This window comes from Anomaloglossus baeobatrachus, chromosome 5, assembly GCF_048569485.1.
Source record: "Anomaloglossus baeobatrachus isolate aAnoBae1 chromosome 5, aAnoBae1.hap1, whole genome shotgun sequence".
NCBI lineage: Eukaryota > Metazoa > Chordata > Amphibia > Anura > Aromobatidae > Anomaloglossus > Anomaloglossus baeobatrachus.
This window is the reverse complement of record NC_134357.1, coordinates 547010075-547082163: the sequence shown is the minus strand read 5'-3', so window position 1 is coordinate 547082163 and position 72089 is coordinate 547010075. Positions and strand designations below refer to the sequence as shown.

At 41.9% G+C, this 72089-nt stretch overlaps 1 pseudogene; it reads left to right on the top strand.

Moving 5' to 3' along the window:
- The first annotated feature begins 29003 nt into the window (after positions 1-29003).
- On the top strand, positions 29004-68839 carry LOC142312231 (uncharacterized; annotated as a pseudogene).
- The last annotated feature ends 3250 nt before the right edge of the window (positions 68840-72089 follow it).

Here is a 72089-nt window from a genome sequence, read left to right as displayed (position 1 = left end):
TCTTCCCCCCCCCTCACAGTCAGAGCATCGCACCCTCTCTTCCCCCCCCCTCACAGTCAGAGCATCGCACCCTCTCTTCCCCCCCCCACAGTCAGAGCATCGCACCCTCTCTTCCCCCCCCCTCACAGTCAGAGCATCGCACCCTCTCTTCCCCCCCCCTCACAGTCAGAGCATCGCACCCCTCTCTTCCCCCCCCCCTCACAGTCAGAGCATCGCACCCTCTCTTCCCCCCCCCTCACAGTCAGAGCATCGCACCCTCTCTTCCCCCCCCCTCACAGTCAGAGCATCGCACCCTCTCTTCCCCCCCCCTCACGGTCAGAGCATCGCACCCTCTCTTCTCCCCCCTCCCCCCGGTCAGAGCATCGCACCCTCTCTTCCCCCCCTCCCCCCCGGTCAGAGGCATCACACCCTCTCAACCCCCACCCCCCGGTCAGAGCATCGCACCCTCTCTTCCTCTGCATCGCACCCTCTCTTCTCTGCATCGCACCCTCTCTTCCTCTGCATCGCACCCCCCACAGATAGAGCATTACACCTACTGCTGCACACTATTGCACCCAGAGACGGTGACCTACAATCCCTTTTTATTTCCCCCTGAAGCTCATACATGATAATCTCCATCAGATATTACTGACCTCCTGTTATATCACACACCTCGGGGTAGAAAAAACAGCAGCAACAGGGAAGATGGGAAACATCCTGCTGCTTGTACGGCAACTGTGCACTGACTAGTGCCGGGAACTACAGGCTCCTCCCACACAAGAGGCCGGTCACATGGGCGTGACGTCACCAGAGGTCCTTCTGTCCACTGGGATCTAGCCTCTACCATATATCTAGTGTGCGGCTCTGCAGGAGGAGGTATGTGGAGATTCCCCATTACTGGGGCAGGCGGCATTAACCCCTTCAGCTCTGAGACTTTCTTGGTGTTTTTCTCTTACTGATTTCTATGAATCGTGAGGTCTTTGTTCCTTTTCCTCTGCCCTCAGTCCTCGGCCCCTTTCTGCCCTCAGTCCTCGGCCCCTTTCTGCCCTCAGTCCTCGGCCCCTTTCCTGCCCTCAGTCCTCGGCCCCTTTCTGCCCTCAGTCCTCGGCCCCTTTCTGCCCTCAGTCCTCGGCCCCTTTCTGCCCTCAGTCCTCGGCCCCTTTCCTGCCCTCAGTCCTCGGCCCCTTTCTGCCCTCAGTCCTCGGCCCCTTTCTGCCCTCAGTCCTCGGCCCCTTTCTGCCCTCAGTCCTCGGCCCCTTTCCTGCCCTCAGTCCTCGGCCCCTTTCTGCCCTCAGTCCTCGGCCCCTTTCCTGCCCTCAGTCCTTGGCCCCTTTCCTGCCCTCAGTCCTTGGCCCCTTTCCTGCCCTCAGTCCTTGGCCCCTTTCCTGCCCTCAGTCCTTGGCCCCTTTCCTGCCCTCAGTCCTTGGCCCCTTTCCTGCCCTCAGTCCTTGGCCCCTTTCTGCCCTCAGTCCTCGGCCCCTTTCTGCCCTCAGTCCTCGGCCCCTTTCCTGCCCTCAGTCCTCGGCCCCTTTCTGCCCTCAGTCCTCGGCCCCTTTCTGCCCTCAGTCCTCGGCCCCTTTCTGCCCTCAGTCCTCGGCCCCTTTCTGCCCTCAGTCCTCGGCCCCTTTCTGCCCTCAGTCCTCGGCCCCTTTCTGCCCTCATTCCTCGGCCCCTTTCTGCCCTCATTCCTCGGCCCCTTTCTGCCCTCATTCCTCGGCCCCTTTCTGCCCTCAGTCCTCGGCCCCTTTCTGCCCTCAGTCCTCGGCCCCTTTCTGCCCTCAGTCCTCGGCCCCTTTCCTGCCCTCAGTCCTCGGCCCCTTTCCTGCCCTCAGTCCTCGGCCCCTTTCTGCCCTCAGTCCTCGGCCCCTTTCTGCCCTCAGTCCTCGGCCCCTTTCCACCCTCGGTCCTCGGCCCCTTTCCACCCTCGGTCCTCGGCCCTTTTCCTGCCCTCGGTCCTCGGCCCTTTTCCTGCCCTCGGTCCTCGGCCCCTTTTCTGCCCTCGGTCCTCGGCCCCTTTTCTGCCCTCGGTCCTCGGCCCCTTTTCTGCCCTCGGTCCTCTGCACTTTTCCTGCCCTCGGTCCTCGGCCCCTTTCCTGCCCTCGGTCCTCGGCCCCTTTCCTGCCCTCGGTCCTCGGCCCCTTTCCTGCCCTCGGTCCTCGGCCCCTTTCCTGCCCTCGGTCCTCGGCCCTTTTCCTGCCCTTGGCCCAAAAGGATGTCTGAAAACCCCCACAAACATTAAAACATAGAAAAATAAAACAAGACATTTACCCTCCTTCATCAGTTTATTCAAATCAAATTTCCCAGCTAGTTCAACATAGTCCAGTGCGAATCCAATGAATAAAGTCTATAGAACATCGTGCTGACACTTCCATAGGCTTTGCTTACAGGGAATTCCAGGTCTTGCTGTGCTGCGTGAGACCCGGCTATCTGCTGAGCAATGACATCAGTAATGTTAGAGATGCTCAGGGCTGCCGCTTCAGGTCATCCTGAGTTACGTTTTGCGTGACCCAGCGTTTGAGTAATGATATCATTGACTTTACCGCTCATCAGAGTCGCCTAGTCAAGCGCAGCACAGCGTGACCTGGAGACCCTGAACAGCGGTAACATTACCGATGTCACTGCTTATCAGAGGTGCAGGGTCTCACACAGCACAGTGTAGCATCCAGGGGGCAGGGGGTCCAGGTCCGGTCTTGTACCTGTTTTCACTAGTCACCGGACCGGTGCGGAGGTCGGGGATGTCGATTTAGCCTGCCCGGTTTTGTGCCCCGAGGTGTCCACAATAAATGGGGGATGATGAGGTGGAGGTTAGGAATGTCGTGACGCCACCTGTGGTATGCGGCCAAAGATTAGCTCCCACTGCTGTCGCTGTTCTCTGTGGGGGAAGGTAATAGCAGCAGAGACAGTGTCACTCCCCACAGGTGAAGCGGGTCCCAGGTAGGATGATGAGGGGATTAGTGGTATTGATGGCGGTGGCCGTTGGCGTCGAGGCGCGGGGCACCAGTAATAAGAGTCTGAGTCGGCTGCTGCGGTTCCAGGTGTCTTTACTCACAGTTCTTTAAGTAGCCCAGTTGCTGTGATGGGCTCCGTCGACCTCGGATAAGTTGGAAGAAGTCACCGGTGTTTGGAAAATGTTCTTTGTAAGAGTTGCCCTTCCAGTAGTGAGAAACCTGGGCTGAGCGTTCTGTTTCAAGCTTAGGCCACTAGAATAAAAAAAATGAAGAGAAGATGGTGTCATGTCCCAGAACTGAAGTTCCGGGTACACTGACTGGTGATTGTGTGAAGTTGCTCCTACTTCTACCCCAAGTGGAACCCGCCCCCCAGGTGGTTGTCCTAGTGACCGGGAAATTCCCAGGCTTCGTGATGGCCAACCCACTGCCTACCCTAGCACAGCTCCCCAGTGAGAAGGCTCATAAGCTGTAAAGGTAAAGTGTGAATATGGAACACCGGTGATTAACTCCCTCCTTACCCGAGGTGAATACCGCACCTAAATTAAGGTGCAATACTCTGTGGCGACTGGAGCCGCAGGGGCGCCACACAGCGTGACCCAGAAGTGCCTGTAAGCAAAGTCTATAGAATGTCAGAATGATGCTAGACTTTGTTTGTCTGAATCCCTCTACTACGTCTGACTAGCTGGGATTATTATTTTTACTTTTGAATAAAGTGTCTTGTTTCATTTCTCTATGTATGTTTGTGGGTTTTTTTTTTCAGATATCCTTGTTTGGACTGTGACTGATTCTGTGGACTACAGTGGTACCACATTTTTTTCATATTTTTTTTAAATAATATGGTAAATGTGGGAAAGTTTCCGGGAGTGTTAACATTTTTTTTCTTGTGTGTCCATCTTTTTTTGGGGGGATTACAAAGTTAGTGTAACATTGGCGGCCTTGCACTGCTTTTTCTCTCCCTAGCAGAGATGCCGACTCACCGCTGCGGCCTGCACCCCCTGCCTTGCTTCCCCATGGTCCTCCATGTGTGAGCATGGCTCTGAAAGGGCAGGCATGTCATTTCCTGGAAGTGCCTCTCAGCCTATCGCTGAGAGGCACTAGCTACTTAAAGGGAAGGAGTCGCGGTTTTTATTTTTGTATTAATAATAGTGATTATGAAATCAAGTATGTTTAATACAAAATTAAACTCACTGTTTAGTTACTTTTTATTTAATTCTAGTTTTACTGAAGCACTGGGGCTGCCATCATGGACGCGCCCCCGGGGCTGTCCAGATCGCAGCAGAGGGAGGAGATCTGTTCCATCTTTGTGCAGCTAACAGCATATGTTGTATGCTGCACTTTCCCCCTGTCACCCATTTTGCCTGTGTGAGTATCGGTGCCCCTCCCCCGCCAATACCATCTCCAATAGCGCCCCCCCCCACTCTCCCCTCCCTGCACCGCCACTACCCTCCAACCCCCGCCCTCCTTGCCGCAGCCACCCTCATGGTGGGTGCTCGGTTACACACACAGTATATACACACAGTATATAGTGTATACACACACTGGTTCCGCTGCCTTCATGCTGCTCGGTCACATACACAGTGTATATACACACACAGTACACACAGTATATAGTATATACACACACTGGCTCCGCCTCCCTCATGCTGCTCAGTCACACACACAGTATGTATACACACAGTACACACGGTATATAGTATATATACACACACTGGTTCTGCCGCCCTCATGCAGCTCGGTCACACACACCATATATACACACAATACAAGGTATATAGTATACACACACACTGGCTCCGTCCCCCCATGCTGGGTGCTCGGTCACACACACAGTACATACACACTTGACACACACACAGACACACTGTGTGCATGTGTGTGGCAGAGCATTTCAGGCGTGCATGTGGCTGAGGATTGTGTGTGTGCATGTGTGTAGCACAGGATTGCATGCATGTGGCAGAGCATTGTGTGTGTGCGTGTGGCAGAGCATTGCTGGTGTATATGTGGCAGAGCATAGCGGGTGTGTGTGTGTGGCAGAGCATTGTGGGCGTGCATACGTGTGGCAGAGCATTGCGTGTGGGCGTGCGTGCATGCAGAGCATTGCGTGCATACATACAGAGCATTGCGTGCATGCATGCGGAGCATTGTAGGCGTGCATGCATGCAGAACAATACGTGTGGGCGTGTGTGCATGCAGAACATTGCATGCGGTACTGCATGCATGCAGAATATTGCTGCCGGGCATCTGTGCGTTCGTGTGGCAGAGCATTGCAGGCGGGCGTGTGACGGAGCATTGCGGGTATGCGTGTAGCAGAGTATTGTGTGCATGCGTGGAGCAGAGTATTGCGGGCGTGCATGTGGCAGAGCATTGTGTGCATGTATGTAGCAGAGCATTACGGGCATGCATGTGGCAGAGCATTCTGTGGATGTATGTGGCAGAGCATTGCGTCTGGGCGTGGGTCATGCAGAGCATTGTGGGCATGCGTGTGGCAGAGCATTGTGTGTGTGCGTGCGTGCAGAAGAGCATTACGGGCGTGCATGTGGCAGAGCATTGTGTGTGTGCAGGCGTGTGGCAGAGCATTGTGTGTGTGCGTGTGGCAGAGCATTGCGGGCATATATGTGACAGAGCATTGCGGGTGTACATGTGGCAGAGCATTGTGTGTGTGCATGCGTGTGGCAGAGCACTGCGGGCGTGCATGTGGCAAAGCATAGCGGGCATGCATGTGGCAGAGCACTGCGGGCGTGCTTGTGGTAGAATATTGCGGGTAGGCGTGCATGCGGCAGAGCATTGTTGGACTGGGACGTGCAGAGCGCCATGTGGGGAATACTATGCAGCTGTCCTTGGTGACACTTTAGACATTTGTGGTCACCAACAAAATGGCTCCGCACTGTGATCCTAAACTTCATCTTCCCCTATCCTTTTGGAAACACCCAGATTGGGAGGGGGAGCAGTGACATCACACAGAACAGATTCTGCCCACTTTTACTGCAGTTGTAATGTGAGCTAGTTCTACAGTAGTTCTGCAGTAGGATTTCAGCAGCTGCTCCCCCTAGTGTTTAAGAGTAGAAAATATCAAACTTTTTCATTTTTTTAGTTTGCTCAATTAAAAACAAATAATAATATTTAAACAAAACATTAAAACATTAATACTTTACATTTTTTCAGGTATTGAAATTTATTTTTTTTTGGACGACACCTTCCCTTTAAGGCACAGACAACTGTTCTACTCAGCTAGGATTTACTGTGGTCTCCATGAGAGACCAATTGGCAGGTTCCTCTAGCAAAGGATAATCTCCACGAAGAAAAAACAAATCAAATTCTGAATTTCAGCATGACACATCCTTCGTTCATCTGACATCATCTGTCTTGAGACCATCACATATGTTAGTCAACTAATTCCCCCTGAAATGAGAGGTTTCAGCTCCCATGTGTATGGGAGCTTTACAAGGTAGCGTAAACAAAATGTTGTGAAATAATAAAAATACCATCGCTGCTTGGGTGTCCTGCCAGTCTCTGTATTTCCTGGCCTGTCCCATAGAACTTCTGATTCCTACAGCCATTCAGTTGCTGGAGCAGTGGCCAAGCTAGCCAGTGATTGGGAGCATGGAGGAGATGTCTTAGTCAGTAATTTAACTTATGTTCCAGTCTGTATGAGACACGAGAGAATAAATCATCTACACCTACACCAGGGGTCTCAACTTGGCTGGGTATATGGGCTGCAAATAGAAAAAAAGTTAATTTGGGGGTCGCATTCTTTGCAAGGCCAAGTGACATTTTTAGTGGTACCATTATTTTTTTATATTCACCTGTGGATCACTGTTTTTGAACATTTTTCTCTTACTTATTATAGCAAGCATGCACTTTTTGTTCATATAAATATAAAATATATATATATATATATATATATATATATATATATATATATATATATACATATATATATTAAAAAAAGCATTTTTAATGGTAAAATAAATAAATCCTACTTTATTTTTTTATCCCCTTCTTGCAAATAATAAAGTCTTATAATTAGTACCATATAGTAATTATGGCCAACATCTTGTAGTAATGTTCCCATCCTGGTCCTCATCTTTTAGTAATATCCCCCATCCTGTTCCATTTCTTGTAGAAATGTGTCTCATTTTGGTCTAATTCTGTAGAAATGTGTCCATCCTTGTCCTCTTGTAGTAATGTGCCCCATCATTGTCCCCATCGTGTAGCAATATTTCCATCCTGTTCGCTATTCTGTAGTAATGTGTCCCATCCTTGTCCCCATCCTGTAGTAATGTGCTCATCCTTATCCCCATCCTCTAGCAATGTGCCTATATTTGCCTCAACCTGCAGTAATGTGCTCATCCTTGTCCCCATCCTGTAGTAATGTGCTCATTCCTGTCCCCATCCTGTAGTAATGTGGTCATCATTGTCCCCATCCTGTAGTAATGTGCCCATCATTGTGCCCCATCCTGTAGTAATGTGCCAATCCTTGCCCCATCCTGTAGTAATATGCCTATCCTTGCCCCATCCTGTAGTAATGTGCCCATCCTTGTCCCCATCATGTAGTAATGTGCCCATCATTGTCCTCTTTTAGTAATGTGCCCGTGCTGGTGTTCTTCTTGTAGTGATGTTCCCTTTCCTGGTCCTCTTGTAGCAATGCCCCATCCTTTAGAAGTGTCACCTACTGTGCCATCGTTCACACATATACACACACAGACACACAAAAAAAACCCAAACAATTTTTCTCACCTGTCCTGTGTTCCACAGTGTCTTCTTTCCTGCTTCTTGCTGCCCGCAGCCCTCTTGATGATTACGGCCGGTGCAGGGGGGCAATCGCATTCAGCGCTTTATTTCAGATGACTGATTTGTAGGCACTGCATAGAGACAAGTTAATGCACAACCACCTGATATACTTCATGCCACTACTGAATACAGATTAGAACAACTCAGAACTAGTCTCCCCAATCAGGAAACACACCAGTGGTTCATGTTAAAAATTTTAAATTTTATTACATTCAATTTAAAAACATTAAAAAACAGAGTTATCCTGCAAGGAACCGATTTATACTCAGATGTCACAGTTATTAATTAGCCTGGAAGCTAAATTACCAAAAGTAACCTATCCTACTATAGCTATTTTGGACAAAAATACTTGGACAGGTGCTGCTGGTAAATACCTATACAGACACCATATAAACCAATGCTAATTGTGCCATAATGATGTTATTTGTTGCTAATAACTGGTTATAAAACATGCTATACAATATTCAGCACCAAGGTAACAATAAACAGTGAAATACCTGAAAGTACAATACTGATCCAGGGTCTGAGTGAACGGTCCCTCCACCCCAACGCCGTTTCGCCCTAGCTTCTTTCGGGGGCGTGTCTAAATGGGGGAAAGGCTGTCTTTATATAGTCACGTTGGAACAGGATGAATAGATACACCTGTTCATTTCTATTGCTCATTGCAAGGGGTAGCTCTTGGCTGCAGGAACGAGTCATCAATCCCTCCTACAGGAACTTACCAAGCCGCGCGTGTGGAACGCAAGCTTGAACCGCAAGCTGCGTCCCCATGTACGCGCGACCGGAAGTTCGGAGGTCCGTGACTCGCGCATGCGCACAACCGCTTACAAGGAACATAGATGAAATTATACCTTCATACCGAAGTTCGCCTATTACTGCAAGCTTATGCATCGATTTTTTTCAACGAAATTATATCATATAGGATCCTGATACATATTTTAATCACAGCAGGAATCCCATTCAAAAATAGAAATCGCTGACAAACATTAATTATTTAAGAAAAACAGATATATACAATATTAAAAAATACCCTAAGAACTCAGTTGTGCTACATTACATGTATAGTGAATTTCCAAATATTTATGTCACCAAATAAATACATCTATGTAAGTGTGCAATAAATACATCCTAAATAATTATATTACATTATAAATACCCTATTATAAATATACTCCCATGTACATGTATATATATTCTGAAACCAGTGTAAACAGCATATTATAAAATATAAAAGTATAAAAATATATTATATATAGAAAAAAATATTATATATATAAAAATAAATTTTTTAATATTAGATTTATTAATATAAAGTGACTAGAAATCTACTCCTATAACTATCAATATAAATAAAATTCATTAAACACCAAATGATTGATATGAATCCATATCAATACACCTATCTATAATCACAAGTATAGTAAACCCAGATATACCTGTGATCGTGCTATCCCCTTAAACCTACCGTTATAAACACATACATGTACATGAAAATACAAATCCATTCACTATAAATAATAATTCAGTCTATTTTTCTTCAATGTCCAGAAGCGGAGCCATGCTGATAAATCTTGCATTCCTCTTGATCTACCCCACAAAAGTTGTATCCAACGTGAACGACTAAAGAATAAAATAAAATCAATTAAAATCGACATAAAAATACATGTTTCAAGACAGACAACCCACCCATAAAAGAGACCTTAAACATTGATACCATGAGCCAGAAATGCCTACAAAAAAGAACCAAAACCCAAATTTTCATTTAGACCTTGAGGCGAGAGGGTGCCTAATCTAAATATCCACCGGCTCTCTGTTTGTGCTAAAATTGTAGCTAAATCTCCTCCCCTTGGCCTAAAGACACCTGATCAATGCCCTTAAAAGTGATTTCATTAGATTTACATGCATGGTAAACTTTAAAATGCCTAGCCAGTGTTTTTAATAATGAAATGTCCTCAACTTCTTTGGCACTCTCAATATCCCGGATGTGCTCACGCACTCGTACTTTCTGTTCGCGTGTGGTTAATCCTATATATACTTTATTGCAAGTACATTGGGCATGATAAATCACGCCCTTAGACGTGCAATTAAGTAATTTCCGGATCTCAAAATTCCTTGATCCATCATGGTTACCGAAGGTCTTGGCTTTTTTCATGTTCCTGCAGGCTTTACACATGCCACATGGAAAAAAGCCCTGAATTGAATTAATGGTGCGATTTTTATTAAGAGATGGAGGCTCATAGTGGCTCCTAACCAAGAAATCACGTAAGTTTCTGGATCTTCGCGCAACCATAATAGGGCGAGGCGGCAAAACTTTCTTTAATATCGGATCCATCATAAGAACATTCCAATGTTTATATAAAATGGATTTTACTTCACCCCATTGCGAATTGAAGGTCGTAATAAACCTGATCTGATTATCCCCTTTTGAAGCTGTCTTCGCACCAAACAATAAATCATTCCTATTTGTTTTTGCCGCCTTGTAAAAACTTTCTTTAATATTACAACGGCTGTAGCCTCTTTCCTCAAACCTCTCAGCCAAATCTCTAGACTGATTGACAAAAGATCTTTCTTCAGAGCAAATTCTCCTAGCTCTCAAGAACTGCCCGACTGGTATACCTCTTATAGTGGATGCTGGGTGAGACGAAGACGCATGGAGAAAGGTATTTGTGGATGTGGGTTTACGATACATATTGGTTATTATTTCTCCTTCATTGGAAACATTAATCATAATATGTAAAAATTCCAAACTACGACCATATTTGTATGTAAGTTTAATATTCAGGACGTTTTGATTAAGCTTCCTGATGAATGCATTTAGATGATCCACTGATCTCTCCCATATAAACCATACATCATCTATAAACCTCATCCATTCCTTAACCTGCCTAATCTCTGGTATTGTCTCGTTCATAAAAAGGTCTCGCTCCCAGGCACCCAAAAATAAATGGGGCACATGATGCCCCCATCGCAGTTCCTTGAGCTTGTAGAAAGTATCTGCCCTTAAAGAGAAACGCGTTATGTGTCAATACAAATTCCAGTAAACTGAGGAGTAGTTTGATCAGGGATTTGTCCAGAGTGCTCATATTCAAAAATAAAGCTGTAGCTCTTAGACCATCTTCGTGTCTGATTGATGTATAAAGGGACTCCACATCCGCTGTAACCATAACCATGTCCTCACCTAGGCTGACCTGGTTTAGTCTCTGTAAAGCGGATGTGGTGTCCCTCAAATAAGATGGCAAAGAGGACACTAGGGGCTTCAAATAAAAATCTATCATGGCTCCCACTTGTTCACAAAGACCCCCATTACCCGATATAATCGGGCGACCTGGTGGGTCCTGAGGGTCCCTGTGGATTTTTGGGATAAGATAAAATGTAGGAGTGCGTGGATGTAAGTTTATAATAAAATCCAAACACTTCTTTGGAATGATGCCTTGCTCAAAGGCCCCTTCCAAAATTCTTATCAAATCCTCTTTAAACGATGGAATAGGGTTCGTCCATAATTTCTTATAACATGTTGAGTCATTGAGGAGTTTGAATGCCTGTCTCTCATACATTTCGGAAGGCCATACTACTAAATTACCTCCTTTGTCCGCTGGTTTAAACAGGAACGTATCAATAGATTGAAGTTTTTCAAGAACTTTACGTTCCTGCTAATTTAGATTAGATCTCCCTTTAGTATGGCTACGCAATAATTCCAGATCTTTCGTCACTAGTTTGGTAAATATGTCCACTGTGGGACACAAACTAAATGATGGAAAGGTCTTGGATTTATAAAACAAATGTATGGGAAACTTACTTGCTTCTTGCACCGCATTCTCCTCAGACAACTCCTCCAAAATCTCTAAAGCCCTCTGTTCCTCTTTCGTTTGAAAAATATCATGGCAATCACTCTTATGATGAAAACGTTTGAGAATCATCTTCCTTGCAAAAAGATGTGTATCTTTCACCGACGTGAATACATCTGCATAATGAGATGGGGAGAAAGTGAGTCCCTTCTCTAACACTCTCAATTCAATATCCGTAAAATGATACCCAGACAAATTTATCACCTTATATTGATCTGTTCTTTTTTGATTCCGATTTTTGGAAAAAATCTCAGGGAATTTTTTATCCTTATTTTGTGTTCTTGTTCTACGAGAGATTTCTCCATTCTCCTCCATATCACTGGATGATGCATATTGGTCCGATTGGGAGGTATAACCTCTACCGGTTGGACTTTCCGGAATGTCTGATACAATATTTTTCTTTGTTTTATTTCTTTGTTGCCATTTAAAGATTTTACCTGCCTCATAGTCTCCCACATCTCTATGGATTTTCTTTGCTTTGCTCATGCTAATATCATTTTCCCAATTATCTAGGTCTTTATCATTGTCTTCCATAAGCTTTTCAAATTTCTTTGGATCAAAGTCCTTTTTAATTGATTCCAATAACCTATCAATCTCCTGATCTATTTTTGTAAGAGCTAATGAATTATTTTCAATAATAATTTCAATAAATGCAAGTGAACATACACTGGCGGCTTTACTCCATTTCTCATTTAACCCCTCGTTATCAAGGTCAAATGAAGGGAAAAGGTGGACCCGGAGCCCTCTTGGTACAATATTCTGTTTATGATAATTTTCAAGGGACATTCGGTTCCACCACAATCTCGTCTTTTTATGCAAGGCATTTCTATATAAACGTATTAACTCATTCTTATCTGTAGAGGTCTCAGACGAAACACCAGGATTACTCTGTTTGAATAAATCAACAGCCTTATCATGCCAAGACTTTTCTTTAGCCTTGAAATCCATTTTGGTGGAAAGCACTGTTAAAAAAACAGCAAAAATCAAGTTAATCCACAACCACCTGATATACTTCATGCCACTACTGAATACAGATTAGAACAACTCAGAACTAGTCTCCCCAATCAGGAAACACACCAGTGGTTCATGTTAAAAATTTTAAATTTTATTACATTCAATTTAAAAACATTAAAAAACAGAGATATCCTGCAAGGAACCGATTTATACTCAGATGTCACAGTTATTAATTAGCCTGGAAGCTAAATTACCAAAAGTAACCTATCCTACTATAGCTATTTTGGACAAAAATACTTGGACAGGTGCTGCTGGTAAATACCTATACAGACACCATATAAACCAATGCTAATTGTGCCATAATGATGTTATTTGTTGCTAATAACTGGTTATAAAACATGCTATACAATATTCAGCACCAAGGTAACAATAAACAGTGAAATACCTGAAAGTACAATACTGATCCAGGGTCTGAGTGAACGGTCCCTCCACCCCAACGCCGTTTCGCCCTAGCTTCTTCCGGGGGCGTGTCTAAATGGGGGAAAGGCTGTCTTTATATAGTCACGTTGGAACAGGATGAATAGATACACCTGTTCATTTCTATTGCTCATTGCAAGGGGTAGGTCTTGGCTGCAGGAACGAGTCATCAGTCCCTCCTACAGGAACTTACCAAGCCGCGCGTGTGGAACGCAAGCTTGAACCGCAAGCTGCGTCCCCATGTACGCGCGACCGGAAGTTCGGAGGTCCGTGACTCGCGCATGCGCACAACCGCTTACAAGGAACATAGATGAAATTATACCTTCATACCGAAGTTCGCCTATTACTGCAAGCTTATGCATCGATTTTTTCAACGAAATTATATCATATAGGATCCTGATACATATTTTAATCACAGCAGGAATCCCATTCAAAAATAGAAATCGCTGACAAACATTAATTATTTAAGAAAAACAGATATATACAATATTAAAAAATACCCTAAGAACTCAGTTGTGCTACATTACATGTATAGTGAATTTCCAAATATTTATGTCACCAAATAAATACATCTATGTAAGTGTGCAATAAATACATCCTAAATAATTATATTACATTATAAATACCCTATTATAAATATACTCCCATGTACATGTATATATATTCTGAAACCAGTGTAAACAGCATATTATAAAATATAAAAGTATAAAAATATATTATATATAGAAAAAAATATTATATATAGAAAATTAATTTTTTTAATATTAGATTTATTAATATAAAGTGACTAGAAATCTACTCCTATAACTATCAATATAAATAAAATTCATTAACCCCATTACGACCGCGTTACGTTTTAAAACGGCACTAAAAAAGGGTACTTATTCCTTTCTGCCGTTTTAAAACGGCGGTCGGAAAAAAGGGTCTAGCGCCCCCCAGAGTCAGAAAATTTCCGGGGTCTCAGCTGCCGGGGGTAGCTGAGACCCTGGAGATCATGATTCGGGCCGGTTTTTCCGGTCCCCGCTCACCTGATGACCGGTATACACCGTATACCGATCATCAAGTTATAGTAAATGACCGCGCCGGTAAAAAATCATTTATCTCCTATCTGGCATGATCAAACATGCCAGATGGGAGATAAATCTTTTTCCCGGTTCCCTCCGGTCCCCTCGGTATCCCCAAAGTGCCCCCCCCGACCCCCAACCCCCTCCCGAAAATCCAAGATGGCCGCGCGCATCGGAGAGCACAGCAGCGCGCCGGCCGCATTTACAGTGTTCCTATGGTTTCTGTCGTATGTGCCATAACACATACGACAGAAACCTGCTCCCTAGGCCCTGCCGGGTCCCCCCCTACCCCCCCACCCCCCCCCTGGTGTCCCCCGGTGTCATACATACCGGAGCGCTGATCCCCCGCGGCCCCCTCCTCATTCTCTGCAGACTCCGGTCACATGTGCCGAGCAGATGACAGCTTCCTGTGTTCAGGACGCTGGCTGCTGCTCAGCACTGTGCAGCTGTGACCCGGGGAGGGTGGGTGCAGATTCTTTGCACCCACTCTCCTCAAATAGAGGGTCTGCCCTCCTAGAAAATGGGGGATACGTTCCCTGAACGTGTCCCCCATATTCTAGAAGGTCCAGAGTCGACGTGGGACGTCCAAATGGATTATAGTGGATTTTTTTTTTCTTTTCAATAAATTGGTCAATCAGGGAATGTTTTGGGGAGTGTTTTTTCAAATAAATTTTTTTTTGTTGTCAATTTTTTTTCTTATTACTGTCAATTAGTTATGTCGGGTATCTGATAGACGCCGTGACATAACTAATTGCTGGGCTTGATGCCAGGTGACATTACACACCTGGTATCAACCCCATTCATTACCCCGTTAGCCAACGCACCAGGGCGCGGGATGAGCTGGGGCGAAGCGCCAGAATTGGCGCATCTAATGGATGCGCCACTTCTGGGGCGGCTGCGGCCTGCTATTTTTAGGCTGGGAAGAGTCCAATAACCATGGCTCTTCCCATCCTGAAAATACCAGACCCCAGCTGTCAGCTTCACCTTGGCTGGTGATCTAATTTGGGGGGACCCCACGTTTGTTTTTTTTTTTTAATTATTTATTTATAAATAATTAAAAAAAAAAAACAGCTTGGGGAGCCCTCCAAATTGATCACCAGACAAGATGAAGCTGTCAGCTGTGGTTTGCAGGCTACAGCTGTCTGCTTTACCCTAGCTGGCTATCAAAAATAGGGGGGACCCCACGTCATTTATTTTAATTTTTTTTTTTTTTTTTGGGCTAAATACAAGGCTAGGCATCCTTTAGTGTCACATGAAAGGCACTAAAGGGCGCCAGCTTAGAATATGCAGGGGGGTGGGATGTTATATATGTTTGACATCTATCCATTCATCCATTGTAGCATTTTACGCTGTGTGCCCACAATCAGGGTTTGCAACGTTTTGGGCGCAGAGTGTTTTCCCTGCGTCCATAACGCTGCGTTGTGCAGTAGAAGCACAGTGGCAGGATTTTTAGAAATCCCGTGCCCACTGTGTTTCTTTTCTCCGCAGCATAAACCGACCTGTGGCGCAGCTTCCCGAGCCTCAGCATGTCAATTTATGCTGCGGAGATGAGTGTTCTTTGCAGGTAGAATAGAACTAAAGTCCACAGCAGCCTGAACCCAAATCGTGGGCATGGGCAGCTGCGTTCTCCCGTGGACAACACTCACATTTCTGCAGGAGGCTGACACTGGGTACTAGACGCCGTGTCGCTGGATCATGGCCACATAGCCTAAAGGCTACTTTACACGCTGCGATATCGGTCCCGATATCGCTAGTGTGGGTACCCGCCCCCATCTGTTGTGCGACACGGGCAAATCGCTGCCCGTGCCGCACAACATCGCGCAGACGCATCACACATACTTACCTGCCCGGCGACGTCGCTGTGACCGGCGAACCGCCTCCTTTCTAAGGGGGCGGTCCGTGTGGCGTCACAGTGACGTCACTGAGCGGCCGCCCAATAGAAGCGGAGGGGCGGAGATGAGTGGCCGGAACATCCCGCCCACCTCCTTCCTTCCTCATAGCGGCCGGGAGGCAGGTAAGGAGAGGTTCCTCGTTCCTGCGGCGTCACACATAGCAATGTGTGCTGCCGCAGGAGCGACGAACTACATCGTTACTGCTGCAGTAACGATAATCGAGAATGGACCCCCATGTCACCGATGAGCGATTTTGCACGTTTTTGCAACGATGCAAAATCGCTCATCGGTGTCACACGCAGCAACATCGCTAATGCGGCCGGATGTGCGTCACAAATTCCATGACCCCAACGACTCCGCATTAGCGATGTCGCAGCGTGTAAAGCCCCCTTAACAGTGAGAAATTTGTTGCTACAGCAACATTTTTGTGAAGTACCTGTGGATTCAAAATGTTTACTATACTCCTGAATAAAATACTTGAGGGGTCCAGTTTCCAAAATGAGGTCACTTGTGGGGGGTTTCTGATGTATAGGTACCCAAGGGGCCCTGCTAATGTGACATGGTGCGCGCAATTTACTTCAACTTTTCCAAAATTCAAATGGTGCTCCTTCCATTCCAAGCCCTCCCATTTATCCAAACAAAGGTTTTTGGCCACATGTGGGGTATCCCTGCGCTCACAAGAAATTAGATAACAACCTGTGGGGTACACGTTTTGTTGTTGCCTCTTGAAAAAGTGAAAAATGTGTCGCTAAATCAACATTTTTGTGAAAAAAATGAAAATTTCAATATGGCAACCTAAGCTTATCAAATTCTGTGAAGTATTCGTGGATTCAAAATGCTCAATATACACCTAGATTAAAGCCTTGAGGGGTCTTATTTCCAGAATGGGGTCACTTGTGGGGGACCTCCACTGCTTAGGCACCTCAGGGGCTCTCCTAATGCAACATGGCGTCCGCTATTGATTCCAGCCAATTTTGCAGTCAAATTGCACTCCTTCTCTTCTGAGCCCTGTAGTGTGCCCAAACAGTTGATTTCCACCACATACAAGATATCAACAAACTCAGGAGAAATTGCGCAATAAATTTCATGGTGATTTTTTTCCTGTTACCCTTGTGAAAAAAAAAAGCTACCTGGTTGAAGTAACAATTTTGTGGTAAAATTTTATTTTTTTATTTTCATGGCTCAACGTTATAAACTTCTGTAAAGCACCTGGAGGTTCAGGGTACTCACCAAACATCAAGATAAATTCCTTGAGGGGCCTAGTTTCCAATATGGGGTCACTTGTGGTGTTTTTTTGCTGTTTACGTACCTTAGGGGTCCTCCAAATGCGACATGGTGCCCGCAATCTTTTTCAGCCAAATTTCCTTTCCAAAATTCAAATATTGCTCCTTCCGTTCCAAGCCCTCCCATTTCTCCAAACAAAGGTTTCAGACCACAAGTGAGGTATCACCGCGCTCATAAAAAAGTGGGTAACAAACATTTGGGTCAAATTTTTGGAATTACCTCTTGAAAAAGTGAAAAAATTGATGCTAAAGCAACATTTTTGAGAAAAAAATGAAAATTTTCAATGTGACAACGTAACGTTATCAAAATCTGTGAAGTACTTGTGGATCCAAAATGCTCACTATACCCTTAGATAGAAGCCTTAAGGGGTCTAGTTTCCAAAATGGTGTCACTTGTGAGGGGTTTCTGCTGTTTAGGTACCTTAGCGGACATGTAAATGCAACATGGTGCCCGCAATCTATTTCAGCCAAATTTGCTTTCCAAAATTCAAATATTGCTCCTTCTGTTCCGAGCCCTCCCATTTGTCCAAACAAAGGTTTCTGACCACATGTGGGGTATTGGCGCGTTCATAAGAAAGTGGGTAACAAGTTTTGGGGTTCATTTTGTTGTGTTATTTCTTCTAAAAGTGAATAAATTTGGGGTAGAGCAACATTTTAGGTAAAATTTTATTTTTTGCTTTTTTCATTCCACTTTGCTTTAGTTCCTGTGAAGCACCTGAAGGGTTAATAAACTTCTTGGATATGGTTTTGAGTACTTTGAGGGGTGCTGTTTTGAGAATGGTGTCACTTTTAGGTATTTTCTGTCACTTAGGCCTCTCAAAGTCACTTCAAATGTGATGTGGTCCCTAAAAAAATGGTTTTGTGAATTTTGTTGAAAAAATGAGAAATTGCAGATGAACTTTGACCCCTTCTAACTTCCTAACCCCAAAACATTTTGTTTCAGAAATTGCGCTAATGTAAAGTAGACAAGTGGGAAATGTTATTTATTAACTGTTTTGTGTGACATAACTCTCTGGGTTAAGGGCATAAAAATTAAAAGTTTGAAAATTGCAAAATTTTCACAATTTTCATCAAATTTCCGTTTTTTTCACAAATAAAAGCAAAAAATATCGTTCTAAATTTATAACTATCATGAAGTACAATATGTCACGAAAAAACAATGTCAGAATCACCAGGATCCGTTGAAGCGTTCCAGAGTTATGACCTCATAAAGTGACACTGGTCAGAATTGCAAAAAATGGCCTGGGCATTAAGGACAAAACTGGCTTCGTCCTTAAGGGGTTAAACACCAAATGATTGATATGAATCCATATCAATACACCTATCTATAATCACAAGTATAGTAAACCCAGATATACCTGTGATCGTGCTATCCCCTTAAACCTACCCTTATAAACACATGCATGTACATGAAAATACAGATCCATTCACTATAAATAATAATTCAGTCTATTTTTCTTCAATGTCCAGAAGCGGAGCCATGCTGATAAATCTTGCATTCCTCTTGATCTACCCCACAAAAGTTGTATCCAACGTGAACGACTAAAGAATAAAATAAAATCAATTAAAATCGACATAAAAATACATGTTTCAAGACAGACAACCCACCCATAAAAGAGACCGTAAACATTGATACCATGAGCCAGAAATGCCTACAAAAAAGAACCAAAACCCAAATTTTCATTTAGACCTTGAGGCGAGAGGGTGCCTAATCTAAATATCCACCGGCTCTCTGTTTGTGCTAAAATTGTAGCTAAATCTCCTCCCCTTGGGCCTAAAGACACCTGATCAATGCCCTTAAAAGTGATTTCATTAGATTTACATGCATGGTAAACTTTAAAATGCCTAGCCAGTGTTTTTAATAATGAAATGTCCTCAACTTCTTTGGCACTCTCAATATCCCGGATGTGCTCACGCACTCGTACTTTCAGTTCGCGTGTGGTTAATCCTATATATACTTTATTGCAAGTACATTGGGCATGATAAATCACGCCCTTAGACGTGCAATTAAGTAATTTCCGGATCTCAAAATTCCTTGATCCATCATGGTTACCGAAGGTCTTGGCTTTTTTCATGTTCCTGCAGGCTTTACACATGCCACATGGAAAAAAGCCCTGAATTGAATTAATGGTGCGATTTTTATTAAGAGATGGAGGCTCATAGTGGCTCCTAACCAAGAAATCACGTAAGTTTCTGGATCTTCGCGCAACCATAAGAGGGCGAGGCGGCAAAACTTTCTTTAATATCGGATCCATCATAAGAACATTCCAATGTTTATATAAAATGGATTTTACTTCACCCCATTGCGAATTGAAGGTCGTAATAAACCTGATCTGATTATCCCCTTTTGAAGCTGTCTTCGCACCAAACAATAAATCATTCCTATTTGTTTTTGCCGCCTTGTAAAAACTTTCTTTAATATTACGACGGCTGTAGTCTCTTTCCTCAAACCTCTCAGCCAAATCTCTAGACTGATTGACAAAAGATCTTTCTTCAGAGCACATTCTCCTAGCTCTCAAGAACTGCCCGGCTGGTATACCTCTTATAGTGGATGCTGGGTGAGACGAAGACGCATGGAGAAAGGTATTTGTGGATGTGGATTTACGATACATATTGGTTATTATTTCTCCTTCATTGGAAACATTAATCATAATATCTAAAAATTCCAAACTACGACCATATTTGTATGTAAGTTTAATATCCAGGACGTTTTGATTAAGCTTCCTGATGAATGCATTTAGATGATCCACTGATCCCTCCCATATAAACCATACATCATCTATAAACCTCATCCATTCCTTAACCTGCCTAATCTCTGGTATTGTCTCGTTCATAAAAAGGTCTCGCTCCCAGGCACCCAAAAATAAATGGGGCACATGATGCCCCCATCGCAGTTCCTTGAGCTTGTAGAAAGTATCTGCCCTTAAAGAGAAACGCGTTATGTGTCAATACAAATTCCAGTAAACTGAGGAGTAGTTTGATCAGGGATTTGTCCAGAGTGCTCATATTCAAAAATAAAGCTGTAGCTCTTAGACCATCTTCGTGTCTGATTGATGTATAAAGGGACTCCACATCCGCTGTAACCATAACCATGTCCTCACCTAGGCTACCTGGTTTAGTCTCTGTAAAGCGGATGTGGTGTCCCTCAAATAAGATGGCAAAGAGGACACTAGGGGTTTCAAATAAAAATCTATCATGGCTCCCACTTGTTCACAAAGACCCCCATTACCCGATATAATCGGGCGACCTGGTGGGTCCTGAGGGTCCCTGTGGATTTTTGGGATAAGATAAAATGTAGGAGTGCGTGGATGTAAGTTTATAATAAAATCCAAACACTTCTTTGGAATAATGCCTTGCTCAAAGGCCCCTTCCAAAATTCTTATCAAATCCTCTTTAAACGATGGAATAGGGTTCGTCCATAATTTCTTATAACATGTTGAGTCATTGAGGAGTTTGAATGCCTGTCTCTCATACATTTCGGAAGGCCATACTACTAAATTACCTCCTTTGTCCGCTGGTTTAAACAGGAACGTATCAATAGATTGAAGTTTTTCAAGAACTTTACGTTCCTGCTAATTTAGATTAGATCTCCCTTTAGTATGGCTACGCAATAATTCCAGATCTTTCGTCACTAGTTTGGTAAATATGTCCACTGCGGGACACAAACTAAATGATGGAAAGGTCTTGGATTTATAAAACAAATGTATGGGAAACTTACTTGCTTCTTGCACCGCATTCTCCTCAGACAACTCCTCCAAAATCTCTAAAGCCCTCTGTTCCTCTTTCGTTTGAAAAATATCATGGCAATCACTCTTATGATGAAAACGTTTGAGAATCATCTTCCTTGCAAAAAGATGTGTATCTTTCACCGACGTGAATACATCTGCATAATGAGATGGGGAGAAAGTGAGTCCCTTCTCTAACACTCTCAATTCAATATCCGTAAAATGATACCCAGACAAATTTATCACCCTATATTGATCTGTTCTTTTTTGATTCCGATTTTTGGAAAAAATCTCAGGGAATTTTTTATCCTTATTTTGTGTTCTTGTTCTACGAGAGATTTCTCCATTCTCCTCCATATCACTGGATGATGCATATTGGTCCGATTGGGAGGTATAACCTCTACCGGTTGGACTTTCCGGAATGTCTGATACAATATTTTTCTTTGTTTTATTTCTTTGTTGCCATTTAAAGATTTTACCTGCCTCATAGTCTCCCACATCTCTATGGATTTTCTTTGCTTTGCTCATGCTAATATCATTTTCCCAATTATCTAGGTCTTTATCATTGTCTTCCATAAGCTTTTCAAATTTCTTTGGATCAAAGTCCTTTTTAATTGATTCCAATAACCTATCAATCTCCTGATCTATTTTTGTAAGAGCTAATGAATTATTTTCAATAATAATTTCAATAAACGCAAGTGAACATACACTGGCGGCTTTACTCCATTTCTCAATTAACCCCTCGTTATCAAGGTCAAATGAAGAGAAAAGGTGGACCCGGAGCCCTCTTGGTACAATATTCTGTTTATGATAATTTTCAAGGGACATTCGGTTCCACCACAATCTCGTCTTTTTATGCAAGGCATTTCTATATAAACGTATTAACTCATTCTTATCTGTAGAGGTCTCAGACGAAACACCAGGATTACTCTGTTTGAATAAATCAACAGCCTTATCATGCCAAGACTTTTCTTTAGCCTTGAAATCCATTTTGGTGGAAAGCACTGTTAAAAAAACAGCAAAAATCAAGTTAATCCACAACCACCTGATATACTTCATGCCACTACTGAATACAGATTAGAACAACTCAGAACTAGTCTCCCCAATCAGGAAACACACCAGTGGTTCATGTTAAAAATTTTAAATTTTATTACATTCAATTTAAAAACATTAAAAAACAGAGATATCCTGCAAGGAACCGATTTATACTCAGATGTCACAGTTATTAATTAGCCTGGAAGCTAAATTACCAAAAGTAACCTATCCTACTATAGCTATTTTGGACAAAAATACTTGGACAGGTGCTGCTGGTAAATACCTATACAGACACCATATAAACCAATGCTAATTGTGCCATAATGATGTTATTTGTTGCTAATAACTGGTTATAAAACATGCTATACAATATTCAGCACCAAGGTAACAATAAACAGTGAAATACCTGAAAGTACAATACTGATCCAGGGTCTGAGTGAACGGTCCCTCCACCCCAACGCCGTTTCGCCCTAGCTTCTTCCGGGGGCGTGTCTAAATGGGGGAAAGGCTGTCTTTATATAGTCACGTTGGAACAGGATGAATAGATACACCTGTTCATTTCTATTGCTCATTGCAAGGGGTAGGTCTTGGCTGCAGGAACGAGTCATCAGTCCCTCCTACAGGAACTTACCAAGCCGCGCGTGTGGAACGCAAGCTTGAACCGCAAGCTGCGTCCCCATGTACGCGCGACCGGACGTTCGGAGGTCCGTGACTCGCGCATGCGCACAACCGCTTACAAGGAACATAGATGAAATTATACCTTCATACCGAAGTTCGCCTATTACTGCAAGCTTATGCATCGATTTTTTCAACGAAATTATATCATATAGGATCCTGATACATATTTTAATCACAGCAGGAATCCCATTCAAAAATAGAAATCGCTGACAAACATTAATTATTTAAGAAAAACAGATATATACAATATTAAAAAATACCCTAAGAACTCAGTTGTGCTACATTATATGTATAGTGAATTTCCAAATATTTATGTCACCAAATAAATACATCTATGTAAGTGTGCAATAAATACATCCTAAATAATTATATTACATTATAAATACCCTATTATAAATATACTCCCATGTACATGTATATATATTCTGAAACCAGTGTAAACAGCATATTATAAAATATAAAAGTATAAAAATATATTATATATAGAAAAAAATATTATATATAGAAAATTAATTTTTTTAATATTAGATTTATTAATATAAAGTGACTACAAGTAAAATATATCTTTGTACCGTGTTAGCCAGTAGAGATAAAAAAAATTGTTTAAAAGAACTGAGAGTCCTCAGTGGTTGATACCTTTTAATGGCTAACTGAAAAGATGGTAATAATTGCAAGCTTTCGAGACTACGCAGGTCTCTTCATCAGGCCACAACAGTTTGCCCCCCTGCCATAGTGATAGTTCTGTTTTATATAACTTGTTTTTTTTTGTTTTTTTTTACTGCACTTTTCTATGTCCTGTTGTGTATAAATATGTGACTCTTCAGATTTTGTGTTATACCATGCCTGATGAAGAGACCTGCGTAGTCTCGAAAGCTTGCAATTATTACCATCTTTTCAGTTAGCCATTAAAAGGTATCAACCACTGAGGACTCTCAGTTCTTTTAAACAATTTTTTTTATAAAGTGACTAGAAATCTACTCCTATAACTATCAATATAAATAAAATTCATTAAACACCAAATGATTGATATGAATCCATATCAATACACCTATCTATAATCACAAGTATAGTAAACCCAGATATACCTGTGATCGTGCTATCCCCTTAAACCTACCCTTATAAACACATACATGTACATGAAAATACAGATCCATTCACTATAAATAATAATTCAGTCTATTTTTCTTCAATGTCCAGAAGCGGAGCCATGCTGATAAATCTTGCATTCCTCTTGATCTACCCCACAAAAGTTGTATCCAACGTGAACGACTAAAGAATAAAATAAAATCAATTAAAATCGACATAAAAATACATGTTTCAAGACAGACAACCCACCCATAAAAGAGACCGTAAACATTGATACCATGAGCCAGAAATGCCTACAAAAAAGAACCAAAACCCAAATTTTCATTTAGACCTTGAGGCGAGAGGGTGCCTAATCTAAATATCCACCGGCTCTCTGTTTGTGCTAAAATTGTAGCTAAATCTCCTCCCCTTGGGCCTAAAGACACCTGATCAATGCCCTTAAAAGTGATTTCATTAGATTTACATGCATGGTAAACTTTAAAATGCCTAGCCAGTGTTTTTAATAATGAAATGTCCTCAACTTCTTTGGCACTCTCAATATCCCGGATGTGCTCACGCACTCGTACTTTCAGTTCGCGTGTGGTTAATCCTATATATACTTTATTGCAAGTACATTGGGCATGATAAATCACGCCCTTAGACGTGCAATTAAGTAATTTCCGGATCTCAAAATTCCTTGATCCATCATGGTTACCGAAGGTCTTGGCTTTTTTCATGTTCCTGCAGGCTTTACACATGCCACATGGAAAAAAGCCCTGAATTGAATTAATGGTGCGATTTTTATTAAGAGATGGAGGCTCATAGTGGCTCCTAACCAAGAAATCACGTAAGTTTCTGGATCTTCGCGCAACCATAAGAGGGCGAGGCGGCAAAACTTTCTTTAATATCGGATCCATCATAAGAACATTCCAATGTTTATATAAAATGGATTTTACTTCACCCCATTGCGAATTGAAGGTCGTAATAAACCTGATCTGATTATCCCCTTTTGAAGCTGTCTTCGCACCAAACAATAAATCATTCCTATTTGTTTTTGCCGCCTTGTAAAAACTTTCTTTAATATTACGACGGCTGTAGCCTCTTTCCTCAAACCTCTCAGCCAAATCTCTAGACTGATTGACAAAAGATCTTTCTTCAGAGCAAATTCTCCTAGCTCTCAAGAACTGCCCGACTGGTATACCTCTTATAGTGGATGCTGGGTGAGACGAAGACGCATGGAGAAAGGTATTTGTGGATGTGGGTTTACGATACATATTGGTTATTATTTCTCCTTCATTGGAAACATTAATCATAATATCTAAAAATTCCAAACTACGACCATATTTATATGTAAGTTTAATATTCAGGTCGTTTTGATTAAGCTTCCTGATGAATGCATTTAGATGATCCACTGATCCCTCCCATATAAACCATACATCATCTATAAACCTCATCCATTCCTTAACCTGCCTAATCTCTGGTATTGTCTCGTTCATAAAAAGGTCTCGCTCCCAGGCACCCAAAAATAAATTAGCGTATGATGGGGCACATGATGCCCCCATCGCAGTTCCTTGAGCTTGTAGAAAGTATCTGCCCTTAAAGAGAAATGCGTTGTGTGTCAATACAAATTCCAGTAAACTGAGGAGTAATTTGATCAGGGATTTGTCCAGAGTGCTCATATTCAAAAATAAAGCTGTAGCTCTTAGACCATCTTCGTGTCTGATTGATGTATAAAGGGACTCCACATCCGCTGTAACCATAACCATGTCCTCACCTAGGCTGACCTGGTTTAGTCTCTGTAAAGCGGATGTGGTGTCCCTCAAATAAGATGGCAAAGAGGACACTAGGGGCTTCAAATAAAAATCTATCATGGCTCCCACTTGTTCACAAAGACCCCCATTACCCGATATAATCGGGCGACCTGGTGGGTCCTGAGGGTCCTTGTGGATTTTTGGGATAAGATAAAATGTAGGAGTGCGTGGATGTAAGTTTATAATAAAATCCAAACACTTCTTTGGAATAATGCCTTGCTCAAAGGCCCCTTCCAAAATTCTTATCAAATCCTCTTTAAACGATGGAATAGGGTTCGTCCATAATTTCTTATAACATGTTGAGTCATTGAGGAGTTTGAATGCCTCTCTCTCATACATTTCGGAAGGCCATACTACTAAATTACCTCCTTTGTCCGCTGGTTTAAACAGGAACGTATCAATAGATTGAAGTTTTTCAAGAACTTTACGTTCCTGCCAATTTAGATTAGATCTCCCTTTAGCATGGCTACGCAATAATTCCAGATCTTTCGTCACTAGTTTGGTAAATATGTCCACTGCGGGACACAAACTTAATGATGGAAAGGTCTTGGATTTATAAAACAAATGTATGGGAAACTTACTTGCTTCTTGCACCGCATTCTCATCAGACAACTCCTCCAAAATCTCTAAAGCCCTCTGTTCCTCTTTCGTTTGAAAAATATCATGGCAATCACTCTTATGATGAAAACATTTGAGAATCATCTTCCTTGCAAAAAGATGTGTATCTTTCACCGACGTGAATACATCTGCATAATGAGATGGGGAGAAAGTGAGTCCCTTCTCTAACACTCTCAATTCAATATCCGTAAAATGATACCCAGACAAATTTATCACCTTACATTGATCTGTTCTTTTTTGATTCCGATTTTTGGAAAAAATCTCAGGGAATTTTTTATCCTTATTTTGTGTTCTTGTTCTCCGAGAGATTTCTCCATTCTCCTCCATATCACTGGATGATGCATATTGGTCCGATTGGGAGGTATAACCTCTACCGGTTGGACTTTCCGGAATGTCTGATACAATATTTTTCTTTGTTTTATTTCTTTGTTGCCATTTAAAGATTTTACCTGCCTCATAGTCTCCCACATCTCTATGGAATTTCTTTGCTTTGCTCATGCTAATATCATTTTCCCATTTATCTAGGTCTTTATCATTGTCTTCCATAAGCTTTTCAAATTTCTTTGGATCAAAGTCCTTTTTAATTGATTCCAATAACCTATCAATCTCCTGATCTATTTTTGTAAGAGCTAATGAATTATTTTCAATAATAATTTCAATAAACGCAAGTGAACATACACTGGCGGCTTTACTCCATTTCTCAATTAACCCCTCGTTATCAAGGTCAAATGAAGAGAAAAGGTGGACCCGGAGCCCTCTTGGTACAATATTCTGTTTATGATAATTTTCAAGGGACATTCGGTTCCACCACAATCTCGTCTTTTTATGCAAGGCATTTCTATATAAACGTATTAACTCATTCTTATCTGCAGAGGTCTCAGACGAAACACCAGGATTACTCTGTTTGAATAAATCAACAGCCTTATCATGCCAAGACTTTTCTTTAGCCTTGAAATCCATTTTGGTGGAAAGCACTGTTAAAAAAACAGCAAAAATCAAGTTAATCCACAACCACCTGATATACTTCATGCCACTACTGAATACAGATTAGAACAACTCAGAACTAGTCTCCCCAATCAGGAAACACACCAGTGGTTCATGTTAAAAATTTTAAATTTTATTACATTCAATTTAAAAACATTAAAAAACAGAGATATCCTGCAAGGAAACGATTTATACTCAGATGTCACAGTTATTAATTAGCCTGGAAGCTAAATTACCAAAAGTAACCTATCCTACTATAGCTATTTTGGACAAAAATACTTGGACAGGTGCTGCTGGTAAATACCTATACAGACACCATATAAACCAATGCTAATTGTGCCATAATGATGTTATTTGTTGCTAATAACTGGTTATAAAACATGCTATACAATATTCAGCACCAAGGTAACAATAAACAGTGAAATACCTGAAAGTACAATACTGATCCAGGGTCTGAGTGAACGGTCCCTCCACCCCAACGCCGTTTCGCCCTAGCTTCTTCCGGGGGCGTGTCTAAATGGGGGAAAGGCTGTCTTTATATAGTCACGTTGGAACAGGATGAATAGATACACCTGTTCATTTCTATTGCTCATTGCAAGGGGTAGGTCTTGGCTGCAGGAACGAGTCATCAGTCCCTCCTACAGGAACTTACCAAGCCGCGCGTGTGGAACGCAAGCTTGAACCGCAAGCTGCGTCCCCATGTACGCGCGACCGGAAGTTCGGAGGTCCGTGACTCGCGCATGCGCACAACCGCTTACAAGGAATATAGATGAAATTATACCTTCATACCGAAGTTCGCCTATTACTGCAAGCTTATGCATCGATTTTTTCAACGAAATTATATCATATAGGATCCTGATACATATTTTAATCACAGCAGGAATCCCATTCAAAAATAGAAATCGCTGACAAACATTAATTATTTAAGAAAAACAGATATATACAATATTAAAAAATACCCTAAGAACTCAGTTGTGCTACATTACATGTATAGTGAATTTCCAAATATTTATGTCACCAAATAAATATATCTATGTAAGTGTGCAATAAATACATCCTAAATAATTATATTACATTATAAATACCCTATTATAAATATACTCCCATGTACATGTATATATATTTTGAAACCAGTGTAAACAGCATATTATAAAATATAAAGTATAAAAATATATTATATATAGAAAAAAATATTATATATATAAAAATAATTTTTTTAATATTAGATTTATTAATATAAAGTGACTAGAAATCTACTCCTATAACTATCAATATAAATAAAATTCATTAAACACCAAATGATTGATATGAATCCATATCAATACACCTATCTATAATCACAAGTATAGTAAACCCAGATGTACCTGTGATCGTGCTATCCCCTTAAACCTACCCTTATAAACACATACATGTACATGAAAATACAGGATATCTCTGTTTTTTAATGTTTTTAAATTGAATGTAATAAAATTTAAAATTTTTAACATGAACCACTGGTGTGTTTCCTGATTGGGGAGACTACTGCATAGAGACAAGCTCTGTGCACAGCTATTTCAATGGCAGCCGCTGACCAATCAGAGGCAGCAGCTGATGCGTATGACATCAGTTGCTGGCCTCTGATTGGACAGCAGCTGCCGGTGGACTACCTGTGCACAGAGCTTGTCTCTACGCAGCGCCTGCAAGTCAGTCATCTGAAATAAAGCACTGAATGCAGCGTCCTCCTGCACAGGCCGTGATTATCAAGGTGGCCACAGGCCTGCGGTGTGTTTGATACTCTTAGTCTTAACGTATATATCCCCATATGTTTCCCTTTATTATCTCCAGTAATTGTATTATTACAGTGGATTCTTTATCATGTTACATCGTTATCTTCTCTTCATTCAGGTCCCTACAATATCGGATCCCCTCAGTGGGAATTTTCTATATTTAGAGAATTTTTCTGATTTACTTCTCAAGGATGGATATGGGCAGGGACAAGATGGTGGAGAGGATATTACACCTCACCCAAGAGATCCTCTTCCAGCTTACTGGAGAGGTGAGAGATTCTGATGACGTCACATTACATCATTCTTATCTATGGGAAAACAGATGGACAGAACTGGAGAGGTGAGGACTCTGGAAATGTCTGTAGTGAGATTTATTAATGTGTCTCTCCATAACCAGGATTACACAGTAGTGAAGAAGACCTCTAGTGAGCGCTGTCAGGACCCTGTGTCTAAGGGATGGGGAAGACTCCTGAGCCCAATCATGGGACCTTCACTTCACCCCCCGATACATGAGGACATGAATGACCAGAAGATCCTAGAACTCGCCTACAAGATGATTGAGCTGCTGACTGGAGAGGTGACACTGCTGGGAATGCTGGGACATTACACAGTAGCGCTATGAAGAGTTCGGGGGATGACTGTATCATTGTATGTGTCAGGTTTCTATAAGGTGTCAGGATGTCACCGTCTATTTCTCCATTGAGGAGTGGGAGTATTTAGAAGGACCCAAATCTCTGTACAAGGACAGGGACAAGATGGCAGAGAGTAAATTACACCTCACCCTAGAGATCCTCTTCCGGCTTACTGGAGAGGTGAGAGATTCTGATGACGTCACATTACATTATTCTTATCTATGGGAATAACAGATGGACAGAACTGGAGAGGTGAGGACTCTGGAAATGTCTTTAGTAAGATTTATTAATGTGTCTCTCCATAACCAGGATTACACAGTAGTGAAGAAGACCTCTAGTGAGCGTTGTCAGGACCCTGTATCTGAGGGATGGGGAAGAACCCGGAGCCCAATCACGGGGCCTCCACCTCACCCCCCGATACATGAGGACATCAATGACCAGAAGATCCTAGAACTCATCTACAAGATGATTGAGATGCTGACTGGAGAGGTGACATTGCTGGGAATGCTGGGACATTATACAGTAACGCTATGAAGGGATCAGGGAATGACGGTATCATTGTATGTGTCAGGTTTCAATAAGGTGTCAGGATGTCGCCGTCTGTTTCTCCATGGAGGAGTGGGAGTATTTAGAAGGACACAAAGATCTGTACAAGGATGTGATGATAGAGGTTCCCCAGCCCCTCACATCACCAGGTAATAGACAGGACTAAATACACACCGCCTATATCTGTATGTAAAGAATGAATTCAGTCCCTGTATGTGTTTCCTCCAGTTCTATCCAGTGAGAGGACAACACCAGAGAGATGTCCGCGTCCTCTTCCACAGGACTGTAAACAAGAAGATCCCAATGTTCCTCAGGATCATCAGGTAGATGGAGAGAAGGTGCCATGAAATCTCCCTATGATGTGTAGACGGCTGTGAAGGTCTTGTGCTCAGTCTTATTTATCCACCAGCATTATATGTTTTATACTTGTGTAATGAGAATGTGTTGCCCTGGACTAGCCAGGTAGTCACAAATAGCGCCCCGTACAACACCAGTCCCACACAGGTAACACCATCCAAACACATAAAACCTAGTCACCTCCCTCAGTGCTTAATGGACACACCAGGAGGGCAGAGACAGGCGGTTGGCACGCCCACCGAGGAGTTCAGAGGGCCTGAGGCAGGAAACACGTTCAGTTGTCAGTTCAGTCAAGTGCAGTTTTAGTGACAGGAGTGAAGGAGAGAGGAGGTGAGGCCTGTGGTACAGGCCTGTAACTGACTGACAGGTGCCAGGGTCGTAGCCCTGGTACCTCGGCTAGGAGGCATACGGTGGCCTAGCCTGCAGGAGCTGGGAAGACGGCCAGGTGGAACCGAGGTGGACCGGGACAGGGTAGTGGCCCGCCGGTACCGACCCGGGGAACCGACTGGAAACCGGAGTACACGGGGGGGTACTCAGACCCTGAAACGAGGTCCAGAAGCCACTGGACTGAGTTAATTTACTGATTGAGGTCTGGACTATAGGTCCTTTCCCACCCAAGTCCCGACTGAAGACAACAACCCACCGAGGGGGATAGAAAGCCACCACACAGGCAGAGAGATCCCACGGGCCAGCGTCTGCGGGCAAACGGGCTTTCCCGACACACATACCGCCGGGGAGCGGACTCCCGTTGCTGAAGTGAAGGCAGTCTACATACACACTACACGGTGCAGGAGAAAGGAAAAACCACCGAACCGGGTGGGGGACCAAACGCAGCCGGCTGTGGGCACCGATCACAATCAACTTTGTTTACCAGAGACTTGTGTGTGTCAATAACAGTGAGTACCACAGTGCCCTCCGGCCGCGCATCGCCCTGCACCGCCAAGCTCTCTCCAACGTGTCCCGGGGCCATCATCCCTGCCCACGGAGGGGTTAACATCTTGCTGCATAACCATCTCCCCCGGGTGCCCCGTAACTGCAGCGGTGGTGTATACACCTTCATCACATCCTGTGGGTGGCGTCACGAACTCAAACACGGCTCCGGCCGTACACCTACCTACCAACCCCCTACGTAGCGCCAGCATCCTTTCAGAGCGAAGTGACCCCGGGTCCGGAGGCGCTCGAGCCACCCACCAACGATCACGGATCCGAGCGGCTCGGTTGCAGCTGAGCGCGGGGCGGTATAAGAACGTTGGAGATGGCAGGATTAGAGCTGATCATAGATGTGACTTCTCCATCTGTCTGTGACTTTTACAATATTTGTTTCAGGGGGAAGACTTGACCCATATTAATACTACAGAGACATATGTGAGGGGTGATGAGCGGTGTAAAGAGGAGATTCCTACATATGGCTACCCAGGTGAGTAGTGACCACAAACTACAGAGAAGTCACAGATTCTTCTCAGTTACCGGTTGTGGCTGCTTTATCAGTGGTGTTGTCCAGACATAACATAATTGTGTGATAACCATTATGCCGCTAGACCACAACATTCTCTTCCACCCAAATTAATGTGGACAATTTGGGCACTGAAAGCCCTTCTTCTATAGAGCTTACAACATGGAGGATCCTCTTCCCTTGGATTAATAAGATGCTGACCATTCCCTGCTACAAAAGCAAATAACAGTGTACAGTGGGGAAAAAAAGTATTTAGTCAGCCACTAATTGTGCAAGTTCTCCCACTTAAAAAGATGATGATGATTATTATTATTATAGCACCATTTATTCCATGGCCCTTTACATGTGAAAAGAGGTACACATAGTAGGGAGAAGTACAATAATCATAAACAAAACAAGGTACAGACTGGTACAGGAGGAGAGAGGATCCTGTCTGCGAGGGCTCACAGTCTACAAGGGATGGGTGAGGATACTGTGGCTGAGGGTAGAGATAGTCGTGCGGCTCTATATCAGACTGAGGGTTACTGCAGGTTGTAGGCTTGTTGGAAGAGGTGCGTCTTCAGATTCCTTTTGAAGCCTGTCAAGGTAAACGAGAGTCTGATACGTTGAGGCAGAGCATTCTAGAGTATGGGGGATGCATGGGAGAAATCTTGGATGCGATGGTGGGATGAGGAGATGAGAGGGGAGTAGAGAAGGAGATCTTGTGAGGATCGAAGGTTACGTGCGGGTAAGTACTGGGAGACTAGGTCACAGATGTAGGGAGAGGACAGCTTCTGGATGGCTTTGTAGGTCAGGTCATGGTTAGGGTTTTTAACTGGAGTCGTTGGGCAATGGGAAGCCAGTGAAGGGATTGGCAGAGAGGAGAGGTTGGGGAGTAGCGGGGGGACAGGTGGATTGGCAGCATAGTTTAGAATTCATTGTAGGGGTGCTAGACCGTTAGAAGAGAGGCCACAGAGGAGGAGGTTGCAATAGTCCAGGCAGGAGATAAGGGCATGCACTAGGATTTTTACAACACAGGGATGTACGAATCCGGGAAATATTTTTGAGTTGGAGACGGCAGGATGTGAAGAGGGCTTGGATGTGTGGCTTGAAAGAGAGAGCACAGTCTAGAGTTACTGTAATTGACATCATAGCTAGACCCCAACTATGACAGACAAAATGAGAAAACATCCAGCAAATCGCCTTGTCTGATTTGGCAAGATTTTTTTTGCAAATTATGGTGGAAAATAAGTATTTAGTCACCTAAAAACATGCAAGATTTCTGGCTCTCACAGACCTGTAACGTTTTCTTTAAAAGGCTCCTCTGTCCTGCAGTCATTAGCTATAGTAATGGCACCTGTTTGAATTTGTTATCAGTGTAAAAGACACCTGTCCACAACCTCAAACAGTCACACTCTACTCCACTATGGTAAAGACCAAAGAGCTGTCGAAGGACACCAGAAAAAAAATTGTAGCCCTGCCACAGGCTGGAAAGACTGAATCTGTAATAGGCAAACAGCTCGGTGTGATGAAATCAACTGTGGGAGCAATAATAAGAAAATGGAAGACATACAAGGTCATCTGATAATCTCCCTCAATCTGGGGCTTCACGCAAGATCTCACCCCGCGGGGTCAAAATGATCACAAGAACGGTGAGCAAAAATCCCAGAACCACATGGGGGGACCTAGTGAATGACCTGCATAGAGCTGGGACCACCGTAACAAAGGCTACTATCAGTAACATACTATGCCGCCAGGGACTCAGATCCTGCAGTGCCAGACATGTTCCCATGCTTAAGCCAGTACATATCCGAGGCCGTCTGAAGTTTGCTAGAGAGCATTTGGATTATCCAGAAGAGTGTTGGGAGAATGTCATATGGTCTGATGAAACAAAAGTAGAACTGTTTAGTAGAAACACAACTCATCGTGTTTGGAGGAGACAGAATGCCGAGTTGCATCCAAACAACACCATACCTACTGTAAAGCATGGGGTGGCAACATCATGCTTTGGGGCTGTTTTTCTGCAAAGGGACCAGGACGACTGATTTGTGTACATAAAAAAATGAATGGGGCCATGTATCATGAGATTTTGAGTGTAAACCTTACATCACCAAGTGCATTGAAAATGAATCGTGGTTGGATATTTCAGCATGATAATGATCCCAAGCACACCGCCAGGGAAACGAAGGAGGGGTTTGGAAAGAAGCATATGAAGGTCCTGGAGTGGCCTCTCAACCCCATAGAAAACCTTTCAAGGGAGTTGAAAGTCTGTGTTGCCCAGTAGCATGCCCAAAACATCACTGCTCTAGAGGAGATCTACATGGAGGAATGGGCCAACATACCACCAACAGTGTGTGCCAACCTTATGAAGACTTACAGAAAACGTTTGACCTCTGCCATTGCCAACAAAGGATATATAACAAAATATTGAGATTAACTTTTGTTATTGGCCAAATACTTATTTTCCACCATAGTTTGCCAAAAAATCTTGCCAAATCATACAAATTGATTTTGTGGATTTGTTTTCTCATTTTGCCTCTCATAGCTGTGGTCTACCTATGATGTAAATTACAGGCCTCTCTCATCTTTTTATGTGGGAGAACTTCCACAATTGGTGGCTGACTAATTACTTTTTGTCTCCACTTTACATAGAATGCTGTGACAAGTTAGAAAATCATTTGAATATATTGTGATGGGCAATGATGCTGTTACCTTTCTAGAGTCGTGATATCTTAATTGATGAATCTACCTTTTCTTTTTTCTGTGCTGCTGAATGTGCTCATAATGTCCCTACAAGATCAGGTTCTTTAATCGAAGTACACGTGATCACCCAGCATTGGCTTTCTGCAGCGGCTGGGCGATCACGTGAGCATCTATTAAAGAATATGAATATTCACTGCTCCCTACGACGATAATCCCGGGCATGGGGAGCAGCGAATATGTCGGCAGCTGATGCTGGTCTATGTGGCCACGCATGGGAGTGACCTCACGTGCTAGATCAGCATCAGAGGAGCGGAGAGAAGGTGAGCATAATTGGGGTTTTTTTCTTCTTTTTTTTTACTGTGTGTGGCATGATGGAGATCATATGTACCAGTTTACGGCCATGCTTTGGGCATTTAGCAAGATGGGGCCATGTTGTGGACATTTACCAGAATGGGAACATGATGTGGACCTATACCAAGGTGAGGCTATGATGTGCACACATACCAGGATAAGCCTATGTTGTGGACATAAACCAGGATGGGGATATATGCCAGGATGGGACCATGATGGGGACATATACTAGGATGGAGACATGATTTGGACATTTACCAGGATGGGGCTATGATGTGGACATATACCACCGAAGGGCCATAATCTGGACATATACCAAAATTAGGCCATGATGTAAATATAAATCATGATTGGGATATATACCAGGATGGGGCAATTATGGGGGCATATATACCAGGATGGGGCCAAGATGAGGGCATATATGCCAGGATGAGGACATGACGGGGACATATGTACCAGGGTGTGGCCATGATGGGGACTTATATACCAGGATGGGGCAATGATGGGTACATATATACCAGAATGGGGCCATGATGGGGACATATATACCAGGATAGAGCCATGATCGGGACATATATACCAGGATGGAGCCATTATGGGGTCATATATACCAGAATGGAACCATTATGGGATCATGTATACCAGGATGGAGCCATGATGGGGTCATATATACCAGGACGGAGCCATGATGGGGTCATATATACCAGGATGGAGCCATGATGGGGTCATATATACCAGGATGGAGCCATAATGGGGACATATATACCAGGATTGGGCCATGATGGGGACATATACAGTGCCTACAAGTAGTCTTCAACCCCATGCAGATTTAGCAGGTTTGATAAGATGCAAATAAGTAAGAGCCTGCAAACTTCAAACAAGAGCAGGATTTATTAACAGATGCATAAATCTTACAAACCAACAAGTTATGTTGCTCAGTTAAATTTTAATAAATTTTCAACATAAAAGTGTGGGTCAATTATTATTCAACCCCTAGGTTTAATATTTTGTGGAATAACCCTTGTTTGCAATTACAGCTAATAATCGTCTTTTATAAGACCTGATCAGGCCGGCACAGGTCTCTGGAGTTATCTTGGCCGACTCCTCCATGCAGATCTTCTCCAAGTTATCTAGGTTCTTTGGGTGTCTCATGTGGACTTTAATCTTGAGCTCCTTCCACAAGTTTTCAATTGGGTTAAGGTCAGGAGACTGGCTAGGCCACTGCAACACCTTGATTTTTTCCCTCTTGAACCAGGCCTTGGTTTTCTTGGCTGTGTGCTTTGGGTCGTTGTCTTGTTGGAAGATGAAATGACAACCCATCTTAAGATCCTTGATGGAAGAGCGGAGGTTCTTGGCCAAAATCTCCAGGTAGGCCGTGCTATCCATCTTCCCATGGATGCGGACCAGATGGCCAGGCCCCTTGGCTGAGAAACAGCCCCACAGCATGATGCTGCCACCACCATGCTTGACTGTAGGGATGGTATTCTTGGGGTCGTATGCAGTGCCATCCAGTCTCCAAACGTCACGTGTGTGGTTGGCACCAAAGATCTCGATCTTGGTCTCATCAGACCAGAGAACCTTGAACTAGTCTGTCTCAGAGTCCTCCAAGTGATCATGAGCAAACTGTAGACGAGCCTTGACATGACGCTTTGAAAGTAAAGGTACCTTACGGGCTCGTCTGGAACGGAGACCATTGCGGTGGAGTACGTTACTTATGGTATTGACTGAAACCAATGTCCCCACTGCCATGAGATCTTCCCGGAGCTCCTTCCTTGTTATCCTTGGGTTAGCCTTGACTCTTCGGACAAGCCTGGCCTCGGCACGGGTGGAAACTTTCAAAGGCTGTCCAGGCTGTGGAAGGCTAACAGTAGTTCCATAAGCCTTCCACTTCCGGATGATGCTCCCAACAGTGAAGACAGGTAGGCCCAACTCCTTGGAAAGGGTTTTGTACCCCTTGCCAGCCTTGTGACCCTCCACGATCTTGTCTCTGATGGCCTTGGAATGCTCCTTTTGTCTTTCCCATGTTGACCAAGTATGAGTGCTGTTCACAAGTTTGGGGAGGGTCTTAATTAGTCAGAAAAGGCTGGAAAAAGAGATAATTAATCCAAACATGTGAAGCTCATTGTTCTTTGTGCCTAAAATACTTCTTAATACTTTAGGGGAATCAAACAGAATTCTGGTGGTTTGAGGGGTTGAATAATAAATGACCCTCTGAATAAACTTTTCACAATTTAAAAAAAAAAAAAATAACATTCTTTTTTGCTGCAGTGCATTTTACACTTCCAGGCTGATCTACAGTCCAAATGTCACAATGCCAAGTTAATTCCGAATGTGTAAACCTGCTAAATCTGCAGGGGGTTGATTACTACTTGTAGGCACTGTATGCCAGGATAAGATGATGGGGACATATGTACCATGATGGGAACATACAGCTCTGGCAAAAATTAAGAGACCACTTCCAAATTGTCAGTTTTTCTGATTTTTCTCTTTATAGGTATATTTTTGAGTTAAATATAAATTGTTCTTTTATTCTATAAACTACTGACAACATGTCTCCGAATTTCCCCAAAACAAATTTGTATTTATTTTTTGAAAATGAGAAATGGTCAAAATAACCAAAAAATGCATTGCTTTCAGACCTCAAATAATGCAAAGAAAACAAGTTCATAATCATTTACAAACAATAATACTAATGATTTACCTCAAGAAGAGTTCAGAAATCAATATTTTGTGGAATAACCATGTTTTTTAATCACAGCTTTCATACGTCTTGGCATGCTTTCCACCAATCTTTCACACTGCTTTTGGGTGACATTATGCCACTCCTGGCGCAAAAATGTAAGCAGTTCTTTGTTTGATGGCTTGTGACTATCCATCTTCCTCTTGATTACATTCCAGAGGTTTTCAATAGAGTTCATGTCTGGAGATTGGCTGGCCATGACAGGGTTTTGATGTGGTGGTCCTTCATCCACACATTGATTGACCTAGCTGTGTGGCATGGCACATTGTCCTGCTCTAAAAAACAGTCCTCAGAGTTGGTGAACATTGCCTGAGCAGAAGGAAGCAACTGCTTTTACAGGATAACCTTGTATGCGGCTTGATTCATATGTCCCTCGCATGAAAGCTGTGATTAAAAAATCATGGTTATTCCACAAAATATTGATTTCTGAACTCTGCCTGAGTTAAAACATTATTAGTATTGTTATTTCTTTTTTTTTTTTTTTAATTCGTTTATTAAACAATAAAATTTTTTCTCAAATACAGAGTAAAAGACACATTAGATATGCACATACAGATTTGCTATGAGCCACTCAAGAAGGCTCAACAAATAGACATGTCGCTATATTGCTAAATAAATGTTCATTTTAAAACTGCTATAGCGTCTTACGGTCAATGAGATAGCTGATTACATTATATTTGAGTGTATGGTGAATACTACAAACAGACAAAAAAACACAAAAAAAAGTAAATAACTAATAATTAGCTCCGCCGATAACACCGTCCTAGACGTTGGAAACTGTCCTGCTCCACAGTCAGTTTTGTATTCAGTATTGGTAGAGACCTGTGAATATCTTATACTCAATCAGTTAAGGTCAAAGGAAGGAGTTCCACATTTCCCATATCCGGTTGAATTTCTCCGGACACCCTCTGTTTTGATATACAGTCCACTCATACGAGAGCATTTTGTTCACCAGTTCTATCCATGCTCGCACCGTAGGAGGAGAACCGCCCATCCACCGCATGGCTATGAGTTTCCGGCCCATAAAAAGGGATTCCCGCAGAAATATTTTGTGATAGTGTGACCATGTCCCTTCATCCATAACCCCAAATAAACAGAAAAGTGGTTCAAGGGGTATAGGAAAAAGAGCCAGGGAGGACAAGACTGAGACAACCCCCTTCCAAAAGGTGGCAGACAGCATCCCCTCCATAGCACCGTGGGCAGTCAGGGGTTGCCCGGTGTCGCATTTTGAAAAACCTGAAAGGGGTTAAATACGCTTGGTGTATGATATATAGTTGGATCATTCTGTTATTAACCGAGGGTGACACCTTAGTTGGGGATTCAAAAATCTCCTCCCAGTCCTCCTTTTGTAAGTTCGGGACTAATAGCTCCCATCTCCTGTTAACAGTCAGTGGCTGGGACTCATTTCCTACAGACAGTAAATGGGTGTACAGAGATGAGATCAGTCCTTTAGGGCCCTGGGACCGCAGAATTCCAATTAAGGGAAAATACTTCAAAGTGGAGAGGGAGAAAGGGTTAAACCCGCGCAATCCGCCAGTAATCCAGAAGGAGATGTTGATAAATTAAACAATCTTTTATTCCATGGGTCTACGCGTTTCAAGGTCTAAGACCTCTTCTTCAGGACCAGTAAATCAACACTGCATGTACAGAGAGATGAACCCTTTTATACATATGGAATCCACAAAGTACCGCCTCCCGGCACTTTGATAAAAGTCAGAAAGAAAAAAAAAAAGACCTCTGCATGCATGATGCAGCACTTTCTGCAGACATAACAATACTCTGTTAAATGTTCATAGACTGGTCATCATAATAGTTTACATGAAAAATAACCATTAATTGGATGAAAAATCAAGAAAAAAGAAATAAGAAATGAGAGGAATAGTATGAAAAAATGTCAATTTTCGGGACAAGAACTCCAAAGTAGCAGTCCCTAATCATAAGGTAAAATCCGACTTTTAGTGGTGAACGCCACCAGTGATTTTTATATCTGTGTACCCATAAATATGTAACACAGGTAAATTATATTGACATCTAGGTGAAAGAAGAAAAAAAAATATATATATAAATATATGTATGGCAAAACATATTTTATAGAAAAAACTATAAAAAGTAATAGATAATAAATAATGAAAAAATAAAATGCTGTGATATGTTGAATAAAAATTGTAAAGGAATTTTTTGCCCAGGAATAAAAATATAAATATAAAATTGTAAAAAAGTGATGTGAATCTTTATTATTTGTATTGTGGGTTAAAAAGCTTTTAAAATAGTCACTCCAAACAGTTAGGAGGAGGAGGACATATTTGTACTCATTATTCCTGGAGAGGCCCAAGCAAAAAAGGACTCTAGGTTATTATCGGGCATAAGCGTAGAAAAAGCATCTATACGCATGCTCCTGACCCTGCCATGAGGACACATAGAGTAGCAGTACGGAGTAAATGCCAGAACTGGAGCTGTGGGAACAAAACTAAAGCGCCTGCGCCAGGGGTAAACCTGGTTCAAGGGGCCATGTGTATGTTTCAGAAACAAGAAAAGAGAGATACTCACAGATTAGTACAACAGTGTATAGAAATCATTAAAACCCTTTTGCCGCAAGAGCACCAGACCATGATAAAAATTGAAAACTAAAATTCTCACATACGTAAAAGACTGATCAAAATGTAATGATAGAATTAAATACACAGATCCATAAAAACTATAAAACATATAAAAGGGATAATAAGGATAAGATAAAAAGAGGCAGGATGACCATCTCAAAATTTTTTTTATATAAAATCAGTAGAAGAGGTCTGTCACTTCATTAAGTCCTATCGGTTTTAGTGTATTTAATCTAAAAATCCAGAATGTCTCTTTTTTATTTAGAGCCTCAATTCTGTTAGGAGTATTATTAGGGATTTGTTCAATTGGTGTTATAGTGATGTCTGCCTTTTTACCATGTATTAACGTGCAATGTCGGGACAGACCATGCAAAAGGAACCCTTTCTTGATATTGTGTCTGTGGGAATTTAATCTATTATGTAGGGGCTGTCTGGTTCTCCCTACATATTTTTTTCCACATACACAATCAATAAGATAGACAACAAAATCAGAGTGGCATGTGAGGTGTCCCTTAATAGTGTATTTTTCTGGTTCTTCTGCTGGACCAAATGTCTTTCTTTTATGCACAATGGATGTGCAGCATAGACAGTTTTTACTAAAACACTTTGAGACCCCGATTGAGCATTCCCTTTTGTTACAATTGATAGGGAGTCTCAGCCTACTGGGTGCCACAATATTCCTAATGGTGGGGGCTCTCCTGAAAGTAATGCCTGGAAAAGGTGGAAGGATTTTTTTAAGCACAGGGTCCCCCAAAAGGATCTCCCAGTGCTTAGTAAGGGTCTTTTTAATAACAGCGTTGTCATGGCTAAAAGTGGTGATAAAATTAGAGCTAGAATCAGAATGACCACTATGCGGGAACATCTTTTTAGAGGTTAAAATCAGATCATCCTGACTCATATTCTTGGTTTCTTTAAAAGCACGTGTTAAAAGTTTTTTGGGGTAAGTCTTTTCATTAAAACGGTCATATAAAACACCAGCTTGTATATTAAAATCATCATCCAGTGTACAATTTTTTCTAATTCTTCGGTATTGGTTAATAGGAATATTCAAGAGCCACTTATTATAGTGGCCGCTATTAAAATGTATATAGCCGTTGGTATCCACTTTTTTAAAAAAGGCTTTTGAAATAATCTTGATCTCCTTGTGTGATATTGTAAGGTCAAGAAAATCTATTGTATCCTTATTAATAACAGAGGAGAAGGACAAACCCCAATTATTCTCTTTTATATGCAAAATGAAATCCGATATATTATCATCCTTATTATCCCAAATTATAAATAAGTCATCAATGTATCTCTTGTAAAGTACAATGTTGCTCTGATATTTAGATTGTTCGATAAAAACAGATTCAAAGATGCCCATGAACAAATTAGCATAAGTTGGTGCGATTTTTCTGCCCATCGTGGTCCCAAGGATCTGCTGGTACAGTACATCTAGGAAAGTGAAGTAATTATTTTTCAATATAAAACACATCCCTTCAAGTACAAATTTTTTTTGCAGAGGGTGTAATCTAGTATCTTTTTTCACAAACTGTGAAAAACAATGTAATCCCAAATCATGGTCTATATTCGAATAGAGGGCAGACACATCCATTTCTTTCCAGTCAATCTCCTTTATCATAGTTATTAAATTAGATGAATCCCTTAAATAGCTGTTTAGTTCCAATACATGTACATGCATGATTTCATCAAGATATTGCCAGATGTTGCCAGATTTGATGTTAAGGAATCAATTCCCGAAATAATCGGTCGTCCCGGGGGATCTTTAAGATTTTTATGAATCTTGGGGAGGTGGTATAAAAAGGCCATTTTCGGATCTTTTATCGTTAAGAATTTTTTCTCAGTGCTGTTTAGAATATTGCTTACAATCGCTCTAGTGATAAAATCATCATATGCTAGGACAGCGTTATCATAGTTAATTTTACTTATCTTACAGTATTGTGTGGTATTTGACAGGATATTATGGGCTTCTTTTATATAGTCAACCCTGTCCTGTATGACCACACCACCTCCTTTGTCAGCAGATCGTATTACTATATTCATATTCATTTTCAGGGCTTTTAGAGCTATTTTTTACCCTTACTTAAATTGGACAATATCCTAGTATTACCAGGGTCAAGATGCTTAAAATCTTCTAGGACCATATCACAAAAGGTTTTTATATGGTGCCCTTTGCTGGCTATAGGATAAAATTTTGATTTTGCTCTCACATTTGTGTGCAGAAAACAATCTGTCTGTGTGGAAGTGTTGTTATCTGTCAAAGGGCTGTTTGTATTGGCAGGGAGACCGTCAGCATGTAGGTTAATCTTAATTATGTTGGGATTCTTTTTCTCAATGGCAAAATGCCTCTTTAATCTCAATTTCCTTATAAAAATTTGGAAGTCCAGATATAGGTCAAAATCTTTAGATTGGAACGTAGGACAAAAGGATAAGCCTTTGTTCAGGACTGCAGTTTCTTCCTTTGTAAGTACGTATTTGGAGAGATTAAGAATATTATTAGTGTTCTTTTTTGTGCTCTCTTTCCTTTTTTGTTTGAGTTTAGCTCCTGCCCGGGTTCCTCTGGTATGTTTTTTCTTTTTGTTGCCTTTGGCGTTAAAATATCTATTAAAGCCGTTCTGTTTGAGTTTAGGGCCGGCGGTAAAAAAGGTACCAGGGAGGTATTTTTATTTGTGTTATCTATGATGACTGTATTGGTTTCTAGTGTGGTTTTATTGTTTGGGCTTACTTTGTTTGTTACACCAACATCCGTATCTAGTTGGGATGTAGGAAGTTGTAAAAAGCTTCCTTCATGTGTAGTCAGATCAAGTAGATCTATAAAATCCCTATGATCATCAGGTTCATCAAATACTGATGGTGATTCAAGATTAGATGGAGCAATCACTGATCTTTTTTTATGGATCTTATCAATTTGGCTTTTGATCTGGGCAAGTTGCCTTTTGGTCTCTTCGATGTTTATTTTTGGCCTCGGTTTATCAGTAGTAATATTGCAATTATTACCTCTGTCAGTTTTTTCTATACTTTTAACATTTTTATCATTTTTACTACAATGAAACACAGACCCCAAGATAGGTGTCTTGATAATGGTTACTGTTTCAGTATTGGCAGGGGGTGCAGAAATCAACTCTATGTTAGAGGGCTGACTAGTGTCTCTCTTAGTTTTATTTTTCACAATATTAGTTTTATGATATCTGCTGTTGAAAAAATTTCTGCTCGTACTATTTTTCCTCTTAAAATTTTTTATTTCTGGTGTTCTTGACTCTCTCTCAGTATTAACAACACCATTTTTTTCATAGGTTTTATCCTTACGATCTCTTTGTAATTTTTTTGATTTTCTTATAACCGTATCATGTTCAAGTTGTAGCAATTTCGTATTAATGTCTGAGTTAATATGCCTATATTCAGGGTGAGAATTATAACAAGATAAAAATGTTGTAAACCTTTGAAATAGAGGACGTAGCCTCCTGTGCAATTGCTGATCTTTTTTTGTATAGACATTGAAGCATACCTTGCATGCACGTATGTAGGACGTCCTCCCATTCTTTTGTAAAGTCCAGATCTTTAGGAAAAGGGGATAGATGTTTTATCCTTAGTCCTCGTGGGCAAAGTTTCTCATCCATATAAATGGACAGAAACCTTGCGTCAAGTCCAAAGTGCAGTTCTTCCTTAAGAAGTTCTTCCAGGCGAGAAAACATTTTTTTCATATTGTCTGTCTCTTCCTCAGTAAAAGGAATGGAGATGTCCAGATCGTGGTTCGCATGATCTTGTGCTCCAACAGTTTGGAGTATAAGTCTTTCCCTTGAAGTAAGTCTCTGGTTAAAATATTCCATCCTGGTAAAAGATCCTCCGCAGCTCCAATAATCCCAGGGAGATGATCGATGCCAACTCCGTAAATTCAGTAGATAAGCTAGAAAAGAGAAGCGCTGATAGGGTTTTACCAGATTAAACACACGGTTAGCAAATGGTAAATGCACTCACCGATTGAGGTTGTGAGAGGTCACAACCACCACAGATAGCATGAGATAATGGCAGCTGCTGCGGCCCCACGTGTTTCAGACTTCAAAGTGGAGAGGGAGAAGGGGTTAAACCTGCGCAATCCGCCAGTAATCCAGAAGGAGATGTTGATAAATTAAACAATCTTTTATTCCATGGGTCTACGCGTTTCAAGGTCTAAGACCTCTTCTTCAGGACCAGTAAATCAACACTGCATGTACAGAGAGATGAACCCTTTTGTACATATGGTATCCACAAAGTACCGCCTCCCGGCACTTTGAAGAAAGTCAGAAAGAAAAAAAAAAAAAGACCTCTGCATGCATGATGCAGCACTTTCTGCAGACATAACAATACTCTGTTAAATGTTCATAGACTGGTCATCATAATAGTTTACATGGAGTGACTATTTTATGTATAATCTTTCTTTTATTGAGAAAAAGAAAATAGGAAAAGCATACAGGAAAAACATACAAATGGCCAAGGGTATACAAATATCCTCCCATGCGGCGCCGCTATCACAATAGCATTTCCATTACATCTTTAACTTTGCAACTTAAAGTCTTTAAGGCGCTATATCACACCCTGCGTTCTGTTCTATCTATGTTCATGAAAAATACATATAACAACCGTCAATTCCTTCTTGTTCTATATACTATTTCCCAACTCGTGCGGGTCGCTTCTCCATTAACCATAACTTAAAAGGAGGAAAGAGAAAGAAAGAAGAAAGAATAGTCATAAGTGAAATAGAAAAGTTAGCTAAAAAGACAGAAGGGGAAATGAGAATGGTAGACATTTTTAGGGCTTGGGGGTGGGGAGGTAGGGGGGACACGCCATCCATGAAGCTAGTCTTAGCCTTTCTACTAACCGTTTACAATCCGACGACACCTCTAAAAAAGTGTCCGATATTCGTCCAAGCCTTTAAATATAATCCATGGCGTCCAGGTTTTCAAAAACCTCTCATTACAACCCTCTGCCATTAATTCCTCCATGTGAGAAACCAAGGAAAAAATTGTGAAAAAATACCCTGCTGTAACTAAATAAAAGCATAGTGCATATAAACATAGGGTACTTAGTAAACACTGTTTTTGATCAAAAAAAGCATAAAGCTATCCCACCAACGCCAAGGTGTACCCAGTTGGGATAGTACCTACACTCTCTAATATTAAAACCTTACCATGGGTCTAAAATAGGCCTCAATGTGGCTAAGGGCTGAGAGTGACCGGGTCCCAACAGGACACACACAGTCAGGGGGATTCACAGAATGAAATGTCCAGCTCGCTGAGAAGGGGGCCACTCCCTGTTTGTACTGAATACAAAAAAACTACATAAAAACAAAAAAGTGAGCCGGAGTATGAGATGGTATACATGGTACTTGTGAGACCATGTTCACACTGGCCATGAGATTCTCTTTGTCTCATGGCCAGTGTGAACATGGTCTCACAAGTACCATGTATACCATCTCATACTCCGGCTCACTTTTTTGTTTTTATGTAGTTTTTTTGTATTCAGTACAAACAGGGAGTGGCCCCCTTCTCAGCGAGCTGGACATTTCATTCTGTGAATCCCCCTGACTGTGTGTGTCCTGTTGGGACCCGGTCACTCTCAGCCCTTAGCCACATTGAGGCCTATTTTAGACCCATGGTAAGGTTTTAATATTAGAGAGTGTAGGTACTATCCCAACTGGGTACACCTTGGCGTTGGTGGGATAGCTTTATGCTTTTTTTTTTGATCAAAAACATCGTTTACTAAGTACCCTATGTTTATATGCACTATGCTTTTATTTAGTTACAGCAGGGTATTTTTTCACAATTTTTTCCTTGGTTTCTCTTTGTCTCATGGCCAGTGTGAACATGGTCTCACAAGTACCATGTATACCATCTCATACTCCGGCTCACTTTTTTTTTTTTTTTTTTTTTTTGTTTTTTTGTTTTTAATTCCTCCATGTGTTGTATGTGCTCAAATTCCTGTGTCCACTCCCTCAAGGACGGAGCCTTCTGCGATCTCCAATGCCTGGGTATCACTGCCCTTGCCGCCGCCAAGCAGAACCGAAGAATATCCCCCTTTTGAGCTTTAATGGACCCGGGGAGCATCGACAGCAAGGCAATTTGTGGGGTCCGAGGTATTCCTACCCCTGTTATTTTCGTATATGTTTGAAAGATTACTTCCCAAAAAGGCTTAATTTTAGCACAGTCCCACCATACATGTAACATTGTACCCCTGGTTGTTCCACAGCGCCAGCACATCTCCGTAACCGAAGGAAAAATTCTATGCAGCCTTGTCGGATACTGATACCATCTTGATAGGATCTTATAATTTTTCTCTTTTGTGTACCCTGCAACTGACATTTTATGAGTAAATATATATGCTCTCTGCTTTTCTGTGTCCGTGAATGTTGTCTCCATTTCTTCTTCCCACTTTGTCATATATTGGGGATCAGAGCTCGCAGAGGGAACCGCTTGACCTATCATCTTATATATAAGCGACATCAGATGTGGGGGTATAGAGTCCTGCATAAATAGTTTTTCGTAAGGTAAGGCCAATAACTCTGATGTGCCCTCTATTTCCTGCATTTTAGATTTAACGAACGAGTTAAGTTGCCTATATTCCATCCAAGACAACCTCTGAGGGGGATCTATATTTTGCATTTCCTCAAAGGAGCTCAATTTTGACCCCCTAAGGGTATGGTAAATCCTGCCATCCTGTTGAGCATTCCACCTCAAAAATTTGGCCCGACCAACTCCCGGGGGGAATTCTGGGTTGGATATGATGGGAGCAAGGAGAAAGGGGCAACCCACCAAACCCCCACTCAGTTTTACCTGATCCCATGTCCTCAGAGTGGCCTTAATAAAAAAGTTCGCCGAGGACAACCTCACCCCTTCCCTGGACCCCAGCCATGGTAGATATTTTAAAGGGATTGATGAACTTTCCTGTTCTAGTGTGACCCATTTCTTAATCTTTTCATTAAAATGCCAGTCGAACATTCGGACCATCAGTGCCGCCCTATGGTATCTGCGCAGGTCTGGAAGTCCCGTGCCCCCATCGGTAATGTGCCATGTGAGCATATGGTATTTTATCCTGGCTCTGGAGTGACCCCAGACGAATTGAGTCAGGGCGGACCTGAGGGTCCGAAAAAACCCAGCAGGGGGGAGAATCGGGACGGCCTGAAATATATATAAAAAACGCGGGAGGATATCCATTTTGAACGTATTTATTCGACCGAACCAAGATAATGGTTTTTTGTGATACGCTCGAAGCTCTTTGACTGTTCGTGTCATAAGTGGTAAGTAGTTCTCAGCGTACAATAGCCCCAAATCTGCAGGGACGCTTATGCCCAGGTATTTCAGCGCTTTGGGTTGCCATTTAAATGGGAAGTTACTTTTAGCTAATGAAACCTCATGGGGCTGCAGAGTGATGTTTAATGCCTCCGTTTTTGAGCAATTGACTTTGAAATTACTTAAGTCACCGAATCTCTGGAACTCCGCCATCAAAGATGGGAAAGAGATATGTGGCTGAGATACGTATATCAGTCGTCCGCATATAATGCCGTCTTATACATGTTCCCCCCTATGTTTATGCCGTGTACACTGGGACTTCTCCTGATCGCGTTAGCAAGGTGTTCCATTATGATTACATATAGTAACGGGGAAAGAGGGCATCCCTGCCTTGTTCCATTTCTAATTTGAATCGGCTGTGACAAAGAGCCATTTGCCTTTATCCTAGCCGAAGGACATGTATAGAGGGCCAGTACTTTGTTCAAGAAACCAGGGCCCGTCCCTATTTGTTTTAATGCCGCCCTCAGGAAGTCCCAATGTACCCGGTCAAACGCTTTTTCTGCGTCTACTGATAATATACCCAGGGGCTGATTCGTCTTTTTGGCGTGGGCTATAAGCAGCAAAGTCTTGTTTACATTATCTCGCGCTTCCCTCCCCTGTATAAATCCTACTTGGTCTGAGTCAATGATGGAGGGGAGAAGGGGAGCCAGCCTGTTCGCCAGGATCTTGGAGAATAGCTTTATATCTATATTAAGTAGAGATATTGGTCTGTAGTTAGATACTATAGTGGGGTCCTTGCCGGGTTTCGGAAGGACCGTGACATGAGCCTCCAGTGACTGAGCCGCAAAGGGAGTCTCCTCTGAAATTGCATTGAAGACCTTAGTTAGAAATGGGGTAAGCAATTCTCGAAATGTTTTATAAAAGGTAGGGGAAAATCCGTCTGGGCCCGGACTCTTTCCATTTGGGGTATTCTTAATTGCCTCCCCCACTTCCTCCTCCGAGAACTGGTTGTCCAGTTGTCGTACTTCCTCATTTTTCAAAGTTGGCAAGGCAGTGTCCGCCATATATCTCTCGATGCGCTCAGTCAACCTCTGTGGCGACATGTCAGAGAACCTCCCTCGGATGTTATACAGTTCCGAGTAAAAGCCCCTCAGGTCTTCCAAGATCTCTGTCGGGTCGCTCGTTACCCCTCCCCCCCGCCTCCGCAGACTGGGTATAAATGTTGTAAGATTACGGGGATGCAGAAGATTCGACAAGGATCTACCACATTTATTCGAATGCTGGTAAAGAAAACGCCTATAATGGTTACGGTATCGGAGAAATCTTTCATTCAGCATAGATCTAAGTTCCTCCCTGCATTTTGTGAGTTCAACCACTGTTTCCTTCAACCGTTTTTCCTTGTGTGCCATTTCCAACCCATGGATCCTGTCTAATAATTCTTTTATTCGACTATTCTTTATTTTTTTGATGCGTGCCCCATGCTTTATCAGCACCCCTCTTATCACGCACTTGAATGCCTCCCATTGCAGGGGCATCGAGGTGGGGTCTGTTTCGTGAGAGGACATGAAGATCCCCGCTGATTCCCTGATATCATTCATGTAGATTGTGTCTTTAAGCAGGTTATCATTGAGTCTCCATGTCCACTCACGCCTCCGAACATCTGGGGGAGAAAAAGCCAAAAAGATGGGGGCGTGATCAGACCAAATGATGCTTCCAATCGAGGGGTCTGGCCTCCAGGCCAAGACACACTGGCTCACTAAAAATAAATCTATGCGGCTATACGAGTCATGAGGGGCGGAATAATAGGTGTAGTCCCTACCCGTAGGGTGCATGCTGCGCCACACGTCATTGAGATGCATCTGATGTATGTCTCGCTTTAGGGATGTCAGTTGCCTCATAGGAATACTGCTCCTTCCAGCCGAGGTATCTATCAAGGGATTCAAAGACATATTAAAATCACCCCCCAAGATCATTATTCCCTCTGCAAACTCCAATAGGACCTGTAAAAAGGCCCTGCATGCACGTGTCTGCCCTGTGTTCGGGGCATACCATCCTGCCACTGTGTACACTTTATCAGATATCCGCATTTTAACTATAATGTACCTGCCTTCAGCATCCTGTTTCGTATCAATAACCGAATGTGGCAGATTTTTGTGTATAGCCAGTGACACTCCCCTCGACCGAGATTCAGCATTGGCGCTGTGGAACCATGTTACATAGTTTCGGTCTCTCAAGTTTGGTATATGTCCCACTTTAAAATGTGTTTCTTGAAGGAGTAATATATGGACTTTCTGCTTGTGCATTTCGGCTAGTATTTGAGCCCGTTTTTGTGGCGTATTGAAACCTCTTGTGTTTAAGGATCCAAATATCAGTTCTGTCATGTTTTTAGCTTCCGACTATTAGACAAACACAGGACGGACACAAAAGGGTAGTAAGAACCGTTGATGACAGAGTATGTCAAGAGGATGTGTAAGAGATATACAAAAGGGAAATGAGAAAAGGGGAGTCTATAAGTAGAGAAGGAAAGGGAAAGAAAAGAAAAAGAAGAGAGAAAAAACACGAGTATAGAAAAGTGATAAGGAGTATAACACCAGCAACAGGGTCCTGGTGTCTCAAACTGCCTACTTTATTGGGGGAGGCTATATCTAACTATACCTTGTCTAGCACGGTATAGTGCCCCCTAGAGTGCGGTGTTCTTTCCAGGGAGAGTCGCTCCCCGCCGGCGCAGTTCTGCATCATCTATCTAGTACATAACTGTTCCCAACTGTATTAACTCAAGGACTTAAATGAATCGAGACCCACTCCAACAAGTATTACCATACCTCTAAATATCGCTCTGTATATCCAACAATGAATTCTTTACCATGTCCTGCTATTGTTCCCTTATCCCAACATAACCTTTTTTTTTTGTTTTCAATTTAACTTTAACAAGGATAATGAACCCTTCCCCCAACATCCTCTATGGGAACTGGTTTGTTTGCCATATACGGTGTCCCTCCCCATCCCCATGAAAACTAAATGTCCCCCTTTTTTCTTCTGAAGGTAGGACTCTGCATTCATCCGAGGTCCATAGGTGCCTCTCTTCGCCTCCTCTGAGGAACTGCCGCAGGTGGTTCCCCCCCGGGAGCCCCCGGAGGCAGGAATGGCCAGTCCCGTATCATCACTGATGGGATTTGGAGGGCTGCAGCAAACGCAGGGATACCTCCTGGGTGGCTAAGGACGTGCATCCTTCCCGCCCTTTGGACTCTTAGGCGGAATGGGAAACCCCAGGTGTACTGTATGTTCCACTGGCGCAGTAGATCCAATAGGGGTCTCAGGGCCTTTCTCTTCTGAAGAGTCCATCTGGACAGGTATGGAAGAATTTGTATCTTTTGCCCTTTATAGGAGATAACTTCAAGTTTCCGTGCTTTAGACATAATATTATCTTTCATTTTATACTTCTGCACTTTACATATCACGTCTCTGGGGAATTCTGGGTCTATTGCTTTAGGACCCAGCGCTCTATGAGCCCTGTCTAGTTCCAGAGGAGAGTCCATCGGCACCTGTAATATGTCATTAAAAATGTGGCATAGGGTCTCATTCAAGGCTGTATGTTCGACCGACTCGGGGATGCCGCGTACTCTAATATTATTACGCCGGTTTGTGTTTTCAGCATCGTCTAGCATTTCTGCCAAATACTGAAGTTGTATAGTATGGGATGCATATCCAGCCTCCTGCTCTGTTGCCTTTGCTGACAGTGCCTGAACCGTGGATTCCACTGTTGTGACTCTCTCTCCTAACTGTTGTACATCATCTTTAAGTCCAGAAAGCTCAGCCTTATATGAGTTCTCCAGTCTGGATACATACTGCTCCATGTCCTTTTTTGTGGGGATGTTTTTGATATATGAACTCAGTTCCCCAATGATCTGCCATAGCTTGCTGGTATCCTGGCCCACATGCGCCCCTTCTTGACTGTTGATTTGTGGCATGTCAGTGTTTGGGGGCATATTAGGGGCTGGGGTGGTAGCTGTTGGTATGCTGGGCTGCCATAATGCATTTGTCTGGGCTCGAATATCTTCCCCATTCTCTGCTCTGCTCTCCTCATTAACCGTGTTTTCTTCTGCGCTCTCCATCCGCCTCCCTTCAGGCATTGCTTGGCTCCTTCCCTTGCTGCCTTTCCGGTCACTGTCCTCTGGCGTCTCAGCGCCATTTTGAGCTTCCAGTGCAGGCTCTGCTCATGCCTCCCTGTCCCTGGGTCTGTCTGCGCTCGCTGCTCCCCGAGTTACCTCCACATTCTCTGCTGCCTCCGCTGCCCGTGCCGCTCGCTCTGCTTCCTCCATCTCTGCAGCCGCCGCCATCTCCCTGCAGGACTCGCGGCTGCTTCTGGTGTTTATGGCGGTGTCGGTCATATTAGGAGCGGGTCCCTCTGGCGCTGTCCTCACCATGTATCTCCGGATACTCTGCTCTAAGGTATTTGTCCGGTGTGAGGTGGGCTGGGAGTCTTCTCTCTTCCTCCGGTTGCCCATTCGGCTCTTTGGGAATCCTGTATCGGGTCTCTGATTTAATGTGTCCCCGCGCCGGCAGAGGAGCTGATCCAGAGCACGTCTCTATCCCTCCATGGCCAGGCCACGCCCCCCGGAGTGACTATTTTAAAAGCTTTTTAACCCACAATACAAATAATAAAGATTCACATCACTTTTTTACAATTTTATATTTATATTTTTATTCCTGGGCAAAAAATTCCTTTACAATTTTTATTCAACATATCACAGCATTTTATTTTTTCATTATTTATTATCTATTACTTTTTATAGTTTTTTCTATAAAATATGTTTTGCCATACATATATTTATATATATATATTTTTTTCTTCTTTCACCTAGATGTCAATATAATTTACCTGTGTTACATATTTATGGGTACACAGATATAAAAATCACTGGTGGCGTTCACCACTAAAAGTCGGATTTTACCTTATAATTAGGGACTGCTACTTTGGAGTTCTTGTCCCGAAAATTGACATTTTTTTATACTATTCCTCTCATTTCTTATTTCTTTTTTCTTGATTTTTCATCCAATTATTGTTTATTTTTCATGTAAACTATTATGATGACCAGTCTATGAACATTTAACAGAGTATTGTTATGTCTGCAGAAAGTGCTGCATCATGCATGCAGAGGTCTTTTTTTTTTTTCTTTCTGACTTTTTTCAAAGTGCCGGGAGGCAGTACTTTGTGGATACCATATGTATAAAAGGGTTCATCTCTCTGTACATGCAGTGTTGATTTACTGGTCCTGAAGAAGAGGTCTTAGACCTTGAAACGCGTAGACCCATGGAATAAAAGATTGTTTAATTTATCAACATCTCCTTCTGGATTATTGGCGGATTGCGCGGGTTTAACCCCTTCTCCCTCTCCACTTTGAAGTCTGAAACATGTGGGGCCGCAGCAGCTGCCATTATCTCATGCTATCTGTGGTGGTTGTGACCTCTCACAACCTCAATCGGTGAGTGCATTTACCATTTGCTAACCGTGTGTTTAATCTAGTAAAACCCTATCAGCGCTTCTCTTTTCTAGCCTATTTACTATTTAAGCGAAAAGAGGATATAAGGGTAGCTCCCGTCCTATTCTGCATATGATGTTGGATTGCTGATCTAAGCTGCAGATATCTAAAGAAGTGACATCTAACCACGTTAAATCAGGGGTGGATTTGATCAAAGGACAACAGGATATTTTGTTCATAAATGTTACTCAGAGTGAGAGCGCCATGTGAGCTCCAGAAGACGGAGGACGGGTGTTCTAATAGCATAGGGAAATACGTGTTCTGCCATAAGGCCATCTCGGCAATAATACCCAAGAAACGCACCACCCTTTTAGCTTGTCTCCAAACCCGTCGTGCCAACCTGAGTAGTGGCAGCATCCTAGACGGGCCAGTTCCATCCAGTTCCAGAAACCCAAGTAAGCACCCTGTTCCAGCAGCATGTGCAAGGTGGCTCTCTGAGTTCGGAAGGTCGGATCCTGGCATCCACGAGGACAGCGCCCTCAGCTGGCCCGACAGGTAGTATAAGTAGAAGTCCGGCAGAGCCAGTCCCCCTGTCGCTTAGATCTATGTAGTGTGGTCAGTTTCAGTTTAGGTCGTGTGGTGCCCCAAATGAACCCAGACAATAACGAGTTCAGGGAAGAGAAAAAGTATTTAGGAATTGGAACCGCACTATGCTGGAGGAAGTAATTGAGTTTGGGAAGTAAAATCATTTTCACCAAATTGACACGTCCCGGGACCGATAGGGGCAGCTTACTCCATAGCGTGAACTTAGTTTTGGCTACTGTCAATAGAGGGTAAATGTTAGACTGTAGGTCCTGTCGGCTATCTCGATTTATAATAATCCCCAAGTACTTAAAACTAGAAACCAGCGGCAACGGTGACAATGCCTCCAAGTCGGACACCGGGCTGAGGGACAGGGGCATCAAATAAGATTTATCCCAATTTATGTAAAGTCCTGAAAATGTACTGAATTCGTCAATGTCAACCCCCCTAGGCAGAGACCGCTCCACATCCTCCATGAATATGATCATGTCATCCGCATACAGTCCTATGGTATCTACCCGATCTGCTATGCGTATGCCCTGAATCAGTCTGTCTGATCGAATCTTGATCGCCAGGGTTTCGATGGCCAAAGCAAAAAGAGCCGGGGACAAGGGGCACCCCTGCCGGGTTCCTCTTCCCAAACAGAAGGAGTTTGATAGAATACCATTGACCACCACCTTAGCTCGGGGAGCATGGTACAGCATCTGGATCCAATCACAAAATTTAGGACCAAATTCAAACTTTTGAAGGTAGGCCCGCAGGAAACTCCACTCCACAGAATCAAATGCCTTGGCCGCGTCCAGCGAGGCCAAGGCCCACATATTATCTGTCACCAAGGTACTTGATTGGACCACCGACTGAACTCTTCTGACATTAATGGAGGTGCTCTTCCCTGGCATAAACCCCGTCTGATCAGGGTGAATCAAATCTAGTATTGTTATTGCTAAATGATTATGAACTTGTTTTCTTTGCATTATTTGAGCTCTGAAAGCAATGCATTTTTTTGTTATTTTGACCATTTTTCATTTTCAGAGAATAAATACAAAATGTATTGCTTGGAAATTCGGAGACATGTTGTCAGTAGTTTTATAGAATAAAAGAACAATTAACATTTTACTCAAAAATATACCTATAAAGAGAAAAATCAGAAAAACTGTCAATTTGGAAGCGGTCTCTTAATTTTGCCAGAGCTGTATATACCAGGATGTGGCCATGATGGGGACATACAAGTGCTTCTCAATAAATTAGAATATCCTCAAAAAGTTAATTTATTTTAGTAATTCAATACAAAAAGGGAAACATATATTATATTATATAGAGTCATTACACACAGAGGGATCTATTTCGAGTGTTTATTTCTGTTAATGTTGCTGATTATGGCTTACAGCCAATGAAAACCCAAATGTCATTATCTCAGAAAACCAATGATCAGAGTAACCAATTCAACAGATGGTATGCAGGCAGAAGAAATGTTTATGGTTGCATATTATGTGATCTGTCTCATTCTTAAGAAAATATGTATTTAATCTGCTTTTTAGGTGGAAAAATAGTGTGACTTTATAGAATTAGGTAGTTGGGTGTTTTTCCAAAAGGGTTAATGTTTGGAAAGTTGTTAATTGATTATCACATTCATGTGTGTTTTGTACTAGGTTGGTTTTATATAAGGATTTATGTTTATTTATCTGTGTATGCCTATGAGTAAGGAGTCTTTTCCAAAACGCGTAAGGCAGGGGCCTTATTAGGTCCACATCATGAGACATATTTGATTTTATCAAGTATGTGATTTCTCAATAAAGAAGACAGAATTTTTTATGGAAACTTTTGGTGCTGGACCTTTCCTTTTTTCTATTTGACTTGTGGTAGCCAGCCACGTCTGCGCACCTGTGGGTCTGCAGAACTAAAGATGAACTTTCTCCCCATCCCTGTTTTTTTTGGGTTACATATTCAGCTTGTTTTGATTGTTGGGCCTGGTGTCTCTCATCTTTCTCTTGACAATACCCCATAGATTCTCTATGGGGTTTAGGTAAGGCAAGTTTTCTGGCCAATCAAGCACAGTGATACTGTGTTTATTAAACCAGGTATAGGTACTTTTGGCAGTGTGGACAGGTGCCAAGTACTGCTGGAAAATGACATTTTCATCTCCATAAAGCTTGTCAGCAGAGGGAAGTATGAAGTGCTCTAAGATTTTTTGGTAGACAGCTGCGTTGACTTTGGTCTTCATAAAACACAGTAGACATACGCCAGCAGATGACATGGCTTCCCAAACCACCACTGATTGTGGAAACTTCACACTAGACCTCAATCAGCTTGGATTGGGGCCTCTCCACTCTTCCTCCAGACTCTGGGACCTTGCTTTCCAAATTAAGTGCAAAATTTACTTTCATCTGAAAACAACTTGGACCACTAAGCAACAGTCTCTGGTATAGCAAGGCCACCGGGGTAGCTGAGGCTGGAGGCACGACAGGGTCAGACAGACTGGGGCATAGTACACCACTGTAACAAAGCACAGTGAGCAAGGGGACTTGTCAGCTAGCTGGCTAGGGCAAACACTAACTAAACAAGTTGATCAGGCACCTCGCCTAGTGGAGAGAGCAGTACGTATCCAGTACTTCTCAGCAGTAGGCAGCATCGCACGCGCGCGCCCCAGGGACACTCCCAAGAGAAGGAAGCAGGGGGCGCACACGTGGAGGGAGAAAGAGATACTGGGACACATGTGAGAGCTGGCCGTGGTGGTGAGTAGCACACATGTGGGAGGAGGAGAGCAGGGAGCGCAAGGATGCCAGCGCTACACATTCACTCTGCCATATAGCTGTATGAAAGGTCCAACCCCTGTTGTAGAAAACATTCCCTAAACCATGACACTTCCTCCACCACATTTCATTGACTTTTTAACACACTTTGGGTTCAGTCTTTCCCCAGTTTGTCGATGAACATGTTTTCTGTTAGACCCAAATAAATTAAACTTGTTTTCATCACTTAAGTGACCTGTGGACCACCTCTCCTCTGTCCACACAACATGCTCCTCACCAAAGGTGAGTCTAGCCTTTTGATTCTTTCTACTAATGAGAGGTTTGGTCACTGCAGAGTGGGATTTCAGTCCAAATGCTCTTAAACCTCGTGACACTGTATGACGAGACTGATCCTTACCCTGTTCAGTACTGAACTGGCGAACAATTCCAGCTGAGTGTTGAAACGAGTACCCATGAAGTTCCTCCGCATTATCGTGTTCTCTCTTGCATTTGTCTCTTGAGGGTGACTAGCTTTCTTGGGGGACTTGAAAGAGTTTGTGATGTTGTAAAGATGCAATATTCCCGAAAACACAGAGCTGGAATGACCAACTTCTCTTGCTATAGCTAATAGGGTCACCGCTTTGGATTTCATCTGGACAATCTGCTGCCGGAGGGTTTCAGTCATTTTAAAACGGCACACCATTTTTGCATAGACAGTGCAAAATGGAAAGTTAGGCTTCCAGTTACATAGGGTTTGTCAGATTATTAAGGAAATTAGCGTCAGGTGTCAGATTAACAGCAGTAACTTGCAGGTATCTAAAAGTGTTCTCTAATTTTGATCAGAGTTCTTTTTCATTTATCTCATTTACATTTTAAGTATGTGCTTTGGAATAAATTAAATTTATGGAATAAGCTTAGCCCCTTCTCCCTCGGCCACTAAAACACCCTAATGACCTGGACATTTTTTGCAATTCTGACCAGTGTCATTTTGACAGGATATAACTCTGGAATACTTCAACGGATCGTGGCGATTCTGACATTGTTGTTTCATGACATATTGTACTTCATGTTAGTGGTAAATTTAGGCCGATATTTTCTTGTGTTTATTTGTAAACATTTTGAAAATTTGGCAAAAATATTAGACATTTTGCAATTTTCAAACTTTGAAAGTTTATGCCTATAAATCCCACAGATCTGTCACACAAACTAGTAACTAAATAACATTTCCCACATGTCTACTTTACACGAGCACAATTTTCGAAACACAATTTTATTTTATTAGGAAGTTAGAAGGGTTCAAAGTTCATCAGCAATTTCTAATTTTTCCAACTAAATTTAAATAACCATTTTTTTTATCAACCTTATCACATTTGAAGTGACTTTGAGAGGCCTAGGTGACAGAAAATACCCAAAAGTGACACTATTCTAAAAACTACACCCCTTAAGTTGCTCAAAACCACATCCAAGAAGTATATTAACTCTTTAGGTGCTTCACAGGAACCAAAGCAATGTGGAATGAAAAAATGAAAATGTTACTTATTTACACAAATATGTTACTTTAACCATAAAATTTTGCATTTTCACAAGGGTAACAGGAAAAAATGCACCATAAAATTTATTGTGCAATTTGTCCTGAGTACGCCAATACCTCATATGTGGTAAAAATCAATTGTTTGGGGGCACGGCAGGGCCCGGAAGGGAAGAAGCGCCATTTGAATTTTTGAAAACAAAATTAGTGGACGCCATGTCGTGTTTGGAGACCCCTTGAGGTGCCTAAACAGTGGAGCTCCCCCACAAGTGATCCCATTTTGGAAACTAGAACCCTCATGGAATTTATCTAGATGTTTGGTGAACACTTTGACCCTGGGAGCTTAACAGAAGTTTATAACGTTGAGCCGTGAAAATATATATTTTTTTTTACCACAAAACTTAATTCAACCAAGTAGATTTTTTTTTCACAAGAATATCAGGAAAAAATGGACCATAAAAGTTATTGTGCAATCTCTCCTGAGTACACTGATGTCCCATATGTGGTGGAAATCAATTGTTTGGGCGCACGGCGAGACTCAGGAGAGAAGTGGCGCCATTTGAATTTTTGAAAGCAAAATCAACTGTAATCATTAGCGGACGTCATGTCGCATTTGGAGACCCCCTTAGGTGCCTTAACAGTGGAAACCTCCGACAAGTGACCCCAATTTGAAAACTAGGTCACCCTCAAGGAACCTATGTTATTGTGTACTGAGCACTTTGAACCCCCTGGTGATTCAGTGAATTTTATAATATTGCGCCGTGAAAATGAAAAAAAAATTTTTTACCACAAAAATGTTCTTTCTTTTTTCATTTTCACAAGGGCAACAGGATAAAATGGACCTCAAAATGTGTTGGGCAATTTCTCCTGAGTATTCTGATACATCACATGTGGGGGAAGGAACCACTGTTTAGGTGCACGGCAGGGCTCGGAAGGAAAAAAGCGCCATTTTAATTTTCAAAATTGTCTGCAATCGTTAGCGAACACCATGTTGCGTTTGAAGAGCCCCTGATATGCCTAAACAGGGGAAACCCCCCACATGTGACCCCCAAAGAACCTATATGTGGGACATTGTGTAGGGGGCGTGGGGCGTGTGTAAAAAGAACAAAACAAAAACAAACTAGTCAATATCCAGCTCTTGATGAGTTTAAAGATATGAGAAGGGAAATACCAAGGCCAGGTATCCATCCACAGACAGCTGTTTCGGGGTATTGCCCCTCATCAGTGTGGAGTAGGATTCTGGGTAGGTGGAAGCAATGCCTAGTAGACCAATAAGACAAAACAATCACTGATCTCGGGGAGACCAGCCAGAGAAAACACTGCCGGCAGCCAGGAAAGGCTCTCAACACAGTGAAATCTTAAGTGCTGCTGAGCTAGGGACAGATTTAGTTTGTGTCTTAGGTAGTGTAGGTACTAGGTGGGGTACACAATCTATCTCAACAAACAGTCCTTTTCAGGACTAATCCAGCTGTATACAAGCAGTGTATATAGGCAGGCAGGGTATATAATGTGACAGAGTGCAGGGCGTATAGCACAGGAGGCTCCATTCCAGTCACATCTGGGGCTGGTGTAGCCTGTTACACATATTATCCATCTCTAAAAAAAAAAACCAGTCCTTTTCAAGATTAATCCAGCTGTATACAGGCAGTGTACAGTCCCTGACAGAAGTTCTGTGCTTATCCATGTTATGTAAATAAAAGCTTATCACCTGATTTTAAATTCAGCCATTGGTTTTATAAATTACTCTTTTGAAAGCTGAAACCCTCCCAAATTTGGTTTAAGTTATGAAAATAAAGTTGCTGCAAAGCTGAAATATTGATCATTTAATGTACACAGGTCAGATTTTGGCAAGAAAAAAGTTTTGTCGCCCACAGAAAGTAATGTGAAATTCAAACAAATAATGAACTTCTAATACAAAGATATGTTGCACAACATTGGTGAATGAAGTTGTGGTGCTATTAGAGCCAAATTTAATATTTTGTGTGACTTCCATGAGCTTGAAGGACTACATCCATGTGGTTCAACAATGATTCATACAATTTATTGATGAAGTCATCAGGAATATCAAAGAATGCAGTCTTACATGCTTCCCAGAGTTTATCTAGATTCTTTGGTTTTGTCTTCCAAGCTTCCTCTTTCATCCTACCCCAAACATGCTCAATGATGTCTATGTCTGGTGACTGGGCTGGCCAGTCCTTGAGCACCTTGATCTTCTTTGCCAGGGGGAACTTTGTTGTAGAGATGGATGTGTGAGATGGAGCACCATCCTGCTGCAGAATTTGACCCCTTTTATGATTGGGAATGTAAGAGGTAGCTAAAACTTCTTGATATTTTAGGCTATTGATATTGCCTTCCAGCTTGCAAATGTTTCGCACATCCTCATAGTAAATGTAACCCCAGACCATGATCTTTCCACCAACAAACTTATGTTTTCTGGATCCATATGGGCTCCAGTAGGTCTCCTGCAATATTTATGGCGGCTGTGGTTTAATTCAACTGAAGATTCATCAGAGAATTCCACCTTCTGCCATTTTTTCAGTGTACATCTGTTTAGCAAATCAAAAACGGTCCGTGGAGCCTCTGTTAGGAGTCTCGAGACAGAAAACAGCCAGATATCCCTCCGGGAATGACCTAGCCAATGAGTGGCTCTTTTTAGGAGACCACCATAACCACCCACAGAAAGTAATGTGAAATTTGGCTCTAATAACACCACAACTTCATTCACCAACGTTATGCAACATATCTTTGTATTAGAAGTTAATTATTTGTTTGAATTTCACATTACTTTCTGTGGGCGACAAAACTTTTTTCTTGCCAAAATCTGACCTTTCTGTGTTCATTAAATGATCAATATTCAGCTTTGCAGGACCTTTTTTTCATAACATAAACCAAATTTGGGAGGGTTTCAGCTTTTAAAAGAGTAATTTATAAAACCAATGGATGAATTTAAAGTCAGGTTATAAGCTTTTATTTACATAACATGGATAAGCAACAGAACTTCTGCCAGGGACTGTACACTGCCTGTATACAGCTGGATTAATCCTGAAAAGGACTGTTTTTTTTTTAGAGATGGATAATGTGTAACAGGCTACACCAGCCCCAGACGTGACTGGAATGAAGCCTCCTATGCTATACGCACCGCACTGTGTCACAGTATATACCCTGCCTGCCTATATACACTGCCTGTATACAGCTGGATTAGTCCTGAAAAGGACTGTTTGTTGAGATGGATTGTGTACCCTACCTAGTACCTACACTACCTAAGACACAAACTAAATCTGTCCCTAGCTCAGTAGCACCTCTCCCTACACTAGCTGACTGTGGATCAGAGGGATGAGCACAGCGCTGACAGGTCTTATATAGACCTGATGACGTTGCGTGGCCAGCCAATCACTGTAATGCCACAACCAACATGGCTGTGGCATTACAGTGTCAGGCAGCCAATCTCTGCATGTGAAAAATAGGAATAACGTTTGGAACACCATTCTAAGTCTAAACTGGGTGCAAAAACCTAAAAAAACATCACTATGGGGAGATAAGGTATGCACACCAGTGACTATGTAAGGGGGATACATGAAATAGCAGAAACTGCTGTGTGAATACTGACTTGAAAAATCCAATAGCTATATGCAAGAGTGAAAATGTGAAAAATGGAATCTGCATTACTGCCATGAACATGTGAATCAAGAGAAATTTAGCTACTGAATTGATCAATGCAATAGAGCCCCAACACTACGCCAAAGTATTTCTCTACGTTGGGGTCCCTAGCTTGTGTGTGTGTCCTCTCATGCAGTTAAAAAACTTACCGTGTATGGGAAGCTGAGACCCAGGCTATTTATGCGTATGACACACACAGGAAAAAGAAGCGATCAGACTTCCAGTACAATTGATAAATATTTATTGTGAGCAATTAAATAAGGCACAGTGACAAGCATACAACAGAGGTGCACAATCCGGTGGGACCAATGTGGATTGTTGGGAAAAGGAAAGGATAGTAAACAACCCCCAATCCGTATCACAGTGGTTACTCAGAACCTAATGTGATAGTTATACACTCCAGGAGTACTCAATAGGCTGATCTCCATATCACATTGGTTACTATGAACCTAATATGCCAGTTAGAACTCCAAGAGTATACCATGATCAGAAGCTCCCATGTGATACAATACCACTGTTAAACCCCAATGGTAGTGTGAATTATTATAAAAGGAGTTGTGAACAACTTACCAGGGAAGGTATCACAGGTCACACCGGATGGCACCCCCACCCGACGAACGTCCGTTTCGGCGGATGCCTACGTCAGGGGTGGTGTCATGGAATCTGCATTACTGCCTGTAGCTAAATTTCTCTTGATTCACATGTTCATGGCAGTAATGCAGATTCCATTTTTCACATTTTCACTCTTGCATATAGCTATTGGATTTTTCAAGTCAGTATTCACACAGCGGTTTCTGCTATTTCATGTATCCCCCTTACATAGCCACTGGTGTGCATACCTTATCTCCCCATAGTGATGTTTTTTTAGGTTTTTGCACCCAGTTTGGACTTAGGAATAACGTTTGGAACACCATTCTATTTGTTAGTATTTTTTCGTTTGTGAACCCTCCCCAACCACACCTATTGCCAATCCATATCATACGCATAAATAGCCTGGGTCTCAGCTTCCCATACACGGTAAGTTTTTTAACTGCATGAGAGGACACACACACAAGCTAGGGACCCCAACGTAGAGAAATACTTTGGCGTAGTGTTGGGGCTCTATTGCATTGATCAATTCAGTAGCTAAATTTCTCTTGATTCACATGTTCATGGCAGTAATGCAGATTCCATTTTTCACATTTTCACTCTTGCATATAGCTATTGGATTTTTCAAGTCAGTATTCACACAGCAGTTTCTGCTATTTCATGTATCCCCCTTACATAGTCACTGGTGTGCATACCTTATCTCCCCATAATCTCTGCATGTGGGCTGACTCTGTAAAGAACGCCAACATGCAGGGAGTGGGAGCCGAGCATGTGCCTGAGCATCTCGCTATTACTTGGCAACTAGCTTTTTGTTTTTTTTTTAACAAAGGTAACAGGATAAAATGCACCTTACAGTTTATTTAATTTCTTCCGAGCATGCTGATACCTCATATGTGTGGTAGAAATCAACTGTTTGGGCGCATGGCAGGGCTTGGAAGGGAAGGCGTGCCATTTCACTTTTTGAATGCTAAAATAGCTGCAATTGTTAGTGGATGTCATGTCGCGTTTAGAAAGCCCCCGATTTGCCTACACAGTGTTGCTCCTGCATAAGTGACCTCATTTTGGAAACTAGACCAAATAATTTATCTAGATGGTTGGTGAGCACCTTGAATCCCCGGGTGGTTCACAGAATTTTATACATTGAGCCGTGAAAATAAAGAAAAATGTTTTGTTATTTCTACCAGATAGCTTTTATTATTATTAACAAGAGAAAATGGACCATACAATTTATTCTGCAATTTCTCATGAGTATGCACCAGTTGAATTTTAGAGCGCAAAATTGTCTGGAATAGATAGCGGACACCATATCACATCTTGAAAGCCCCTGATGTGCCTAAACAGTGGAGCTCCCCCACAAGTGACCCCATTTTGGAACCTAGACTTTTTGACCACAAAAATATTTTAACACCAAAGCTTTCCTTTTTCACAAGGGTCACAGGACATAATGGATGTAAAAGGGGAAATAATCCTGGCTAATATATAAAAGGCTAGCTTGCCTTTGTGGAAGGGGGAAAAGGCAGGAAAATACAATAACATATTCCCGTCTTCCTGCATAAAGGATCTATTCCCACACCACAGATATACTGTATGTATTTCCAAGGGTATATTTTCTCTTACAATTACTGCTTTTCCCTAGCTACCTGGTGTACCCTACAAAAGTGCAGATGTCAGACACTTTGTTGTAATAATTAAATATAATAAGTTTATTCACTAACAAGACTACGCTTAATACACAATATAATATTAACATATGTAAACAATATCGAAAACGTACTAAATAATACACAAATACAATACAAGAGAACACCAGTAACTAACTACACAATTAAACCCATCTCTCTCTCTCTCTCTCCCTCTATCCGTCCCTCTCTCTCCCTCCCCCTTCCCTAAACTTGGAGATTTAGGGTATGTGTCCACGATCCTGGATGTAGTGTGTCTTCTTCTGCAGGAGACCGCAGTTGCCTGTGCACTCAATCAGGGTTTGGGGTGCTGTGGAACTCTGTTTTCCCTGCGGTGAACACTTGCATCTGCGCAAGCATAAATCGGCATGCTGCAGCTCAGCAAGCTGCGCCACACTGTCAGTTTACGCTGCAAAGAAAAAAGGTACAGTGGGCATGGGATTTCTATAAATTCAATCCACTGCGTTTGTACAGTACAATACAGCGTTTTGATCCCAGCAAAAACACACAGCTTCCAAAACGCTGTTATTCCTCAATGTGGGTATATACCCTAACGCGTAATCATGGAGTAAGCTCTCAGCATAGACCCCAGGATAAATATGAGCTGCTCCGTATTTCGATCTATTAGAGGCAGAATGAACAAATCAATAGCTGTTGAAGAATTGGCTTTATCTACCTGTCTTTATTTTTTATGCCATTCACCTTGCGGTATAAGTGATAAGGCGGCTTCATTCCTCCAGTCAGTACGATTACAGCGATACCAGATATATATTGTGTTTTTTAGGTTTGGCGACTATCACACTAAAAACGCATTTTTACAAAATAAAGGGTTTTTTGCATCACTGAATTTTGAAGACTATAGGTTTTTTTTATTTTTCTGCCGACAGTCATCAGAGGGCTTGTTTTTTGCGAAATGAGTATAATATAATAATATATACATTTGTTGATCGCTTTCTATTCCACTTTTTGTAAGGCAGAATCTAAAAGAAACAGCACCTTAAGAATAGTTTTTTGTTTTTTATTTACAATGTTCACCAAACATTAAAAATAATAAGAAATCTTTATTCTTCAGGTCGGTACGAGATTGTAGCAATACCACAATTATATAGATTTTCTTATGTTTTGCCGCTTTAACTCCATACAAACTATTTTATAGGAAAAAAAACAATTTTTTTCATTAGTATATTCTGAGAGCTATAAGTTTTTTTATTTTTTGGCTGACGGAGCTATGTGGTGACTTGTTTTTTTTGCTGGACAAAATGACGTTTTCAGTTGTCAAATTTTTATGTATATATGACTTTTTTGATGGCATTTTAGTCCACTTTTTTTGTCAGCTGTATGTTGTAAAGACATAGTTTTTGCTACTTTTTTTAGTGTTCACTCAAGGGGTTAACTAGTGTGACAGTTTTATAGATCGGGTCGTTACGGACGCTGCGATATTAAATATGTGTACTTTTTTTTTTCACACAAATACAATTATTTATTGGATTTTTTTCACTTTTCTGTTGTTTATTTTCAGATTTTTTTTATTAATGTTTTTACTTTTATTAACATTTTCACTTAGTCTCTTTATGGCACATCACCTGACAGTGTTCTAATGGCACCTGTAATGTTCTGCAGTGCTCAACTACTAGAAAGAAAAAACAAGATAGCCAGCACTAAATGTGCACTACTGCACTAAAAATTCCAAACTGTACTTATTATTAAAATTTGAGATTTTTGGCAAAAAATTGCAATTTCTTGAGCTACCCTGCCACGTCACGGCAAATTTCTTTGGGGCAGTCCAACTACTGCAGAACATCACATATGTCATACGTCCAAGGTCGGAAACTCCTTCCTAACCAGGACGTGTGGTACGTCTAAAGGCTACTTTACACACTGCGATATCGGTCCCGATATCGCTAGTGTGGGTACCCGCCCCCATCTGTTGCGCGACACGGGCAAATCGCTGCCCGTGCCACACAACATCGCCCAGAGCCGTCACACATACTTACCTGTCCGGCGACGTCGCTGTGACCGGCGAACCGCCTCCTTTCTAAGGGGGCGGTCCGTGCGGCGTCACAGCGACGTCACTGAAGCGTCACTGAACCGCCGCCCAATAGCAGCGGAGGGCGGAGCTGAGCGGGACGTAACATCCCGCCCACCTCCTTCCTTCTGCATAGCAGCCGGGAGGCAGGTAAGGGGAGCTTCCTCGTTCCTGCGGCGTCACACGCAGCGATGTGTGCTGCCGCAGGAACGAGGACCAACTTCGTTACTGCTGCAGTAACGATTTTTAAGAATGGACCCCCATGTCGCCGATTAGCGATTTTGCACGTTTTTGCAACGATGCAAAATCACTTATCGGTGTCACACGCAACGGCATCGCTAATGCGGCCGGATGTGCGTCACAAATTCCGTGACCCCAACGACTCCGCATTAGCGATGTCGCAGCGTGTAAAGCCCCCTTTAGGGTTGATCTGTTTTAGGCACACTACAAGGCTCAGAAGTGAGAGAGATTTGAATTGGGGAGACCAGATTTTGCTGGATTAGTTTATAGGAGCCATGTTGCTTTTTATGCATTTATGAGCTACTTATAATGCGAAACCCTCTAATTTTCCATTCAGAGATGAGGAATTGGTATAATTTTCACCTACATAATATTTTTTTGTGGCTTCTTATTCCAATATATGGGAGGCAGATTGAACAAACAGTAGTACACCACGCTGTATTGGTTCATGCTATGTTTTCTATTCGATTGAACTGTAATTGCCTTACTGAATGATTCAATTTTGCTTTTTAACGTGCCATTTCTATAGACATTTTAAGTAGAAATGTTCAAAAATATTTAAAAGATATTTTGTTAAAAAAATAATAATTGGTTTTATTATTGGCAGATGACTGTACCAGGAAAACAGAGAGACAACTCACATCTTCAATTTTTAAATCAGATGACCTTCAAATGACACAGGATACAATTGAAGTAAATGTCACGACTCCAGATATCCCATCATCCCTTCACAGCAAAGATCTATCATCAGATCCTATCAGACAGGTCTTATCTTCCGAATCATTACAGACTACTAAGAAAAATAACAGTCACAAAACAAGCTTTAAAAATCGAACTGCTTTTACAGCAGACAAGCTAATGTCACATTCAGAATATGGAAATAGTTTTCCCCGCAAAACATTTTTTGTTCAACATCAAAAAATTCACACAATGGAGAATAGATTTTCTGGTTCCAAGCATGGGAAATATTTTACCAGGAAAACAGATCTTGTTAGGCATGATAGAATTCATACTAAGGAGAAGTCATATTCATGTTCAGAATGTGGGAAATGTTTTGTACAGAAAAGACACCTTCTTAGTCACCAGAAAACTCACACAGGGGAGAAGTCTTTTTCATGTTCGGAATGTGGGAAATGTTTTGTACGGAAAGATATCCTAATTAGACACCAGAGAACTCACACAGGGGAGAAGTCTTTTTCATGTTCAGAATGTGGGAAATGTTTTGCACATAAATCATTTCTTCTTACACATCAGAGAAATCACACAGGGGATAAGCCTTTCTCATGTTCAGAATGTGGGAAATGTTTTCTACATAAATCATCTTTTCTTAGACACCAGAAAACTCACACAGGGGAGAAGCCTTTTTCATGTTCAGAATGTGGGAAATGTTTTGTACATAAATCAGTTCTTCTTACACATCAGAGAAATCACACAGGGGATAAACCTTTTTCATGTTCAGAATGTGGAAAGTGTTTTGTACAGAAATCTCATCTTGTTACACATCAGAAAATTCACACAGGCGAGAAGCCTTTTTCATGTTCAGAATGTGGGAAATGTTTTATAAAGAAATCTAATATGGTTGAACACCAGAGACGTCACACAGGGGAGAAGCCTTTTTCTTGTAAAGAATGTGGAAAGTGTTTTGTACAGAAATCAAATCTTGTTACACATCAGAAAACTCACGCAGGGGAGAAGCCATTTTCATGTTCAGAATGTGGGAAATGTTTTGCACGTAAATCATTTCTTCTTACACATCAGAAAACTCACACAGGGGAGAAACCTTTTTCATGTTCAGAATGTGGAAAGTGTTTTGTCAAGAAATCTCATCTTGTTACACATCAGAAAATTCACACAGGGGAGAAGCCTTTTTCATGTTCAGAATGTGGGAAATGTTTTGCATGTAAATCAATTCTTCTTACACATCAGAAAACTCACACAGGGGAGAAACCTTTTTGCTGTTCAGAATGTGGAAAGGGTTTTGTCAAGAAATCTCATCTTGTTACACATCAGAAAATTCACACAGGGGAGAAGCCTTTTTCATGTTCAGCATGTGGTAAATGTTTTGCAGATAAATCATATTTTGTGAAACACCAGAGAAGTCACACAAGGGAGAAGACTTTTTCATGTTTAGAATGTGGAAAAAGTTTTTTAAAGCTATTTCAACTTATTAGACACCACAGCAGTCAAACAGGGAAGAGGTTTTTTTACTGTTCAGAATGTGGGAAATATTTTAACCAGATATCGGATGTTATGATACACCAGAGAATTCATACAGGGAAGAAGCCATAGTCATACCTACATTTTGAAACCTAAATTACTGGAAAATCATATTTTGTTTAGCATTAAAAACAATTCACATGGGTAGAAATTATATATGTTATTGTATAATCTTTCTTTATTGAATAATTCACAACAAAAAGACAAAGAACAGAAAGAGAAAAAGATCATCAGTATCATCAACATGACGTATACATCTTGTTACATACAGTGGAACCTCGCTTAACGAGTAACCCAGTTAACGAGAATTTCGCTGAACGAGCAAAGCTTTCTGTAAATTTGTAACTCTGTTTACGAGAAATCTTTGCTGTACGAGCAAAATTCTCACCACACACACTTCCGGTTCCGTATATCCACCACGCTCTAACCCGCTCTTGCAGTCCACACAAACACACACAAGCACGCACAAACAAACACGCACACACATACAGTATTATGCTCACCTTACCTTCCGTTCCATCGCCGGCCTCATGGTTCTTGTAGTTCGCCGGTGCATCGCGATGAGAGAGGAATCCTTGCGGCGAACTACAGGACCCAAGAGGCCGGCGATGGAACGGAAGGTAAGATGAGCATAATATGTGTACCTTTCGTTCCATCGCCGGCCTCCTGGGTCCTGTAGTTTGCCGCTCCAGGATGTGTATCGGCAGGCAGCGCGACGAGGCAGGAAGTTCCGCTGTCAGATGCTACTCAAAGGCAACACGCTTGCCAATCAGAGGCAAGCAACTCCTGCCTTTGACGTCAGCGCTCTGGGTGAGGCAGTTCCTCCCTCGTCGTCATGGTTACCCGATACACAGCCCGTACTAGCGAACAGCAAGTCCCAGGAGACCGGCGATGGAACGGAAGGTAAGGTGAGCATAATATGTGAGTGTGCGTGCATGCTTGTGTGTGTTTGTGTGTGTGTGGAATGACACAATAGGGGACCAGGATGGGACATTTAACAAGTTGTGGAAGGAATTGTCTGCATTGCAATGATTTCCTATGGGAAATCTTGCTTTGCTGAACGAGTAACTTGGTTAACAAGCACACTCACAGAACGGATTTTTCTCGTTAACCAAGGTTCCAGTGTACTTGGATTGATTTTCATCCTGTATCCCTCATATTGTTGCCACAATTATGCCCTGTATTAACTAACAGCTTAAAAATAGCTAAAACTACGATATATTCATACATTTGAAAAAGAAGGAATAATTAAATATCAGTTGTTGTAAATCATTTTTTCACATCAGAAATTATATATTTTATAAAAAAATTGTACAAAAATACATATGAGACGTGTATAATTTAATGAGCAAGGGAAATTACTTTAAAATGAAATGTATTTTTGTACTATAAGACACACGTTTAACAAGAAAAAAATCTTGGTAATAAGTGAGTGGCTCTTAAGGGTACCTTACACACAACGATATCGCTAACGATATATGGTCGGGGTCACGGTGTTCGTGACGCACATCCGGTGCCGTTAGCGATATCGTTGTGCAGGGCCGGCTCCAGGTTTTTGTGGGCCCCGGGCGAAAAGGTCTCAGTGGGCCCCTTTAATACATACCTTGATTCACGATGCACAGATATGATGGAGAAAAATAGGTATAGTACAATGAAAAAAGTTTTACTTCTTACATTACGTGAGTGATATATACAATAAATTCTACAATATCAGAAGGGATTTATGTAAGTCAACCCCTTATGTGCCAATACTTGTTACCTTCCCCCTCCCTTAGTTCCCAGTCACAATTTTATTCTTAGCTGAACTCCCTGCAAAAAAAAAAACTGCACACATTGAATATGAACATTTTTTAATAAACTTTTTAAAGTAAACTTTGGAAAACATGAATGTAGAACATTTGTAAAAGTTCAAAAACTGAAGGAAATACAAAATGGGTTGCAGCATCACATCAGTATTTGTGTTTTGAATTCCCTCCAGGTTGGGTTTGTAATACTGACGATTGACCCCAATAAGTGCAATGTGCAAAAATGCAGCCTAAGAGCCATAAAAATAAGAACATAAAAACATTAGTGCAATAGCGCGACAAACCGTAGATTTGATTTGAAAATCGCTAAAAAACTTTTCTCCTGTTTTTTTCAGCAGCAAAACAATGTATAACTTGATTAAAATCAACACATTCTGCTTCTTGTGACTCAATTGAGAGAATGGCCAATGCATTTAACCTGTCTTGAGACATCTGGGACCTAAGGAAGTTTTTAATAAGCTTCAGTTTGCTGAAGCTTCTTTCAGCTGACGCAACTGAAACGGGCACGGTTAGCAGTAGCTTCACTGCCAACACCAGATTTGGGAATGCCAGGTTCAGTGAGTTAGAAAACAAATATTTCAATACTTCCTGTGGATTGAGATGATCAGGCAGCATCCTACCAAGTGTCTTCAGTTCCTCCAACATAATCTCTCCATCAATTGCTGGATCAGCAAAGTTGTAACACTGTTGTTGTAATGTCGGCAAGTCAGTTGCTGCTTTCTTGATGTCATTAAGAAATCCAAACTTGTCAGTGAAGTGTTTTAAGAAAATGAATCTTGTTTCGATTTCCTCAAGCACAGTTTGAAGTAAAGGCTTGAAGAATGTTTCTTCAAACTCTGCTCTTGGACTTAAATATAATATTCCACTTGCTTGCTGGCATGCTGGCTCTTGGCAATCTTTATCATTGCATTGCCGAGTTTTTTTCCGAATTTTCTTTGCTGGGTACTCGGTGGGTATATCAAGCTTCTTGCATATATCTGCAGCTCTACTTTCTGCTTGTTTGAACCCCAGTGTCAAATAATCTGTAAAGGCAGTAGTTGTGGCCTCAACCAGTGGAATTATGTTGGAAAGGTCCAAAGTCTTCGTCTGTACAGCCAGGCTGATTCGGTTAACCTGCAGCAAAATGTCATACCAAACACATAATGATACAACAAAAGGGTACGTGCATAGTGAATCCAATAGATTCTTTGCTTCGCTGTATGTGTCACTGGAATATTTAGTGGCATGTACAAAGACTTCTAAAGCTTCAACAAGCTGAGGAAACTGAAACAAAACGGCTTTCACAGATTCAAGCCGAGCACACCATCGTGTCTGAGATAGAGCCTTTAGTGTTAATTGGGACAAATGCTCAGAGGCCACTTCCCACTTCTTAGTTGCTCCAGAAAAGAATGAATAAATGCGACTCAGAAGATCGTAAAACTGTTTTGAGTGGCTGGAACTCTCTGCAGCATGTACCACTACAAGATTCCAATTATGTGGAGAACATGGAACAAAAAATGCAAGAGGGTTTTTCTCCAAAACAATGACCTGCACTCCTTTGTATTGTCCCCTCATATTAGCTCCATTATCATAGCACTGGCCACGAATATCCGTGACACACAACTGATGCTGTTTCGTCAATCTTTCTAACACAACTGTTGCTAGGCCTCTTCCAGTTGTGTCTGTGACATGCAGAAACTCCAAGAAACTTTCTTTGACCTCCACTGTTTTGCTAATTTCATCAATGTCAACATATCGCAGCACAAGGGACAACTGTTCTTGCTTAGACATGTCTGGTGTGCAGTCTACAATTGTGCTGAAAAATTTTGCTCGCTTTACTTTCTCCATTATTATGTTAATTACTGCATCTCCAATCAACTTTAAAAAGTTGTTTTGCATATCTTTGCTCAAATAATGCACATTTGTGCCTTCTTTAGCACGCTGCAAGTGTTCTTTCAGAACCAAATCAAATTCAGAGATCAGTTCGAGTAACTGGAGAAAAATCCCATTGTGTTCTGTGAATACAGTATCTGATGATCCTCTG